Source organism: Mobula birostris, chromosome 4, assembly GCF_030028105.1.
Source record: "Mobula birostris isolate sMobBir1 chromosome 4, sMobBir1.hap1, whole genome shotgun sequence".
NCBI classification, from domain to species: domain Eukaryota; kingdom Metazoa; phylum Chordata; class Chondrichthyes; order Myliobatiformes; family Myliobatidae; genus Mobula; species Mobula birostris.
Window position 1 is genome coordinate 76,647,286 of NC_092373.1, and position 72,089 is coordinate 76,719,374.

At 41.7% G+C, this 72,089-nt stretch overlaps 1 protein-coding gene across 1 annotated transcript; it reads right to left on the reverse strand.

The window, feature by feature from the left end:
- Window positions 1-37,968: 37,968 nt before the first annotated feature.
- Window positions 37,969-47,384, reverse strand: LOC140195962 (eotaxin-like). The gene is made up of 4 exons (XM_072254650.1): window positions 47,213-47,384; window positions 46,991-47,111; window positions 46,703-46,780; window positions 37,969-39,108 (listed from the first exon to the last, which is right to left on the reverse strand). The coding sequence occupies exons 1-4, from the start codon at window positions 47,283-47,285 to the stop codon at window positions 39,081-39,083; spliced, it is 300 nt and encodes a 99-aa protein (XP_072110751.1). The 5' UTR covers window positions 47,286-47,384; the 3' UTR covers window positions 37,969-39,080.
- Between the last annotated feature and the right edge of the window lie 24,705 nt (window positions 47,385-72,089).

The following is a 72,089-nucleotide window of genomic DNA, read 5'->3' on the forward strand; positions in this document are numbered from 1 at the left end:
AAGTTTGTGCATATTCAGCATATCATTTAAAACTTTAACAAACTTCTATAGATGCACGGTGGAGAGTATCCTAACTGGTTGCAACATGAGTTGGTATGGAATCACTGACGCCCAAGAACAGGAAAGTATTCAAAAGGTGGTGGATAATTCTCAGTCTATCACAGGAAACGCCCTCCCCATCATTGAACACCTTTACAAGAAGCACTGCCACAAGAAAGCAGCATCCTTCATCAAAGAGCCCCTTCATCCAAGCCATGGTCTCTTCGAGCAGAGGTACAGAAGCCTTTGCTCCAGCAGCACCAGATTCAGAAACTGTTATTACCATGTAACCACCAGACTTCAGAGTCTGCGTGGATTAATTCACTCACCACAACGCAGAACCGACTCCACAGCCTATAGGCTCACTATTAGTGATGCTACAACTCATATTTTCAGTAGTATTTAACATTTTTTAAATTTGCACATTCTGTCCTCTTTTGCACTTTGGATGTTTGTCAGTCTTTGTTATGTATACTTTTGCATGAATTCTAATGTATTTCTTTATTATTCTGCCAGAAAAAGAATCTTAAGGTTGCATATAGTGAAGTATATGAATGTTGAAAATAAATTTACTTCGAACTTTTGAATTTTAGAAGGGAAGTATTGAGAATGGTATTAGAATGAGAGGATATGTAAATAGAATCCGAAACAGAATCAGGTTTATTATCACTCTTACATTTTGTGAAATTTGTTGTTTTGTGGCCACAGTACAGTGCAAAAACACAAAATGATTATAAATTATAAAATAAAGAAATAGAACAAAATAAGTAACAACATGATCTGGTGCACTGGCGTGTCCACTCTTGGTTGTGATGCATCTAGTCAGAATGCTTCCCAGTGTACGCCTATAGAAATCTGCAGGTGTCTTTGGTGAGATACCAAATCTCCTCAAAACCCTGATGAAGTAGAGCTGCTGGTGTGTCTTCTTCATGGCTAGATGCTATTTTTAGATGATATTAGCAGCAGGACTTATGACCAGCCAGGAATTCTTCACTGTGATTCAAAAGTAACAAGATGTTTTCCAGTTTATTCCTCATGTCCTGAAATTTTGATGGGAGAATCAGAAATATTTAGAAATTACAACTAAACATAAAACTTTTTTTTAGATTATGAGGACACTCAGTCCTCAGTTATTGTCATTTAGAAATACATGCATTAAAAAATGATACAATGTTCCTCCAGAGTGATATCACAAAAAAAAACTTATGTTGATTGAAAGCACAAAGGATTTTGCAGATGCTGCAAAACCAGAGCAACACACAGAGAATACTAGAGGAACTCAGCAGGTTAGGCCACATCTATGGGAATGAATAAATAGTCAACACTTCAGGCTGAGACACTTCATCAGGACTGGAAAGAAAGAGGCAAGAATTGAAAAGACATGTTGTTAATTGAACCTGGCCCCTTCTCATTCTAAACTTGCTGCTTGTAACTAGCTCTAGCTTACTATATAGGGAGGTTGTTCTAGGCTTCTTTTATGGCTAGTTACTCAAATTGTTTGATGGGATTACTTAATCTCTTTGTGAATCCTTCTCCTTTAATTATGCCTATCAGCTGTTTCCCAGAATCCCTTGATTCCCTTCTCCAGGATACATATTTCAAATTTGCTAAAGCTCTCTATGTCAATCCCTCTGTAGGTGTTCAGACTAAAGTTTGCTGGATTTTGTTCCCAGTTTCACACAAAACTGCATTTTTCAACAAAAAATCCCAAGAATCCAACAATTTTTTAGAAATTATTCAAAATGTTTAAACATCTTTTTGTGTAGATTTGTATTTTTTAACTTGAACTTACTTTAAATTAATAACTTACTTAATTTGAAAAGTTAAGTGTCTTGATTAGATGGTAAGACTGCATGATATAGGAGCAGAATTAGGCCATTAGGCCCATTGAGTCAGCTCCACCATTCCATCGTGGCTAATTTATTATCCCATTTAACCCCATTCTCCTGCCTTCTCCCTGTAACATTAGACAGGGCGAATAAAAATAAAGCAGGGAAAACTGAGCAGCCATTGTTAGAATGGTCATTGTGTGAGTGGGCCAGTGTTAGAGTGGCTTTGGCTCATAAGGCTTTGGCAAGATCAGGCTTGGGCAAGGTAAATATCTGGTAAGCTTCTTCTTCTTCTTCTTCTTTATTCTTCGTTCACCATCTGTCAAGGAACAATTAATGCAGCAAGGATGGCTCTAGGGGCTGTGTTGTGTTCTTTGTGTGAGATGTGGGATTTCTGGGAGACCTCCTGCCACCCGGATAACCACATCTGCACCAGTTGCACCGAGCTGCTGTTCTTCAGAGAATGTGTTGCAGCTCAGTGACCTTTGGCTTATATGGGAGACTGAGGAAGTGATAGATAGATGCTACAGGGAGGCAGTCACCTCTGAGTTGCAGGAGGCAGGCAACTAGGTGTCTGTCAGGAGAGAAAAGGGAAATAGGCAACCAGTACAGAGCACCCTCAATAGTAAGTTTACAGTTTTGGATATTATTGAGAGGGGATGATCTACCATGGGGGAACTGCAACAACCGGGTCTCTGACACTGAGTCTGGTTCTGTGACTTAGAAGAAAAGAGAGGTAAAGAGGACTGCAATGGCAGAGGAGATCCTATTGTTAGAGAAACTGTGGACACAATAGAGCCACCCAGATGGCATGTTGCCTCCCAGGTGCCAGGGTCAGGGACAACTTGGATCGGATAAACAGCATTCCAATGGGGAAGGTAAGCAGCCAGAGGTCTAGGTACATATTGGCACCAATGCCATGGGTAGGAAAGGTGAGGAGGTCCTGAAGAGAGATTTTAGGGAACTAGGTAGGAACCCGAAAAGCAGGACCACCAGGGTAGTAATCTCTGGATTGATGCCTGTGCCACATTCCAATGAGGGCAAGAATAGGAGCATCTGTTGACAAATGAGTGGCTGAGGAACTAGTGCAGGGGTTTAGATTTCTGGATCATTGGGACCTCTTCTTGGCAAGGTATGAAATGTACTGAAGATGTACTAAAGGGACGGGTTACACCTGAACCTGTTGGGGGGGGGGACAATATCGTTGCTGGAACATTTGCTAGAGCTATTCGGAAGGGGATAAACAATTTGGTAAGGGGATGGGAACTGGAGTGATAGGGCTCAGGATGGGGTTGTTGGTTTACAAACTGAGGCAATATATAGTGAGACTGCTAGCAAGGATAGGGTGATGATAGAGCAAAATTGCAGTCAGTGGGATGAGTTGCAATGGAAAAGGGGACAAAATCAAAAAGGACGAGGAAAACAGGACTAAAGGTGTTATATTTGAATGCACGCAGAACACAGAATAAGGCAGATGAACGTGTAGCGCAGTTACAGATTGGCATGTATTGTTACATACCTTGTGGGTATCTCGTGATTGTCTTATGACCGTGATGTAATTGAGTATCTTGCGAGCATGATGTAATGGTCTCGTGATGGTGGGGTGATGTAATTTTCCTGCCAGTGTGAGGTCATGTGATGACATGTCCCCTACAGGTATATAAAAGGGAAACTCCCACCGTTACGCAGTTGATTCATTGTTTAATTTGTCAGTTACTCTGTTATGCTGCGTATTCATCTCATGATGCAGTTTCATTTTAAAGTGGAGTTTTACTTTCTGTTGTAAGTCTCGTACTGGAGAATGAAGACTTTACTAAAATATAGGAACCTGAAGGATTGAGTAAAGTTGGTGTCGTTCGGCAGTTTAATACAGGATCAACCTTATTGAATCTTCGATCAGAAATAGTGACCTGCATCTGAGATAACCCCTGTAAGATCAGGAAGGTTTGTGCAGTGTTCATTCGCCAGGAATAGGTCACTTCCTTTAAGCTCTTTCATTTCCTTCGTCATGAATCCTTTGGACAGAATCAGCAGTAACATTACGTCTTCGAAGAAATCTGCTTCCAGAGAAGTCTCTCCTTATTGACTGTGTAAATCACTTGGACTTTTGAGACTGCGTTCGAATTTACCACTTTAAAACTGTGTTCGAATTTACCACTTTAAGAACTGTTCCAGAGTTGCTGTATAGCAGTTAACTTCCGGTTAAGTTAGTCGTTTGCATACCTTTTGCTATTGTTGAGCAGAGTTTAATAAATGTTTATGTTTGTTTATAAAACCTGATTCAATTCTATATTCATTGTTGCTGATGATGTAACAGTATGAATTGTGGTCGAAAGAAGATTATAGCCGAGAGTTTAACGTCTAAAGATACATATTGTATCAATAGAACCGGCAGGTAGATAAAGCGGGTGGGGTGGATCTGCTGCAAATGAATTCAGATCCTTAGAAAGAAGTGACATAGTCTTGGAAGGTGTAGAATTGTTGTGGGTAGATCTAAGAAACTGCAAGGATAAAAAGATCCCAATGGGAGTTATCTGCAAACCCTCAAACAGTAGTAAGGACGTGGTCTACAAGTTACAATGGGAGATAGAAAATGCATGCCAAAAGGACAATGTTACAATAGTCATGTGGGATTTCAATATGCAGGTAGATTGGGAAAATTAGGTTGGTGCTGGATCCCAGCAGGGGGACTTTGTAGAATGCTTATGAGATGGTTTCCTAGAGCAGCTTGCGGTTGAGCCCACCAGGGGATCAGCTAATCTGCATTGGGTGTTGCGCAATGAATCAGAATTGATTAGTGAACTAAGGTAAAGGAACTCTTCAGGTCAGTGATCATAATATGATAGAATTCACCATGCAGTTTGAGAAGGAGAAGCTAAAGTCAGATGTATCAGTATTACAGTGTACTAAAGGGAATTACAGAGGCATTTGAGAGGAGCTGACCTAAACTGATTGGAAGAGGACACGAGCAGAGATGATGGCAGAGCAGTAATGGCTGAAGTTTCTGGGAGCAATTTGAAAGGTGAAGTATAGATACATCCCAAAGAAGAAGTAGTATTCTAAAGGCAGGATGACACAATCATGACTGACAAATGAAGTCTAAGCCAACATAAAAGTCAAAGAAAGGGCATATCATATCACAAAAATTAGTGGGAAGGAAGATGATAGTGAAACCTCTAGAAACCAAACAGAAGGCAACTAAAAAAGTCATAAAGAAGGAAAAGATGGAATACAAAGGTAAGTAAACCAATAATATTTAAGCTTCTTTAGATATAAAAAGAGTAAAGGAGAGGAGAGAGTAGATATCAGACCACTAGTAAATAATGCTGGAGAGGTAGTAATGCTGGACAAGGAAATTGTGGATGAACTGAATGAATATTTTTCATCTGTCTTCACGAAGGAAGACACTAGCGGTATGTTGAAAGATTGAGAGTGTCAGGGGACAGAAGTGCGTGAGATTGTCATTACTATGAAGAAGGTGCTTGGGAAACTGAAGGGTCTTAAGAAAGGTAAGTCACCTGGACCAGATGATCTACACCCCAGGGTTCTGAAAGAGGTGGCTGAAGAGATTATGGAGGCATTTGTAATCATCTTTCAAGAATCAATAGATTCTGCCGTGTTTTTGGAGTACTGCAAAATTGCAAATGTCACTCCACTCTTCAAGAAGGGAGAGAGGCAGAAGAAAGGAAATTATAGTCCAGTTAGTCTGAGCTCAGTAGTTGGGAAGTTGTTGGAGTCAATTGTTAAGAATGTGGCTTTGAGGTGCTTGGAGGCACATGATAAAATAGGCTGTAGTCAGCATGGTTTCCTCAAAGTAAAATCTTGCATGCCAAGTCTGTTGGAATCCTTTGAAGAAATAACAAGCAGGATAGACAAAGGAGAATTGGTTAGTGTTGTATACTTGGATTTTCAGAAGATCTTTGACAAGGTGCCATACATGAGGCTGCTTAACAAGTTGAGCCCATGGTCTTACAGGAAAGATACTAGCTTAGGTAGAACATTGGCTGATTGGCAGGAGACACAGAGTGGAAATAAAGGGAGCCTTTTCTGTTTGGCTTCCAGAGACTAGTGGTGTTCCACAGGGGCCTGAGTTGGGATCACTTCTTTTTGTTATATATCAGTGATTTGGATGATAGAATTGATGGCTTTGTAACCACAAATCAACAGATGATAAAGAAAATAGGTGGGGGCAGGTAGTGTTGAGGAAGCAGAGAGGCTATAAAAAGACTTAGATGGATTAGGAGAATGGGCAAAAAGTGGCAGTTGGAATACTGTGTCAGGAAGTGTATGGTCATGCACTTTGCTAGAAGAAATAAAAGCAAAGACAATTTTCTAAATGCAGAAAAATTTCAAAATTCTAAACGGACTTGGGAGTCCTCATGCAGGATTCCCTAAAGGTTAATTTACAGGCTGAGTTGGTGGTAAAGAAGACAAATGCCATGTTAACATTCATTCCAAGATGACTAGAACATAAAAGCAAGGACGTAATGTTGAGGATTTATAAGGCATTGTTGAGACCTCACTTACAGTATTGTGAGCAGTTTTGGGCCCCTTATCTAAGAAACAAAATGTTAACCTGAGAGAGGGTTTAAAGGAGATTCACAAAAACGATTCTGGAATTGAAAGGCTGATCATATGAAGAGTGTTTGATGGCTCTGGGCCTGTACTCAATGGAATTTGGAAGTGTGTGGAGGGGATCTCACCGAAACCTATTGAAGGTTGAAAGGCCTCAATAGAGTGGATGTGGAGGGAATGCTTCCTATGATGGGAGAGTTGAAGACTAGAGAACACAGCCTCAGAATAGAAGGACATCCACTTAGAATGGAGATAAGGAGGAATTTCTTCAGCCAGAGAGTGGTGAATCTGTGGAATTCGTTGCCACATGCGGCCATGGAGACCAAATTTTTGGGAATATTTAATACAGAGGATGATAGTACATTAGAACATTGGAAAGTTTTTGACAAGAACAAGACATTTGGCCCAACAAAGCTTGTCAAATTCCTATTCATATAGTGTGTTGAAATAACTATCGAGTTTAGATTTGAAAGTCTCTAAGGCACTACTTTCAACAACATAACTAGGTAGTTTGTTCCACGTGTCCACAACTCGCTGTGTAAAGAAATGCTTCCTGATCTTAGTCTCAAATCTCCCTGGAACCAGTCTCCATCTAAGGCCCTGTGTCCTCTTTGATGGATTAATTTTGAAATAGCAACTGGCATCCACCGTACTTATGCCCTTGATGATTGTGATGTCTCCTCTCATTCTACATCTACTTAGGCTAAAAAGACTAAATTATTTGAATCTTTCTTCATAGATCATTACCTGCAGACCTGGAATGAGTCTAGTCACCCTTCTCTGAACCACCTCCAATGCCTTCACATCCCTCTAAAAAATATGGAGACCAAAATTGTACACTGTACTCAAGATATGGCCTCACAAACACATTATACAGCTTAAGGTGAACGTATCTAAACTCAAACTCCACTGAGCGCATTATATAGTCCAACATTCTATTAGCCTTCCTAATCACTTCTGTGCATTGTCTAGATGTCGATAGTGAAGAGTCTACCAGGACTCCCAATTCCTTCTCATACAGTGCACTTTCTAACTTAACACCTCCCATTGTATATTTATATCTAATATTTCTACTTCCTATATGTAATATTTTACATTTACTTACAGTTAATTTCATCTGTGATTTTTTTCTGCCCACATCTGGGTTTTGTTTATATCTAACTGTATTGAGTCTGCTGCCTGAGCGTTATCAGCCTGACCCTCTAATGTTGTGTCTTCTGAAGACTTTACTAGTATATTTGTTATGTGTTTATCCAAATCATTATTGTAAGTTAAAAACAGCAGCAACACTAAAACTGATTTCTGTGGAACCCCACGTTTAACATCCTCTAGGTGTGAAAATCATCCTCTCACAATAACTCACTGATTTTTTTTGAACCAATTCTGTAACCATTCACACACCTTACCTTGACTCCCTACCTCCTGTAATTTGGTTATTAACCTCTTGTGGGGTACCTTGTCAAAAGCCTTCTGAAAGTTCAAGTAAATGATATCAACCACTCTATTGTTATCATAAATTTTAGTTGCCACTACATAGAACTTCAGCATATTGGTAAAACATGATTTCCCCTTTTGAAACCCATGCTGGCTTTCTGCTAACATGCCTGTTCTTATGAGATGCTCTTCTATTTCATTCTTTATTAATGTTTCTATTATTTTACCTACGTTACACGTTAAGCTTACTGGTTTGTAGTTACCAGGGTCAGTGCAGTCACCCTTCTTATATACTGGGACAACATTAGCCCATTTCCAATCCTTATGCATTTCACTAGTCTTTACTGACATTTAAAAAAATACATGTTAGGAGTTTATATATATAATCACAGATCTCTTTAAGTACTGTTGGATATATGTTGGCTGGCCCTAGAGATTTATTAACTTTCAGCCTTTTCCTCTGAATTAAGACCTCACTTTCTAAGATCTCTAAGTCAATTAAAACAATCTTACTTTTTTCTACACTTACTGGCATATTGCTAACATTATCGCAGGTGAATACTTTAGCAAAATATGAGTTACGAGTATCCACTATATCCTTTACTGCATAATTTATTACCCCACTATTATTCCCAACACACAATTTCCCCCTTGACTTTTCTTTAACCACTAAAATATTGGAAAAATCTCTTGGTGTCAGTCTTAGCATTGTCAGCAGTATCTTTCTCAACCTGCCTTTCGGCAATCCAAATTTCCCTCTTGACTGTAGCTCTCACATTTTCATCTGCCCTATGGTTAATGTTATTATTTTTTCTGTATTCCTTACATAGCTGTCTTTTCTTCAAATTATTTTTATGCATATCTTTATTCATCCATGTAGTTATTCTATTATTTTTATTGATCCTCTCAACTTTGAGTATGAACATTTCCCACACCGCGGGTATTAACTCTTTAAACTGACCCCAATGTTCCTCGACTGACTCAATGTCAAGCAGTTCCTTCCAGATGACCTTTTGAAGTCTTTGCCACATCTGCACAAACCTTGCCTTTCAATTTTAATGTCTTTGGTTTTTACTGATATACTCTTCCAAACAACTTTGAGTCTACTATTGTTACGGTTACTTGTTTCTAAAGGCTCAACAACTTCCACATCCTGATTGTTACAGAATGTAAAATCTAGACAGACCTCCCCTCTTGATGGTGTATTTGCATAGTGGGTCAAAAAAACCATCATTTGATAAGACAATGAATTCACTTTCCTGTAATCCATTAGTCACTGGGTTCTCCCACTCAATATTTGGGAAATTAAAGTCTCCCATAACTATAATATCATCCTCAGAACTTGCTTTTCTAATATTCTGATGGAGTTGTTTATTAAAATCACTATCAGCATTAGGGTACTTGATTGGTCAGGGCATGAAGGGACACGGGGAGAAGGCAGGAATTTGGGACTGAGAGGGAAATGGATTAGCCATGATGAAAGGGCAGAGCAGACTCGATGGGCCAAATGGCCAATATCTTTTGCTCCTATATCTTATGTTCTTATGGTAGCCTTTGATGCTCTGACTAAACAAGAACATCTCAGCCTTCATTTTAAATATACTCAATGACATGGCCTCCAAAGCCGTCCATGGTGATGAATTCCACAGATTCACTACCTTCGGGCTAAATAAGTTCCTCCTTCTCTCTGTTCTAAATGGCCATCCCTCTATCTGAGGCTGTGATCTCTCATCCTAGACTCACCCACCATAGCAGTGGTTCCCAACCTCTTTTTTTTCTCATGGACAAATACTATTATATAAGGGATCCGAGGACCCCAGGCTGGAAACCACTGCACTATGGAAATCATCCTTTGCACATCCACTCTATCTAGGCCTTTACATATTTAATATGTTTCAGTTAGATTTCCTCTCATTCTTCTAAACTCTGGCAAGTTCAGGTGCAGGGCCATGAAATGGTCTTCATACATTAACTCTTTCTTTCATGGAACCATTCTTGTCAACCTTCTCTGAACCCACCCCAATGTCTACAACTCTTTTCTTATATAAGGGGCCCAAAACTGCTTAAAAGATCATGGTGTAGTCTGACCAATGCCATATAAAGCCTCAGCATTACATCCTTGCTCTTATATTCTAGTCATCTCAAAATAAATGCTAACATTGCATTTGCCTTCCTTACCATTGATTCAACCTGCAAGTTAACCTTTGGGGAATCCTGCCCAAGGACTCCCTAGTCCCTTTGCACCTCTGATTTTTCAATGTCCTCTCCATTTAGAAAATAGCCTAAGGCTTCATTTCTTCTACCAAAGTGCATGACCAAACACTTCCCTACACTATATTCCATCTGCTACTTCTTTTTCCATTCTGCCAATCTGTCTTTCTGCAACCTCCCTACTCCTCAACACTACCTGCTCCTCCAGCAATCTTTGTATCGTCTGCAAACTTGGCCAGAACTCTATCTATTTCATCATCAAAATCATTGATATAAAATGTGAAAAGAGGCCGTCCCAATAAATAAGAAAGTGGAAGATGCCATTGAAATGGAGAAAGAAAATGACGGGTAACTAACTAGGAGCTCAGGCGTGAGGGGAGGCAGAATGAATGGAGCTGTTTTGCAAAGTTGTCACCTCAGTTCCGCTCTGTAAGTGACATCATGAAGAGTCATAGAGCAATACAACACGGATTCCAGCTCTTTGGCCCAAACAGGTCCAAGCTGATCAAAGTGCCCACTCAGACACTAATCTCCTGCATTTGGAATCAGCGGTGAAAAGAACTATTGGGAAATAGAAGTGATAATTGAGCAGTGATAATTGTCAACAAGTAATGGTTACTTCCACCCAAGACAGAATATAATATAAATGGCAAGACTCTTTGCAGTGTGGAGGATCTGAGAGATCTTGGGGTCTATGTCGACAGGACCCTCAAAGCTGCTACACAGGTTGACAGTGTTGTTAAGGTGTATGGTATATTGGCATTCATCAACTGTGGGATTGAGTTCAAGAGCCGTGAAGCAATGTTACAGCTATATAAGACCCTGGTCAGACCCCACTTGGAGTACTGTGTTCAGTTCTGGTCACCTCACTACAGGAAGGATGTGGATACTAGAGAGAGTGCAGAGGAGATTTACAAGGATGTTGCCTTGATGGTACCTTATGAGAACAGGTTAGACCGACAAGGGATGAGAATTGACCTGATCGAGGTGTATAAGATGACGAGGGGTACTTATAGTGTGGATAGCCAGAGGCTTTTTCCAGGGGCTGAAATGGTTTACATGAGGGGGCATAGTTTAAAGTGCTTGGAAAAAGGTACCGAGGGAATGTCAGGGGTAAGCTTTTCCACAAAGAGAGTACTGTGTGGGTGGAATGCACTGCCAGCAGCGGCGGTGGAAGCAGATACAATAGAGTCTTTTAAGAGCCTCTTAGATAGGTACATGGAGCTTAGGAAAATAGAGGGCTATGCACTAAGGAAATTCTAGGTAGTCTCTAGAATAGGTCACATGGTCAGCACAACATTGTGGGCCGAAGGGCCTGTAATGTGCTGTAAATTTCTATGTTCTATGTTCTATGTTCAATCGCTATCCCTCCATGTACCAATCCAAGTCTTTCGTAAATGATACTATTATACATACCTCAACCACTTCCTTGGGCAGGTCAGCACCCCGTGTGTGAAAAATTTGCCCCTCAGGTCCCTTTTTAAATCTTTCCCTTCTCAACTTAAATCCATGCTCCTTAGTTTTGGATTCCCTTACTCTGAAGAAAAGACTATTACTATTCACCTTATCTATGGCTCTAATAAATTTAAACATTTTTTATAATGTCACCCTTCATTCTCCTACCTTCCAAGGAATAAAAACATAACTTGGCCAATCTCTCCCTATAGCTCAAGCCCCCTAGTCCTGGCAAATCTTTTCCGAATTCTTTCCAGTTTAACCACAGCTTTTCTATAACAGATTGACCAGTAATGTACACAGTACTCCAAATTCAGCCTCGCTAATGAATTATACAACTGTAACAGAATGTCCCAACTCCTGTACTAAATGCTCTGTGAAATGAACATCTGTAGTCAACGTGTCTGATGATATGGTGGGTGCTTAACGCACAACCTGCGACAGGAAGGGAGGAGTGAGACGAGCTAAAGATGGCACCAGAGGTTTTTGCGGACCTAGTGGACTTCTTTCAGTTCATCTGTGAAACAGTTTAAGTTGCTGTTCTCATGTCTTCTTTTTCCTTTTTCAAGGTGGCTGGGGTCCTTTTGGAGTACATGATCTACAGCTGCAGCTCAAACTACGGTTCTTCACGGGCTTTGGGTTCTCGCTCTTGGAGCTTGCTGAGTCAATATGACCAGGAGCAGCTTGGAAGATGTGCACCTTCGGGGTGTGGCCCTGTGAACGACCTAGTTCCTCACTGACTGAAGCATTGTGGGAAACTGAAACATTGAAATAACAGGTGGTGTGCACAGATATCAGAGGCCTCTGCACTCGAGTGATCTCTCTCTCGATGGTGAGTGAGAGTCTCTTGGTTTTCAAGTCAGGGAAACTTGAAAAACCAATGCTGCAGATTTAAACATTGAAACAGTGAACTGTTGCTCTCCCCTCTCACTGTGGCAGAAGCATTATCTTTCTAGGCCTCATTAATGAGAGCGAGAGAGAGAGAGAGAGCGCCTGTTTGAGGTGTTGAAGTGTTGGGAAGGACAGTAGTTTTGATAGGCTCTATATCAGGGTCCCTGGAGGCTTAAGCGATTGCTTGCATGGTGGGTGGTAGGGCTTGATGCTTTTGCTGGAGCAAGTTGGGGGGGCTCTGGGGTACTAACGTTTTCTGTCATTCATTCTTTTGCATATTTTTCTCTCTATTTCATGGGTATCTGTGAAGAGTAAGAATTTCAGATTGTATTCTGTGATTTTAAATTGAACCATTGATGATTAGAAGGCATGCGAGTGAATCACTCCTGCAGGACTCTTTGTGCTCTTGGATGTTGCTGTCATAACTGCACTGGAAGGTGGCTGGAGATGTGAATTAATAGTGAAAAGGTTGACCATACTATTTCTGGAAGATCTCTTGTCAACTTGTAATAGTGGTCTTTGTTCTAGATCTTCTAAAGGAAATTATATCAAGGGGTTCTGTAAGAAAAAACTAGAAACATAGGGTTAGAAAATAAGAATAGAAGTAAACCATTTGACACTCATTCATATTCCTTACAATAACTTTTTGGACTCTAATCTTGCCAGGGCCATGCTTTTACATAATTTTGTTTTGGATGTAAACTCTGAGGAAGGTCAGCATTTATTGCCTATCCTAATGACCCTGAAGAAGGTGGCGTCTGAGCCACCTGCTTGATCTGCTGCAACCCTTCTGGTCAAAGTACACTCACAGTGCTGTTGGGCACGGAGGCACAGGGATGATGAGTACCAGTGGAATATTTCCAGATAAAGGAGAAGATATCAGCCTTAATTCAGCATCTGCGTTTGTGAAAGGGAACAGCTACAGATGTGTGGCTTATATCATATGTTGCCAGGTCCTTCCCCAGATCTCCACTCAGCAGATGTCAGGCCAGTGCATATGGAACCATATTGTGTTGTGCTGAATATACTTGGAGTTAGAGGTTATCTCAAAGTTCCAAATGCTCAAGTGCTGAGTATACTTAAGGGAAAATTCAATCAAGAAGTTAGCATAAAATGAGACATTGTCTTCCACTCTTAGGCTCACAGGCTGAAGGGTAAAGTTTGTTACCTAGACCATTTGTCAAGTCTACTGCGAGAACAAATAACCCCAAAGACAGCATTTCACAATGTCAACAGGAAGTGGTTGCCGCATTTCCCGTGAGTCAGTGTTTGCTAACAGAGAATGAGAACCCAGCTGACTGTCAGCTGTATGAAGTCACCCTTCTTTTTACCTTTCAGTCAATTTTCAAAGTTAACATGAATGGATGGAATTGAAGGCAAAGTTTATTAACTGATTATCTTTCTTTCTTATCTTCTTGCTTTATTTTGTCCATTATTAATGAGCAATCCATTTTCAGTTTTGGTTCCTAAAACTTTCCTCAGTTTTTCCTTAATTTATCTCAATCACTTGTTCTTCTCTGTTCAAACAAATGTAAATCAGGTTTCTGAAGCCCATCCTCAGTTTCATCATTTGGGCCAAACATTGTTCTCCTCCTTCTTATCCAATAGATTCTTTCTGAGGTGTGATGCCGTAAGTCAAAAGCTGTGGTGCATTCTTTGAACTTGTTCAATAACTTTATTAACCTCCTCCACTGGGGCTTTCAATCTTGGTAATATAACTCATAAATAATTAAGAGATTGCAGCTGCAAAAGTATGAAAAAACATTTAATCAGACTGCAAGTCTTAGTAATTCCATTCAGTCTTATGTATTTTATAGGCTTTGAAGAACACCACTGCTTTCCGATGTTCACAAAATAATTATTCACAATGAAAGCCAGACAAAGTTATCATTAATTATTTAATTTGATTAACTGCAATCTCCTAGCTAAGCAATTAGTTCAGGCTTTGCTGCTAACAGAATGCTGAAGGACAGTAATCTCTGGTTTGCTACCTTCATTTATCATTGAGGATTGGAATAGGATACTTTAGCAGATGTATGAGCCAAATTGGTACAGGGGGCAGGGTTTCAGATTTGTGGATCATTGGGATCTCTTCTGGGGAAGGGTACAAAAAGGATGGGTTACACCCAAACTTGAGGGGTCCAATAACTTTGTGGGTAGATTTGCTAGAGCTTTTGTGGAGGGTTTAAACTAGTTTGGCAGGGGGATGGGATCAAGAGTAATAGGTCAGAAGACGGGGCAGTTGGGATACAGTAGGTGCAGCGTGTAAAGAGACTGTGAGGAAAAATAGGCAGTCAGTGGAATAGGTTGAAGTGTGTCTATTTTTTTTGTAATTTATTTTTTATTGAATTTCATCATCAAACAAACATTTCCATAAGATGTATTTCAGATACTGTACATACATATTATATAATCATATTTGTCACAAGTGTGTCTATTTTATTGCAAATAGTCTTAGAAACAAGGGTGATGAAATGCAATACAAGAGCCTTGGTCAATACATGGAACTATGATGTCAGTATGTGGAATTATGATATTGCGCCCACTACAGAGAATTGGCTGTCACAAGTGCAGGAATAGCTGCTGGATGTTGCAGGGTTTAGATATTTCAAATGGGACAGGGAGGGAGGTAAAAGAGGTGGAAGAGTGACGTTGTTAATCAGAGATAGTATCACAGCTACAGAAAAGGAGGACATTGTGGAGGGATTATCTACAGAGTTAATATGGGTGGAAGTCAGAAACAGGAAGGAAGTAATTACTCTATTTGAGTACTCTATAGGAACCCCAATAGCAAAAGAGACACAGAGGAATAGAACAGGAGACAGAGTTTGGAAAGGTGCTAAAATATCAGGGTTATTGTTGGGGTTATAGATTCCTAATATTTACAGGCACCTCCTTAGTGCAAAAGATTTAAATAGGAAGGAGTTGTGGACTCATTTTTGTAATCTTTTGTTTTAAATGTTATTTGCTTATTTTTATTGTTGGCACATTTTGGTTTTTTTTGCACATTGGGTGTTTGACGGTCTTTTTTAATGGTTGCATTGAGTTTCTTTGTGTTGTGGCTGCCTGAAAGTTGACAAATCTCAAGACTATATATAGTTTATTGACTTTGATAGTAAATGTACTTTGAACTTTGAGTATGTGCTGGAACTTCTGAAAAACTTTAGGATAGTTAAATCCCTGGGGTTGGACGGGATATACCCCAGTTTACTATAGAAAGTGAGGGAAGAGATGCTGTACCTTTGGTGATAGTCTTTGTGTCCTCGCTGGCCACAGAAATAGTACCTGATGACTGGAAGGTGGCAGAGATTATTCCTTTGTTCAAGAAACAGTGAAGGCGGTGGGCAAATTATTGGAGAAAATTCTTAGAGACAAGACTTTTGAGCATCTGGAAAAGCATAGGCTGTTTAACGATAGTCAACATGGCTTTGTGAAAGGCCTCACAAGGCTTATTGAATTCTTTAAGGATGTGACAAAGCACATTGATGAGGTAGAACAGTGGATGTGGTGTTTACAGATTTTAGTAAGGAGTTTGATAAGGTTTCCCCATATAGCGTCATTCAGAAAGTCAGGAAGCATAGGATCCAGGGAAATTTGTTTGTGTAGACTCAGAATTAGCTTTCCCACAGAAGACAGGTTTAAGGATGGAAAATATTCTGCCTGGAGGTTAATGGCCAGTGGTCTTCCACAGAGATCTGTTCTGGGAATCCTGCTCTTTGCGCTTTATATAAATGACTTAGATGAGGAAGCAGAAGTGTGGGTTAGTAAGTTTGTAGATGACATGAAATTTGGTGGTGTTCTGGATAGCGTAAACAGGGTCTGTGCCCTTAAATCCTTCAAAGTTACCATGCAAGCTGATATGATTCTTAAGAAGGTGTATGGTATGTTGGCCTTCATTAGTCAGGGGACTGGCTTCAAGATAGGATCCCGGGTTCCACATCTCTAGGTCCTTCAAAGTTGGCATTCAAGTAGGTATGGTTGTTAAGAAGGTGTGTGGTGTGTTAGCTTTCATTAGTTGGGGGGTTTGTGTTCAAGAGCAGTAAGGTAATATTGCAACTCTGTAAAACCTTGTGTAGACCACAATTGGAATATTGTGTTCGGTTCTGGCTGCCTCAATATAGGAAGGACATTGAAGATTTAGAGAAGGTGCAGAGGATATTTACCAGGATGTTGCTTGGATTAGAGAACATGTCTTATAAGGATAGATTGAATGAGCTAGCACTTTTCTCTTTGGAATGAGGAGGATAACAGGTGACTTGACTGAGATGTAATATCAATTAATGGTCACTTTAAGGAATTTGGATTAACACAAGAATTCTTGGACATAACTAGCAGCCTTGTGGATGAGACACATTGCTTGTCAAGTACAATTTTTTTTTTGCAACTTTCTGACCAGATATTGTGAGGATAGTCAGAGGCTTTTTCCCGGGGCTGAAATGGTTAGCACAAGAGGGCATAGTTTTAAGGTGCTTGGAAGTAGATACAGAGGAGATGTCAGGGGTAGGTTTTTTACGCAGGGAGTGATGAGTGTGTGGAATGGGCTGCCAGCGGCGGTGGTGAAGACGGACATGATAGGGTATTTTAAGAGACTCCTGGATGGATACATGGAGCTCAGAAAAACAGAGGGCTACGGGTAAGCCTAGGTAGTTCTAGGGTAAGGACATGTTTGGCACAGCTTTGTGGGCCGAAGAGCCTGTATTGTGCTGTAGGTTTTCTATGTTTCTGTGTTTCTAAATAATTTCATGAGACTAAAGTCTCACGTACTGTCAGTGTTACCATCCCTCAAGAGTGAAAACCTCTGATATTATCAAGCAGTGGTGGGAGCCACACATGTGTTTCACTGAGTATGAACAAGTGGGGTACTTAATCCAGAAATGTGGAATTTGTTTCCTTATGTGTTAGTTGGGGCCTTGGTCTGGTATGTCTTCAGCACTGCAGTGCCAGAACCACCTACCTGGAAAATGGGTTCAAGTCTCTAAACACGAGAGATTCTGCAGATACTGAAAATCCAGATCATCACACACAAAATGCTGGAGGAACTCAACAGGTCAGGTAACATCTATGGAGAGGAATAACCATTCAACGTTTTGGGTTAAGACCCTTCATGAAGTCTTCCTCTGTTTACCTAGAAACTTAAAACAAAGAAGAGTATAGAAGAGGAACAGGTTTTTTGGCTCATGATGTACGTGCAGACTATGATCTCAATCTAAATTGTACATCTACTTGTCTGTGGTCTATATACCTCAATTCCCCGCCTATTTTTGAACTATCTGCCCTGTGAAACAATTGTCAAAGGCTTGCTAAATCCATGCAGACTACATCAAAGACATTGTCCTTATGACACTTTATGTTGCATTCTCAAAGAATTCAGTCATTAGTCAGACACTTCCTTAGTTGACAAATCCATAGTGTGACGAGAATACACATAAATTAAGATGTTAGCTGGCCTGGGCTGGCATCGGTGGCATCAGCAATTGGTCTGCCGCCTGCCTTCAGGAGAGAGAGAGAGATAAGGAACACAATGAAGCAGCATTTGGAGATGTTAATGAAGGAGACATCAGTCTGGGTATTGTCAAGATCGGCTCCCCCTTTGAACCCTGAACTGTTTGAAGTGATGGACAGGCGATACCCCAGCAGGGGGATAAAAAGGGACAGGTTCGCTAAGGCAAGACACACACACGACCCCACGAGGTAACAAGACCCTGGAAGCGGTGCCCCCCGCAAGTCGGCGGGAGCCTTTTGGAAGGCTGGTTGCGGAACCAAGCCATAGACGCACAGGGTGGGAAGGTACGATCAGCGGGAACCCGGTGTGTGTCCACCCTTGCCTGGGTGCCAGGTTCACTGCAGAGGATCGACCGCATCTGAAGGAGGGGTCACAGTCGGTGACCTCAGAAGACATTACAAAGGGCTCGCCCGAAAGCTGCTTGTGAGCAATATCGAAGGTCTGTTTGGGAATCCGATTTTTGAATATTCATTTCGCACTCTCTCTCTCTCCCTCTCCCACGGCAGGAATTACCGTGAGCTGAACTGAACTAAATTGAACTGAACTTTGCGTCACTTTAAAAACTGGTCATTTACCCCTAGACGACGATAGAGCTTGATTGATCCGTTTATCCTAGATCTGTGTACATGTGTGTTTATTTATTGCTAACCTGTTGCATTTGTATCTTTACTATTAGAGTACTGTGTTGCTTGTTTCTGTAATAAAAACTGTCTTAGTTCTAGTAATCCAGACTCCAACTGCGTGGTCCATTTCTGCTGGTTTGGCAACCCAGTTACGGGGTACGTAACAATAGTTAATAACCACAATTAAATATCTGCCTTTTAAAATATGACTTAAAATCAGACTGATTTAAGAATTCTGCCCACTACCACAATCAAACTAACTGGTCTATCATTATTTAGTTCATCATATTCTCCCCTTCTACACAATATAATGATATTAGCTGTTCTCCAATTGCATCACAACTCCACCATCTCCCCTGTAAACACTGAGTGTTGAGTAATCATGATCAGAGTGTCCACAATTCCCTCCATTGCTTCTTTTAACATCCCGAGATATATTTCATCAGTCTCACAAATTACCCTCTTTCAAGGATGAAAATTCCTGTAATACTACCACTTTTACTTGTTTATTCCATAGAATATTTCACACACACTCATCTTTCTTAACTATAATAGTGACATCATGTACTACTTTTGTAAAAATAACTGAAAGCATTGAGAATCTTACTCCATCCTCTAACCTATATACCATATATATTATTTACTGGTCCCTCACATAACTTGGTCTTTCTGCTCCTAATTAAAACAACTAAAATTTTTAATATTAGTGTTTTTTTACATTATCTGTTTGCTTATCTCACTTCCTTTTAATTTCAGTACCATATCTTTTACACTCATCCCAGCTCCCTGCTGTATTGAGCACAGTGATGTTCACAAGGTTCCCTATTTTTTAACCTTACCATATTCTCTATGCACTTTGCCAAGCACAAGACTCTAGATTTTATATTTATTCTTTTCCTTTTGCAGGAACATATTAGAAACATAGAAACAATGAAAACCTAAGCACAATACAGGCCCTTCGGCCCACAAATCTGTGCTGAACATGTCCCTACCTTAGAACTACCTAGGTTTTACCCATAGCCCTTTATTTTTCTAAGCTCCATGTGGCCACCCAGGAGTCTCTTAAAAGACCCTATCATTTCCGCCTCCACCACTGCCATTGGCAGCCCATTCCACGCACTCACCACTCTCTGCATAAAAAAACTTACCCCTGACATCTCGTCTGTACCTACTTCCAAGCACCATAAAACTATGCCCTCTCGTGCTAGCCATTTCAGCCCCGGAAAAAGCCTCTGACTATCCACACAATCAATGCCTCTCATTATCTTGTACAACTCTATCAGGTCACCTCTCATCCTCCATCGCTCCAAGGAGAAAACGCTGAGATCACTCAACCTTTTCTCATAAGGCATGCTCCCCAATCCGGGCAACATCCTTGTAAATCTCCTCTGCACCCTTTCTCAGGTTTCCACGTCCTTCCTGCAGTGAGGTGACCAGAACTGGACACAGTACTCCAAGTGGAGTCTGACCAGGGTCCTGTATAGCTGCAATGTTACCTCTCGGCTCTTAAACTTAATCCAGGATTGATGAAGGCCAATACACCATATGCCTTCTTAACCACAGAGTCAAACTTGGACTCGGACCCCAAGATCCCTCTGATCCTCCACACTGACAAGAGTGTTACCATTAATGCTATATTCTGCCATCATATTTGACCTACTAAAATGAACCACCTCACACTTATCTGGGTTGAACTCCATCTTCCACTTCTCAGCCCAGTTTTGCATCCTATCAATGGCCTGTTGTAACCTCTGACAGCCCTCCACACTATCCACTACACCCCCAACCTTTGTGTCATCAGCAAATTTACTAACCCATCTCTCCACTTCCTCAACCAGGTCATTTTGTTATAGTCCGGTCCAAAATCTGCATTCTGGTTCAGGGTCCAGTCCGTGGATTCCGGACTCCGGATCTTCCGGCTGTCCCTTGTTCCGGTTGGACTTAAACATAAGCACCTGTGCTCATCTTGGGGCTGGGAATATAAGTGGCCCTGGGATTGAGTGTGGTTGCTGGGTTGTCTTGTCAGTCTCCCCTTGGAGCAATGCACTGGTGGAAGGCTAATGTAGTCATTGAGATATGCATTTGGCTGTTCTGTAGCCTGCTGAGGTTACTGACCACCTTGAGTCTTGGAGCCACACCAGACCTAGCTCCCTTCCAGTTTCTTACCTCCATTGGGTAAGCCAGGCTGTTTACTGTTACCCTGTGGTTGGGTCTGTCCTTTCCTGTCCCTTCCTCTGTTGGGTAGGCCAGGCTCTTTGTTGTTACCCTGCGGTTGGTTCTGTTCCTATTTGTCTTTGCCTCTGTGAGGTGGAGTCCCGCATCCTGCCCAGGAGTCCCGAGTCCTGCCCAGGAGTTGCCTCTAAGTACCTTTGCCCTGTCATGTCCTTGTCTAGCCTCCAAGAACCCGAGCCTCCACAAACCCGAGCCTCGTCCCACCTTCGCTTGGTCTCCAAGAGCCGGAGCCTCATCCCGCCTTCGCCTGGTCTCCAGGAGCCGGAGCCTCGTCCCGCTTTCGCCTAGTTTTGGGGTCTGAACCCCAAGTCAAGACCCAGGTTCTGGGTCCTCGTCTGGTCTCTGGCTCGAAGTCCACACCCAGGCTCCTTGTTCCTAGTCCCTCGTCCTGGTCCTGCTTCCCTAGTCTAGTCTGTGTTCCTGTCCCTACTCCTAGTCTGCATCCTGTCCCATCATTTAGTTTTGTTCGTTCCTGTTCCTAGTACTTCAGTGCCTGTGTCTTGCATTTGGGTCCGTTCCCTATGCCCCCTACCACATTATGACACATTTATAAAAATCACAGAGTAGGGGTCCCAGAACAGATCTCTGAGGCACACCACTGGTCACCGGCCGCCATGCAGAATATGACCTGTCTACAACTACTCTTTGTCTTCTGTGGGCATGCCAGTTCTGGATCCACAAAGCAATGTCCCCTTAGATCCCATGCCTCGTTACTTTCTCAATAAGCCTTGCATGGGGTATCTTATCAAGTGCCTTGCTAAAATCCATATACACTACATCTACGGCTCTACCCTCATCAATGTGTTTAGTCACATCCTCAAAAAAGTTCAATTAGGCTCGTAAGGCACGACCTGCCTTTGACAAAGCCATGCTGACTATTCCTAATCATATTATGCCTCTCCAGATGTACATAAATCCTGCCTCTCAAGATCATCTCCATCAACTTACCAACCACTGAACTAAGAATCACTGGCCTATAATTTCCTGGGCTATCCCTACTCCTTTTATTGAATAAGGGAACAATATCCACAAACCTCCAGTCTTCCGGAACCTCTCCTGTCCTCATTGATGATGCAAAGATCATGGCCAGAGGCTCAGCAATCTCCTCCCTCGCCTCCCACAGTAGCCTGGGGTACATCCCATCTGGTCCCAGAGACCTATGCAACTTGATGCTTTCCAAAAGCTCCAGCACATCCTCTTCCTTAATATCTCCATGCTCAAGCTTTTCAGTCTGCTACGATTCATCGCTACAATTGCCAAGAGCCTTTTCCGTAGTGAATACTGAAGAAAAGTATTCATTAACTACCTCTGCTATTTCCTTCGGTTCCAATCACACGTTTCCACTGTCACACTGGATTGGTCCTATTCTCTCACGTCTTATCCTCTTGCTCTTCACATACTTGTAGAATAACTTGCGGTTTTCCTTCATCCTGTCTGCCAGTGCCTTCTCATGGCCCCTACTGGCTCTCCTCATTTCATTCTTAAGCTCCTTCCTGCTAGCATTATAATCTTCTAGAACCCTATCATTACCTAGTTTTTTGAACCTTTCGTAAGCTCTTCATTTCTTCTCGACTAGATTTACAACAGCCTTTGTACACCACCGTTCCTGTACCCTACCATCCTTTCCATGTCTCATTGGAACATACCTACTCAGAACCCCACGCAAATATCCCCTGAACATTTGCCACATTTCTTCCGTACGTTCCCCTGAGAACATCTGTTTCCAATTTATGCTTCCAAGTTCCTGCCTGATAGCCTCATATTTCCCCTTACTCCAATTAATTGTTTCCCTAACCTGTCTGTTCCTATCCCTCTCCAATGCTATGGTAAAGGAAATAGAATTGCGATCACTATTTCCAAAATGCCCTCCCACTGAGAGACCTGACACCTGACCAGGTTCATTTCCCAATACCAGATCAAGAACAGCCTCTCCTCTTGTAAGCTTATCTACATATTGTGTCAAGAAACCTTCCTGAACACACCTAACAAACTCTACCCCATCTAAACCCCTCACTCTAGGGAGATGCCAATCAATATTAGAATCTCCCACCACAACAACCCTGTTATTATTATTTCTTTCCAGATCTGTCTCCCGATCTGATCCTTGATGTCCCTGTTACTATTGGGTGGTTTATAAAAAACATCCAGTAAAGTTATTAACCCCTTCCTATTCCTAACTTCCACCCACAGAGACTCTGTAGACAACCCCTCCATGACTTCCCCCTTTTCTGCAGCCGTGACACTATCTCTGATCAACAGTGCCATGCACCTTTGAATCTCCTTCTTAAATAACTCACTTTGCTACGAGACTAACTTTACTTCAAATTATTGTTTCCAGTCCTCTTTATCTGTAATGGAATATCAGATAACCAGGAGAATGCCTGATTACTTAGAATATTTTATATCTTAGAATATTTTATGTCTGATTATTTTAGAGGTGTAGGTGTATATTCTGGTTATAATTTGCTTTAACTAAAGTGTAGAAGTAAAATTTTAAAAAGTAGATATGAGAGAGAGAGAGAGAGAGAGAGAGTGAGAGAGAGAGGAACATTTTTGAGTACAGGTCAGACAAGTCACTGGTAAAGCACATGATTACACAAGACATCCTATGTTTGCAATTTCTTTCCTGTTTCAATTTAAAGATGTTACATTTTAGTAATCAAGCTGTAGCAGTGACTACCACATGAAAAGAAATTTTCAGAATTTCTGATTTCTGTATCTGTGGAGTAAATGAAAAATGGGTGAAAATAGGAGCTGTCACCTTCATAGTTACGGGTGTATAGGAAAAAACCATGAGAAAAATAAAGAATATTCTATGTATCTTAGAAAGTGGTAGAAATAATTAGCACTTAAATGAGTTCCTCCAGCATTGATGTTTATAGGCTCAAAGTGAGTGCAGTCATAGGAAGGGTTATTCAATATGAGCTACTTTCAGACAGGCCACCCAGGTTAGTGACAGAGAAGCATTGATTGTGTCAAGAAAGAAGAAATGGCCCCTCATCTATCCTGCTGAGGGATAGAAGCATAGAAAGATCAAGCATTAATAGTGAAAATGGGATGAACTAAGAAACTGAAGAATTTTACTCTGCCAGATTTTATCTTGCTCATTATTATCAAAAATTAGTATTCTGATAGTGCTCAAAAGATTCTTTGGAAGGCAACAACACATTGTAAACCCTTTTCCCAGTATCATGCATGACCCAAAAAAATGCCAAGTACAGAATTTATTCCCAAATATCAGACTTAGTAATATAGTGATTAAACTACTGAATGGGGAATGCAGAAAATGGAAGCAAAGACTTGGAGAAAATATATGCACAAAAAGGATCCCGTGCTTTCTCGGTGTACATGATGAATAAACTCTTCTTGGGCTTCCAGCTGGGTACAGGTATCGACTATAACCGATGTTTCGATGATAAACTCTGCCATCTTCATGAAGATACGCCTTTAGAATGTTGACCAAACCAGAGCATCTTGAGGGAGCCCACATATTCAGGGGAGAACATGCAAAATCCTTCTGGACAGTGGTGGGAATCAAACCCCTAACCTTCTCAGTTGGCTCTGTAAAGCATCGTACTAACTGCTATACTACCATGCCATCCCAAATAATGTGAGCAATGGAGACCATGAACCTGCTTGATTATTACTATAAATCTGTGGGGTTGCAGTTTAGGAATGGAGTATTGCTGCAATTTCCCAGGGTGTTGGGAAACCACACCTAGACTGCTATACAGTGCTTTGGTTCACATTTAATGAAGGATTACCAGCATTGGAAGCATCCCAGAGAAGATTCACTAGGTTAATTTCTGGGATGAGAGGGCTGTCTTTCATGAATAAAATGCTTGGCAAAGTGTGTAGAGAATAACTCATCCACCCAGCCCAAACTCTTGTCCTTGAGCAGATAATTAATTTATTGCCAAGCATGGATTATATTACATTAATATATATTGAACAATTAAGCTACCTGTTTTTTCTCAGATTCACCATTAATAGAGGCATTCACATCGTCTTGAAATCATGCCACTGCCAACATTAATATCACAAGAAACCATGCATTTATATTGCACCTTTACAGTATATGTTATACATCATATCACACTTACTTAAAGAGAATAGAATTTATCAGATAATATGATTGATAAAATCAAAACCAGTGAATATGGCCTTTGAAGTCTATATGAAGTGAAGGTTGCCTGAAAAGGATGTCATAGTTGCCAAGTGTCAGAAGAGTTTGAGGGAGGAGAACAGTGAAAAGCAAAAATGTAAGATATTTGAGTTGATTTAGAAAGTGAAAGGGTTTTAAAAGTGTGACAGTTGAAACAAGAAGAGGCACTAAAGAGAAAAAGAATATACTAAAGCTGAAAGAAGGCATACCACTGTGACATTTGGTGATAAGAGCCTGGTCATCATCATAGGAATCTAGATTTGCAGAAGTGGTGGAAGATATCATTAGGAGGAGAGGATTTATTTGAAGGAATGTGTCATTGTACTTCGACCTGCTTTGTTTCAAGACCATGATGCTGCTGCAAGATCCACAGGAAGCTTACAGGGATGGCAAAGGGCTTGTTTATAAATGAATGGAAGTCTGGAAGGGGTGGTGAAAGTCAACTAGACCTTCCCGCTGCCAGTCAATTCAAATGCTTTCTAGGTTAAAATGATATTATTGAATCATTCTTTGTTTTGTTATGTGCAATGTCAGTACAGCATTTCTAGCAGAGAACCAGCAGAGGACGCTGTCACACATTCTACTCAGTTTGTTTGGCTTTACACAGTGAATAAGAAGAAAGCTGGTGAAAAATGATTGCATACCTTAGTGAAATTAAGTCCAAAGATGTGAGCAAAAACAAATAGTAAACTGATGTAAATCCTGTTTTAAAGTATTATGTCAGATTTTTAATGGAGCAGTGTTGGAAGGATTGGGAAGGCAAACATTACACATGTAAACTCTCTTAAAAAGGAGTAAGTCAATTTGTGAGGTTGAAAAGCAAAGCATGATGGTTAACTAAGTCAGAACTAACAACCACAAAGAATGTGATGAAACAGAATTTTGTTTAAACTTGCAAGGTGTGAAAACACTTATTTAGACCGTGAGACTGCTATGTTGTGTGGGAGATATGATAAGGAAATTTGAAGTTAACATAAGAATTTATGATGTTGCTGACAGTAAAGAGATTGTATTCAGCTACAGGATGATATTAATGAGTTGGAAGGTGGCAGAAAAATAGCAGATGGAATATAAATCTAAAAAATTTTAGCTGACACATTTTAGAAGGACTAATAGAGCTGGGCCATAAAAGCAGAAAGTCTATGGTACAATCATATTAAAAAACTGGTTGGACGATTGTGGAAGCACTTTGTCCAGTCTTAGTGTCACATGAGAGGAGGAGTTTTCACTGGACAGGATGCAGAAATGATCTACTATGATACTGCCTATATCCTATGATGTAGGATAGAACGTTTCAGTTATAGGAGAGACTAGATAGGCTGGACTTGTTTTCTTTGGAATGAAGAAATCTAAGGGGGAACCTTGTGTGGTGCACAGATTGGGTAGATAGTGAGATTGTCCCCTCTCTCTATAACAAGCGGGGACAGATTTAAGATAATGTTAGGAGATTTAAAAAGAAATGTGCAGGATGTTTTTTTGCAGATGAGGTTGAAAAATGGAATGCATTGCCTGGTGGAGGGAGAAGACTGAGACTCACATCATTAAGTATTGGGATGGACCTCTGAAATGCCATACCACAGATGCCTGAAAGCTGAGTGCTGGAAAATGAGATCAGGGTGAACAGGTAGTTGAAGACAGGCTTGACATGGTTGGCTGAAGGGCCTGGTTCTGTGTTCTATGATGTTATGAATCTTGTCAATCTGTTATGAACTGCATCAAATGCTGGTATATCCTTTATTAAAGAAAGAGGTGAAATCTGTACACAATATACCAGGTGCAGGCTCACCCGTGCTTCTGTATTTTAAAATCTGTAGAAATAAAGATAATATGCCATTCCCATTCCGATGTGTCGATCCAGGACTGCCTCATGTGCCAAGATGAGGGCACCCTCAGGGTGGAGCAGCTACACTTTATTTTCCTTCCCGGTACCCTCTAATGTAATGGCAATATCGATTTTTCCTCTGGTAAACAATTAGCCCAGCCCCACATTCCTCTATTCACCACTATGGCTTTTTACTTCTTCTCACCTGCCCATGACTTTCCCCTCCTCCTTCCCTTTCTCCTATGGTCCACTTTCCTTGCCTATCAGATTTTTTCTTCTCTAGCTGTTGACCGTTCCCACTCACCTGGCTTCACCAATCACCTTCCAGCTAGCCTCCTTCCCCTCACTCCTCCTTTTGATTCAAGCATCTTCCCCCTTCCTCCTCAGTCCTGAAGAAGGATCTCGGCCTGAAATGTCAACTACTTATTCTTTTTCATAGATGCTGCCTGACTTGCGGAGTTCCTCCAGTGTTTTGCGTGCGTTGCTTTGAATTTCCAGCATCTACAGACTTTCTCGTGTTTGAAATATGCCACTTACCTTCTTAATTACTTGTTACCCTGCATGCTAGCGTTTTGTGTTTCATGTCTTCAGTCAACTATATAAGCGAACTTCCTGTGCTGAACCCAGTTAACTTGTGAAGTTTAAAAAAATACTGAGGTTAGCTGACCTCTGCAACTTTCCTTTCCAATAATGAAAATCAGACATTGTGCATAATGGACAGTATGTCAAGTACAGGTTTTCTACTCTACTGAAGAACATGCAAACAAATGAATATAAGAAATAGATGTTGGAACAGGACAAATATCCTCTCTTGCCAGTATTGCCTTTTCAATAAAGTCAAGTCTGAATTGATTTAATCTAAGCTCTACTTTCCTGGCTGTTTCCTAACTCTTGCCTTTCCCTTGGAACTATGATCTGTTTATCTCTTGTAACAAGAAAATTCAATTAAAGGCTTCACAATTCTCTGGCTAGAGAATTTCACTCTTGACCACCAGAGGAAAAAAAAATCATCTTTATTTTTGTCCTGAATGAGTAATATCTTATTTTGAAACCCATTCTAGATTCTTCCACTTGGAGAAGTATTCAGTATCAACCCTGTTAACTTCCTAAGAACCATGATTTTTTTTTGTCTGGATGAGCCACAAGGATGGTTAAACTATAAATGTAAACGGTCTTTATTCAGGCACAATTCTTCGAAGGAAAATCAAATCTTAGAATCTCTTATACTGGTTTTGCACAGAGGTAGCATTGGGTGATTGTATACATTTTCAATTGTTACATGTTGACAGTGTTGAGTATAAAGGAATGGTTCCACAAGACTGCATGTTTACAGTGAGCGCACATCTTAACTGATGAAACTGACTTTGAACATTCAAACACCTTTGTTGGGGCAGAATAGTTCACATGATTGTCTAAAAGCTGCTGAGGACAAAGCTTAGATATTCAAAAACATCGTTCTTTTATCATGGGTATTGTGAAGTCTGACTTTTTCTATTGATAAACATGCCAAATATTGATTGACAGAACAAATATGGTGATGACTATGTTTAATGTGCTTGGTGACAAAATAATCAGTCTGGAATCTTCCACTGCATCTCTCATAATGTTAAATATCTTAACTTGAGATATCTGATGCATGGATTGATGCAGGCAATTAACAGAGCCTTATTGTCTGCGTGGTTGTCCAACACATATGAGAATGTCACATGGTCATGTCAATTGTGAGCAGTTTTGTGCTCCTTATCTAAAAAAGAATGGGCTGTTATTGAAAAGGGTCCAGAGAAGGTTCATGAGAATAAGCATTGGAATGAAAGGGTTAACATAGAGGAGCGTTTGATGGCTCAGGGTCTGTACTCACTAGAGTTTAGAAGAATGAGAAGGGATCTCATTGAAACTATTGAAAAGCCTAGACAGAGTAGATGTGGAGAAGATATTCCTATTGTGGGAGACTCTACCAGAGGGCACAGCTTCAGAATAGAAGAACAGAGGTGAGGAGGAATTTCTTTAGTTAGATGATGGTGAATCTGTGGAATTCATTGCCATTGACAGCTGAGGAGGATAAGCCATTGGGTATATTTAAAGCAGAGGTTGACAGGTTCTTGATTAGTCAAGGCGTCAAAGATTATGGGGAGAAGGCAGGAGAATGGTGTTGAGAGTGATAATAAATCAGTCATGATGGAATAGCAGAGCAGACTCAATGGGCCAAATGGCATAATTCTTCTCCTAATATCTGTGATCTTATTGTCTTAATGTCAATTTCCAAGCTATATCTCTTCATTAGTCTTCTGCTGTGACCCCGTAGTGTATTCTCTTCAGAGGTAGTGCTACCTTTGCAGCTTCAGGTTATATGAAACTCAGAGATTACATCTGAAAGTGGTTTGAAGGCTGGTTCCTGTTTATGTTAAATGGCCACTCTATCTTACACTATCTATCTGACTATACTATAGCTGCTTCTCCCAAACAAGATCACTTATCATTCTTTTAAACTCCTATGAACATTGACCAAGCATGTTTACTCTTTGAGACTAGGTTGATGGAGATAAAAGAATTGATGAGGTAGTGATTCATCTAAGTATCACCAAGTCTGTAGATGACCTTTCAGTTTCACCTAAACGTTGAGTGCCTAGATCAAGAAAGTTGACAGGGGAATCATGCTTATTTCCGGGGAATCAAGGTATTTGTTGTGATATCTGTTCCAATTATTTCATCTTATAAAGAGCTTTGTGCTGGAGCAGAGTTATCCCACAGAAAGTCACAAAGGTATCATAGCAACTCATTCATGAAGCAAAAGCTACCCCTCAAAGGTAGTCTTCATCTTCCAGTCTTTCTTTCCAGAAGAAAATGCACCTGTTGCTTTATCCTTGAGGTAGCTGCCTCACAAGAACAGCACTTAGATATCTGAGTACCCAAGTCTTGTAAGGGATCTTTAGGTGGATATGATCACCCAAGCCTATAGGTATAAAATCACTAGGCAGTATCTGATCCCCAATTGTTTGGAACAACTTCTATTCTATGTGGTAGTTTCTTTGCAGCATCCAGACAGAAACCATATGCAAGCAACTTCCACTGTTCAGTGGGGAGTTTAGGACTTGAAAATTTATGATACTCGCAGAAACAATTGTTCTATGGGGGGGGGAGGAGACGAGAGGAGAAGGGAGGGGAGGGGAGAGGAATGTAGGGGGAGAGGGAGAGATTGCATACTTCTGATCTTGTGGAAATGAGCTGACATCAAAGCAGAAGGTTCTGGAATTTGTTAAGGGAGAGATAAATAGGCTTGGTGAATAACTGGATTGGCCTTGTGGTAGCTGTTCAAGGAACAGTTGAAAATTATACATTCACAAAACCAAAGACTAATGAGGAAGAAACCAGATTATACGAGTTTATTGTATAACTGTTTTATTGTATTTTTGTCTCTAAATAATAAACCTACTTAACAACATATTGACCCTGAATAATGAGGATCTATTAGTATTTAATCCAATTAGATTTCATTTTCCCAGTAATAGTGATTGTTTTATTTTCTTCCTTTCAATCCTGATCTTTTTCATCTTTCCTACTAAGAAGACAAGAACAATATATTTATTCAGAATCCCTGTTACTTTCTTATTTCCCACTAGAAATTTCTCAGACATGACCTCTAAATCAGAATATGAACCTGAAACAGGCTGTAATCACTGACATATGCCATGAAATTTGCTATCTTGTGGCAGCAGTACAGCGCCAGATAGAAAAATAAATAAATAAATAATGCATGCAAAAGAGGAATAATAAGGTGGTGTTCTTGAGTTCATGAACTGTTCAGAAATCTGATGGTGGAGGGGAAGAAGTTCTCAAAACCTTTAGGTTCCTGTACCTCCTTCCTGTTGTCGATACTGAGAAGAGGGCATGTCCCAGATGGAGAGGACCCTTGGTGATGGATGCCGCCTTTTGAAGATGTCCTTCAAAACCTCCATTACTTACTTCATTTACATCAGATACCCTTCTCCTGCTTGTATACTTGTTGAAGAGCTTGCCATTCAGTTTTTATTTCTTGCTAGCATACTCTTATAATATATTTTCTCCTGTCCATTTTATTATCAATTTTTGCTAGTTTCTTTAATTTTCCCAATTTGCTAACTACCAATAATCTCTGTAATAATGAATAACTTTCTTTCCAACCTCCATGGATGTCTCTTAGTCTTGATTTCTGAACGGAATATATCCTTGAAAATGGTGAAATGTTTCAAATATTTGTAACCCTTTATTTGCCATCTTACATAGCAACCTATTCATCCACATAGCTCAGAAGAAGGCCACTCAGGATCTTCCTCCACCAGCTCCGTTAGATCAACTCCACAGCTGTAGTCTTTCACTTTGTCCACTGCAATCCTATGTCATTTGAAATTATTCACTTTCTTTAAAAAATACTTTGTGCTTCTATTATTTACCAAGAGAAAGTGTTTTTACGCAACATTCTTCCTAGCTCCCTTCCTGTGATGCCAAATAAAATGAAATATTAACCTGTGGTTACACAAGCAATCCATGGAATGAATTGTAGCATTTGTAAAAAGTCAGTAGAGAAAACTTGCTGCTATTTTCTTTCTCATCTGCCGGTAATGATATTTATTGGAATCCATTTCTTCTAAATATCAGTCTTTGTATGTAAAATAGAGAGTAATTGACAGTTATTAAGGCCACAGAAGATATCACAGTAAATTGTAATCTTCCTCTCAGCTGTCACCCAGACTAATGCCTTTTATAGTAAGCATTACAAAGCAGCAGTCAAAAGTGGTTTATTTTTCTGCACCGTAACCGCAGGATATTGAGACAAATTAAAGTGCTTCCTGAGAGTAGAGCCAGAAACGAAAATTAATGGAAGAAGAAACAGGGTTTACGTCACAATAGATATAATTGTCTAAAAAACACTAAATGCCTGCAATAAACATTATTCCTCAGTATCTGATTGGAAAGCTGAAACTACTGGGCCTGAACACCTCCCTCTGCAACTGGATCCTAGACTTCCTGACTGGGAGACCTCAGTCAGTCCGGATCGGGAGCAGCATCTCCAACGCCACCACACTGAGCACAGGGACTCCAGCAGTCCACTGCTGTTCACTCTGCTGACCCATGACTGTACAGCAATACACAGCTCGAATCACATTATCAAGTTCGCCGATGACACAACTGTGGTGGGTCTTATCAGCAAGAACAACGAGTCAGCATACAGAGAGGAGGTGCAGCGGCTAACAGACTGGTGCAGAGCCAACAACCTGTCGCTGAATGTGAACAAAACAAAAGAGATGGTTGTTGACTTCAGGAGAGCACGGAGCAACCACTCTCCACTGAACATTGACAGCTCCTCCGTTGAGATCATTAAGAGCACCAAATTTCTTGGTGTTCACCTGGCGGAGAATCTCACCTGGTCCTTCAACACCAACTCCTTAGCCAAGAAAGCACAGCAGCTTCTCTACTTCCTGCGAATGCTGAGAGAAGTCTATTCCGCACCCCCCCCCTCCCGCCCCCCATCCTCACCACATTCTACAGAGGTTGTACTGAGAGCATCCTGAGCAGCTGCATCACTGCCTGGTTTCCGGAATTGCACCGTCTCGGATCGCAAGATCCTGCAGTGGATAGTGAGGTCAACTGAGAAGATCATCGGGGTCTCTCTTCCCGCTATTACAGACATATACACCACACGCTGCACCCACAAAGCTAACAGTATTGTGAAGGACCCCACGCACCCCTCATACAAACTCTTCTCCATCCTGCCATCTGGCAAAAGGTACCGAAGCATTTGGGCTCTCACGACCAGACTGTGCAACAGTTTCTTCCCCCAAGCCATCAGACTCCTTAATACCCAGAGACTAAATTGACATCTACATCATTTATTATTATATTGTAATTTGTCCTCTACTGTGCCTGTTGTCTTGTTTATTATATATTGTACTGCCCTGCACTGGTTTGTGCACTTTATGTAGTCCTGTGTAGGTCTGTAGTCTAGTGTAGCTTTTGTGTTGTCTTACATAGTCTAGTGTAGCCTTGTGTTGTCTCACTTAGTCTAGTGTAGTTTTGTGTTGTTTCATTTAGCACCAGGGTCCTGGAGGAACATTGTTTCATTTTTACTGTGTACTGTACCAGCAGTTTATGGTCGAAAAGACAATAAAAAGCGACTTGACTTGACTTGACTTGATATATAATCCATAGGAGCTACTGGGGGAAAAAAGGCCAAAGTTAAATGTGGGGAGTTAAAACCAAACAAGGATGAATCTGATAGGTCAGATGAACACTTCCTCCTGCTGAATTTTCTTAAATTTCCATGGGTGAGAAGCCAACCTCTACCCATAGAATCATGGTGAAGAGCGGTTGAATTGCAAGCAAGAAAGGAGAGTTTATAATCAGGTTGACAGCAAAAACTGAAGGATTTAAAAACTGTCTTGGTGAGTTGAAGAATGAGGAATCCAAAGAAAGGAGATATGGGCTCAGGGAAGGATAGAAAGTAAATGAAGAGTTGATGCAGTTTTACCATTTAAGGAAAGGACGGGAAGCATTAAGCTACCGGACAAAAAGGTGCACTGTGGGATGATCTAGAAAGGAACAAAAATATTCCCAGTCATAGCCTGGGCCCGGACAAGTTGACGTAGTGGAAAGTTTTGCTTTTAGAAGGAAATAACACAGATGAGAGAGTGCGGTGTTGGATAAGGATTGACTGTGGAATCATTCAAGGAAGATGTATATCTTAAGATTATCTCCATGAAGGCTAAAGATATGATGATTTAGCTACTGGACAAAAAGGTACACTGTGGGATGATCTAGAAAGGAACAAAAATATTCCCAGACATAGCCTGGGCCCAGACAAGTTGACATAGTGGAAAATTTTGCTTTTAGAAGGTAATAACACAGATGAGAGAGTGCAGTGTTGGATAGGGACTGACTGTGGAATCATTCAAGGAAGATGTATATCTTAAGATTATCTCCATGAAGGCTAAAGATATGATGGGACTAACTGTATGACCTTGGATGAAATGAGAAGTCTGAATTCAGTCAACTGTAAACTGTTATCATGTAGGAGAACAATAGAACTGGTAAATTATCTAGAGTCACAAACGTCCTTCAGGGAAGGTAATATGCTATTCTTAAGTGATTTAGCCTGTATGAGCTCAGTTCAGTCAAATGTCCCAAAACATGCTGATAGTTTAACTGACTGGTGTAAGTTACTAAAAGTGATAACGAGATCAAAGTGGGCAGTGGAGACAAGCTAAGTTCCAGGGCTATGGTGAGTTAATGAGGGAGAATGGGACTGATGGGACTATTGTGTTAGGATCTGACATGGACTGAATGCTCTCATTCTGTGTTGTAGTAAGCAAAAATAAAGAGTGATAAGTGTGACAGAAAAATGGTCCATGTGAATTTATGACGAAGGTGATAAAATTGATGAATTTGCATGGTTGCAAGTAGCGGCACCAGTTCAGTTGTTGATGTAACCAAAGAAGAGTTGGGGACTGTTACTACGAAACACTTTTCCAACTAGTCACCATAAAGGCAGGCGTAGCTGGGACCTATGTAGGTGCTCATGGTTAGACAGCAACGATGAGACAGCCTACAGAGAGTGGAAGAGCTCGAGGCTTGGTGTCAGGAAAATGAAGTTTTTGTTAATGTCAGAAAGACTAAGAAGGTGGTTATCAACTTTAGGAGAACTTGTAACCACTCACACCCTCCGTTACATTGGCGACACTGCAGTGAAGACTGCAAGGAGTTTCAATCTCAGGGGGTGCACATCTCCCACAACCTCTCATGGTCCCAGAACACATCCTACACTGTCAATAAAGCTCATCAATGTCTCTACTTTCTGAGGAGGCTGAAGACAGCAGGACTTTGCACATCTATACTAACATCATTCTACAGATGTGCAGTAGAGATCACCCTAACAAGCTGCATTACTGCTCGATCTGGAAACTGCACTGCAGCAGATAGCAAGGTTCTACAACGGGTAGTCAAAACTGTCCAAGGCATCACCAGTACCAGACTATGTGCCATCAGGGACACGTATAAACTAACTCTTCTCATGGATTGTTTGTCCCACTTCCATCAGGGAGGAGGCTATGTGGTTTCCATGCCAGAACCATTAGACTCAAAAACAAGCAACACACATAAAAGTTGCTGGTGAACGCAGCAGGCCAGGCAGCATCTCTAGGAAGAGGTGCAGTCGACGTTTCAGGCCGAGACCCTTCGACAAGACTAACTGAAGGAAGAGTGAGTAAGGGATTTGAAAGTTGGAGGGGGAGGAGGAGATCCAAAATGATAGGAGAAGACAGGAGGGGGAGGGATGGAACCAAGAGCTGGACAGGTGATAGGCAAAGGGGATACGAGAGGATCATGGGACAGGAGGTCCGGGAAGAAAGACAAGGGGGGCAGGGGGACCCAGAGGATGAGCAAGGGGTATATTCAGAGGGACAGAGGGAGAAAAAGAAGAGTGAGAGAAAGAATGTGTGTATAAAAATAAATAACAGGTGGGGTACGAGGGGGAGGTGGGGCATTAGCGGAAGTTAGAGAAGTCGATGTTCATGCCATCAGGTTGGAGGCTACCCAGACGAAATATAAGGTGTTGTTCCTCCAACCTGAGTGTGGCTTCATCTTTACAGTGGAGGAGGCCGTGGATAGACATGTCAGAATGTGAATGGGATGTGGAATTAAAATGTGTGGCCACTGGGAGATCCTGATTTCTCTGGCGGACAGAGCGTAGGTGTTCAGCAAAGCGATCTCCCAGTCTGCGTCGGGTCTCACCAATATATAAAAGGCCACACACGTGAGACCCGACGCAGACTGGGAGACCACTTTGCTGAACACCTACGCTCTGTCCGCCAGAGAAAGCAGGATCTCCCAGTGGCCACACATTTTAATTCCACATCCCATTCCCATTCTGACATGTCTATCCACGGCCTCCTCTACTGTAAAGATGAAGCCACACTCAGGTTGGAGGAACAACACCTTATATTCCGTCTGGGTAGCCTCCAACCTGATGGCATGAACATCGACTTCTCTAACTTCCGCTATTGCCCCACCTCCCCCTCGTACCCCATCTGTTACTTATTTTTATACACATATTCTTTCTCTCACTCTTCTTTTTCTCCCTCTGTCCCTCTGAATATACCCCTTGCTCATCCTCTGGGTCCCCCTGCCCCCCTTGTCTTTCTTCCCGGACCTCCTGTCCCATGATCCTCTCGTATCCCTTTTGCCAATCACCTGTCCAGCTCTTGGCTCTATCCCTCCCCCTCCTGTCTTCTCCTATCATTTTGGATCTCCCCCTCTCCCTCCAACTTTCAAATCCCTTACTCACTCTTCCTTCAGTTAGTCCTGACGAAGGGTCTCGGCCTGAAACGTTGACTGCACCTCTTCCTAGAGATGCTGCCTGGCCTGCTGCGTTCACCAGCAACTTTTATGCGTGTTGCTTGAATTTCCAGCATCTGCAGAATTCCTGTTGTTCAGACTCAAAAACAGTTACTTTCCTAAAGCAGTAAGGCTGACGAACACCTCCACCCACAAACTCCACCACTACTTTATTATTTCCTGGTGGGTCATCTTATGTACAGGCTAGACATCCAATCAATCTATGTAAGTATGTATTTGTATTTGTTGTGTTTTTATTAATGTTGTGTTCTTTATATTTTGTGGTTCTTTTTGTGCTGCATCAGATCCAGATTAACAATTATTTAGTTCCCTTTTACACTTGTGTACAAGAAATCACAGTAAACAATCTTGAATCTTTGAATTATGGGAAGTGAGAGAGGTTAAAAGAGAAGATGTGCGGGGTGAGAACAAGTTCAGCCATGGGGGTAAGAGTGCTGGTGGTGAGGAATCTCAATATTCCTTATCCCTTTTTACCAAGTGCCAACTGTCTTGAATTTGACAGGTGCTGAACAGTATAAGTTATCCGGGTATTTCTGTTTCCAAGTGTGTAATAAAAATTTATGTAATCTGATGACTCTCTGTTTTCTGCATGGATTATTCTCTCTATGATCCCTTTGTCCAATCGTCCCTCCCCACTGATCTTCCTCCTGGCACTTATCCCTGCAAGGGAAGAAGTGCTATATCTGCCCATTCACCTACTCACTCACTTTCATCCATGGCCCCAAGCAGTCCTTACAGGAGAGATGACACTTCATCACGTGAGTCTGTTGGAGTCATCTACTGTATCAGGTGATCTTGGTGAAGCCTCCTCTCCCTCGATGAGAGCTGACGTAAATTGGGAGATAGTTTTCTCGGGTATCTTTGCTCTGTCTGTAACAAAGCAGGATTTCCCTGGGGCCAGCCATTTTAATTCCAACCTCCATTCCCATTCTGACATTGCAGTCCATGGCCTCCTCTATTGCCATGATTGGCCACTCTCAGGTTGGAGGAGCAATACCTCATATTCCATCTGGGTAGTCTTAAACATGATGGCATGAAATTTGATATTATAACTTCCGAGTTCATCCCCCCTCCACCACTCACCTACCTTTGCCCTCACCTGGCTTCACCTATCACCATCTAGCTTGAACTCCTTCTCTCTCCCACCCCCCCAACTTCTTATTCTGGCTTTTTCATACTTCCTTTCCAGTCCTGATGAAGGATCTCGGCCCAAAACACTGACACTTTGTTCTTTTCTACCTATGCTGTCTGACCTGCTTAGTTCCTCTAGCATTTTCTGGATTTCTCTGGATTTCCAGCATCACCTGAATCTCTTGTGTTTAATATTATATCTTTATGGTTGTCATAAGGTGGCAGAGTGGAGATACGTCTCTACCAAAGGAGGCGTAAGGCACTTCTCCCCTCCATTAGCCTGCAGGTTACTCTTGGATAAGGTGTAACACCTGCTTCGCCCCCTCCCCTGATCAAGGTCATGTGAAGCCATGGGAGCAGGTGGTGGATGGTCGTATAAGCACCGGGTGCAGATCACAGGGTCTGGTTATGCGACTACTGACACCAGGCAAACAATCTCTGAAGGGTATTAATAACGGCTGGGATCATCCATCTTCTAAAGACACTGCCCTGAAAAAGGCAAATGGCAAACTACTTCTGTAAAAAAATTTGCCAAGACCAATCATGGTCATGGAAAGACCAAGATCACCCATGTCATATGACATGACGTATAATGAAATATTGGATGATGGTTGTCATGTCAATGCCTGTTATAAAATGGCTTTAAAGAACACACAATAGAGATTATTTGATGCTTATATTTTCTTTTATTAATAAGGTAAAATGATATTCCAAATATCTAAAATAAAACAATGGAAGTGTAATATATTCAGTAATGTACCTATAGAAGAATTCCCATGGACAAAATGCCTGCAACCTATGCTCCTACAGTTTCTATAGCACTGTTATAATGTCTGTGCATCATGCAAAAAATAGTACTCCAACAGCAAACGCTCTTAATTATGATATACCTGAAGTACCTGAGTAACTTCGAGCATTCTCAAGGATTGTTAGATCTTTATATTCAAATATCTAATGTCTGGCATCCCTAGAGATTAGAATAGGTCATCTGGTCCCTTCAGTCTACGTTAGCTTGTGGTTTGCTTCTATTATTTTCATTATCCTGCTAAGTTTCAAATCGCTTGACACCCTTACCTTAAAATAACGCGAAAGACATAAATTGCACAAAGTAAAAATGCTCATTAGATGAAAATATAAAACAAATATTTTGCTGGGTCAGTATTGATGCTCTGAGCATCAGAACATCAGTATTACACAAATATTTTGACATCTGACAATAGACAGGAACTAGAACTAGAAACAGAAAGTCTCTGTAGATTTTTCATTTTGAAGCTCCCAATCTAATGGTTTCTCATGGAATACTGCAATCCTTTATAAAGCATATCCTAAAAAATGTCAGAAGGGCCCATGGCCGAGTTCCTATGTTAATCTATTGTCCCACAAAACCTGTTCAATTCTAGCATACCCTTTAGGGTGCAATAGAATTTTCAAGTATGCTTACTTTAAGTTTCTTGCAATGAGTAAACCTAGGGATGTAGTTAAAATTCTTTAATGTATTCTGAAGTTCTATTGCTGGATATTTTTATTAAGTTTTAATGCTATAATTGATCTAAAAATCAACTTCTAATATGAAAATCAAGCACATTTAATGAAAAGATTTATGATGTTTCATGATGTTTAGTGGATTCCAATACTGAATATAATTTCTATTTGATTATTATTAATACTAGAAAACTAGGAATCCGTTGAGTTTCTGTAAGAAAGTGAAGTTTTTGGAAATCAAAAGAGCAGACGACGTGGATGTTCATGTAACATAAAAATGACATCTGCCTTCATCTCTGTCTTGTTAGTTACTGCCATCCTCTACCCTGTTGCTTGAGAGAAACAAAGAAAATATGTTACAATTATAGACAGATCATATGAACAGATTATGAATTTACATAACATGCAAGGATTAATGTACAGAACACTAGAACATATTTTACATGGATGAAACAGATACCTTGAAGTTTTTCCAGTGAAAAGCGAGATCAAATAGAATTGCAGGTATCCTGGTCAATAATATTCTTTAATCCGCCTGACTAAAAATTATATCCCCCAGGCCTTATTGTTCCAGTTCTAGTTTCCAATTACTGTTTAATTTGTTACTGTTACTTTTTAATTTGTGCTGAAAAGAGATGATTTGTAAGTCTTTTTAACTTCTTAGAAAGAAAGCTAGTTGCCAAGATTCAAAGGGAAGTGGCTCAGAAATGACAAGCAAGGATGAAACAAATAGAATCATGTTCTAAAAATGAAAAAAAATAGAAACATCAAGAATTTAAGCTGACACAACTGAAAAGTGGAAGCAAATATGAAATTCGTGATGAATTGTTATTGGGTTTATAAAAATGGGGGGTTTATTGTGTTTGAGATCCTTCAAAAGGACCGACTTAAAGCAGGACTTGATAAATCTTGCCCTAACTGGTAGATTACAGATGAAAGAGGTAAATGTACCAGACAGACAAGAAAGGGGAGAAAAGTCAAAGCAATTCTTCATGCATAAGCATAAAAATATAAAGCAAGGGAGGTGGAATACAATATCATACATCATAGAACATAGAACATAGAATAGTACAGCACAATACAGGCCCTTTGGCCCACAATGTTGTGCTGACCCTCAAACCCTGCCTTCCATATAAGCCCCCAACTTAAATTCCTCCATTTACCTGTCCAGTAGTCTCTTAAACTTCACTAGTGTATCTACCTCCATCACTGACTCAGGCAGTGCATTCCTTGCACCAACCGCTCCCTGACTAAAAAACGTTCCTCCAATATCCCCCTTGAACTTCCCATCCCTTACCTTAAAGCCATGTCCTCTTGTATTGAGCAGTGGTGCCCTGGGGAAGAGGCGCTAGCTATCGACTCTATCTATTCCTCTAATTTTTTTGTACACCTCTATCATGTCTCCTCTCATCCTCCTTCTCTCCAAAGAGTAAAGCCCTAGCTCCTTTAATCTCTGATCATAGTGCATACACTCTAAACCAGGCAGCTTCCTGGTAAATCTCCTCTGTACCATTTCCAATGCTTCCACATCCTTCCTATAGTGAGGTGACCAGAACTGGACACAGTATTCCAAATGTGGCCTAACCAGAGTTTTATAGAGCTGCATCATTACATCGCGACTCTAAAACTCTATCCCTCGACTTATGAAAGCTAACACACCATAAACTATCTTAACTACCCTATCCACCTGTGAGGCAACTTTCAGGGATCTGTGGACATGTAAACCCCAGATCGCTCTGCTCCTCCACACTACCAAGTATATTGCCATTTACTTTGTACTCTGCCTTGGAGTTTGTCCTTCCAAAGTGTACCACCTCGCACTTCTCCAGATTGAACTCCATTTGCCACTTCTCAGCCCACTTCTGCATCCTATCAATGTCTCTCTGCAATCTTTGACAATCCTCTACACTATCTACAACACCACCAACCTTTGTGTCATCTACAAACTTGCCAACCCACCCTTTTACCCCCACATCCAGGTCGTTAATAAAAATCACGAAAAGTAGAGGTCCCAAAACAGATCCTTGTGGGACACCACTAGTCACAATCCTCCAATCTGAATGTACTCCCTCCACCACAACCCTCTGCCTTCTGCAGGCCAGCCAATTCTGAATCTACCTGGCCAAGCTTCCCTGGATCCCATGCTTTCTGACTTTCTGAATAAGCCTACCGTGTGGAACCTTGTCAAATGCCTTACTAAAGTCCATATAGATGACATCACTGCACTACCCTCATCTATATACCTGGTCACCTCCTCAAAGAAATCTATCAGGCTTGTTAGACACGATCTGCCCTTCACAAAGCCATGCTGACTGTCCCTGATCAGACCATGATTCTCTAAATGTCCAGAGATTCTATCTCTAAGAATCCTTTCCAACAGCTTTCCCACTACAGACGTAAGGCTCACTGGTCTATAATTATCCGGACTATCCCTACTACCTTTTTTGAACAAGGGGACAACATTTGCCTCCCTCCAATCCTCCAGTACCATTCCCGTGGACAACGAGGACATAAAGATCCTAGCCAGAGGCTCAGCAATCTCTTCCCTCGCCTCGTGGAGCAGCCTGGGGAATATTCCGTCAGGCCCCGGGGACTTATCCATCCTTATGTATTTTAACAACTCCAACACCTCCCCTCCCCTAATATCAACATGCTCCAGAACATCAACCTCACTCATATTGTCCTCATCATCATCAAGTTCCTTCTCATTGGTGAATACCAAAGAGAAGTATTCATTGAGGACCTCGCTCACTTCCACAGCCTCCAGGCACATCTTCCCACCTTTATCTGTAATTGGTCCTACCTTCACTCCTGTCATCCTTTTTTTCTTCACATAATTGAAGAATGCCTTGGGGTTTTCCTTTACCCTACTCGCCAAGGCCTTCTCATGCCCCTTTCTTGCTCTTCTCAGCCCCTTCTTAAGCTGCTTTCTTGCTTCCCTATATTCCTCAATAGACCCATCTGATCCTTGCTTCCTAAACCTCATGTATGCTGCCTTCTTCCACCTGACTAGATTTTCCACCTCACTTGTCACCCATGGTTCCTTCACCCTACCATTCTTTATCTTCCTCACCGGGACAAATTTATCCCTAACATCCTGCAAGAGCTCTCTAAGCATTGACTACATGTCCATAGTACATTTCCCTGCAAAAGCATCATCCCAATTCACACCCGCAGGTTCTAGCCTTATAGCCTCATAATTTGCTCTTCTCCAATTAAAAATTTTCCTGTCCTCTCTGATTCTATCCTTTTCCATGATAATGCAAAAGGCCAGAGGGCGGTGGTCACTGTCCCCCAGATGCTCACCCACTGAGAGATCTGTGACCTGAACCGGTTCATTACCTAGTACTAGATCTAGTATGGCATTCCCCCTAGTCGGCCTGTCCACACACTTAACAAACTGTGCCCCGTCTAAACCATCGGATCTAATCAGGTGCCAATCAATATTAGGGAAGTTAAGTCCAGGTGAGGCAACACTTCACCTGTGAGTCGGCTGGGGTGATATATTGCATCTGGTGCTCCCGATGCGGCCTCTTATATATTGGTGAGACCCGACGCAGACTGGGAGACCGCTTTGCTGAACACCTACGCTCTGTCCGCCAGAGAAATCAGGATCTCCCAGTGGCCACACATTTTAATTCCACATCCCATTCACATTCTGACATGTCTATCCACGGCCTCCTCTACTGTAAAGATGAAGCCACACTCAGGTTGGAGGAACAACACCTTATATTCCGTCTGGGTAGCCTCCAACCTGATGGCATGAACATCGACTTCTCTAACTTCCGCTAATGCCCCACCTCCCCCTCGTACCCCATCTGTTACTTATTTTTATACACACATTCTTTCTCTCACCCTCCTTTTTCTCCCTCTGTCCCTCTGAATATACCCCTTGCCCGTCCTCTCGGTCCCCCCCACCCCCCTTGTCTTTCTTCCCCGTCCTCCTGTCCCATGATCCTCTTGTATCCCTTTTGCCTATCACCTGTCCAGCTCTTGGCTCCATCCCTCCCCTTCCAACTTTCAAATCCCTTACTCACTCTTCCTTTAGTTAGTCCTGACGAAGAGTCTCGGCCTGAAACGTCGACTGCACCTCTTCCTAGAGATGCTGCCTGGCCTGCTGTGTTCACCAGCAACTTTTATGTGTGTTGTTAGGGAAGTTAAAGTCACCCATGACAACAACCCTGTTATTTTTGCACCTTTCCAAAATCTGCCTCCCAATCTGCTTCTCTGTATCTCTACTGCTACCAGGGGGCCTATAGAATACCCCCAGTAGAGTAACTGCTCCCTTCCTGTTCCTGATTTCCACCCATATTGACTCAAAAGAGGATCCTGCTACATTATCCACCCTTTCTGTAGCTGTAATAGTATCCCTGACCTGTAGTGTCACCCCTCCTCCCCTTTTTCCGCCCTCTCTATCCCTTTTAAAGCTCTGAAATCCAGGAATATTGAGAATCCATTCCTGCCCTGGTGCCAGCCAAGTCTCTGTAATGGCCACTACATCATAATCCCACTGCATCATGATACAGTTACCTAAAACTATGGATAATCTCTAAGAAAGGCAGGAAATACACTAAATTATTTCTTAACAAAAGCCTAATGCTATTAAACATTCTAAACTGAATTTTGATATTTAACATAGCCTTATGCTTATTAGCCATGATAACCCCAGGTTTTCTTGTTTTACTGATTTTTAGGCAGTTTCAGATATACTATGTTATTAGATATTGGGTGGTAGTTCATGTATTGTACTGTACCATATTTTGTCAATTCTGCACTGACTGCATAGTATGTATATCTGAGAGCATCACAAGAACATAAAAACATAAGAAATAAGAGCAGGAATCGGCCATTTGTCTCATTGATCTTACTCTGCCATTCAATAAGATCATGGTTGTACTGGCCGCTATGTACACTCTACACATCCTCTACATAATTTGCTTTTCCATTCAATTTAATGTCATCGGCCAACTTCGTTATGCTATAGTTGATCCCCTCTTCCAAATCATTAATGAATACATTAAAAAATTGCAGGCCCAGCAATGGCCCCTGTGGTACGTTGCTTATCACTGATTTTCACCCAAAGAAACACTTACTTATCCCAAATTTCTGCCATCTATTGGTTAACCAATATTCCATCCACACTAGTACATTTACCCCAAACCAAAGCATCTTTATCTTATAGATAAATCTTTTATCTGGCACCTTACTGAATGCCTTACGGAAAGCGAAGTATTCAACATCTACTTGTTTACCTTCTATCCACTGTACTCATTATATTCTCAAAAAGCTCCTATAGGTTTGTCAAAGAGAACTTGCTCTTCATGAATCCATATGCTGTCTCCCTGATGGAATCACTTCTACCCAGATATCTTGCTATTTCTTCCTTAGTGGTGACTTCAAGATTTTTTCCCAACTACAGATGTTACGCCAAGTGGCTTTTAGTTATCCATCTTTAGCCTACATCCTTTTTTAAATGGCGACATGACATTCACTCTCTTCCAAACCAATGGGAACTTTTGCAGGGTCTGGAGAATTCTGGTAAATGATCATAAATGTGTCTGCTATAACTTCCGCTATTTCCTTCAATATCCTGGGATGCATCCCCTCAGGACCAGAGGTCTTGTCTAACATTAGACCCATTAATTCACTCAAAACTACCTCATTAGTGTCAAGTATTGCATCAAGGTCCTTACTTCCTATCATATCCATAACATCTCTTTGTCATGTTAGTGTTCTTCACCATGAGGACTTACACAAAGGTTGGGGGTGTTGTGGATAGTATGGAGGGCTGTCAGAGGTTACAGCGGGACATAGATAGATACAAAACTGGGCTGAGAAGTGGCAAATGGAGTTCAACCCAGATAAGTGTGAGGTGGTTCATTTTGGTAGGTCAGATATGATGGCAGAATATAGTATTAATGGTAAGACTTTTGGCAGTGTGGAGGATCAGAGGGATCTTGGGGTCCGACTCCAAAGGACACTCAAAGCTGCTGTGCAGGTTGACTGTGTGGTTAAGAAGACATACAGTGTATTGGCCTTCATCAACCATGGAATTGAGTTCAAGAGCCAAGAGGTAATGTTACAGCTATATAGGACCCTGGTCAGACCCCACTTGGGAGTACTGTGCTCAGTTCTGGTCACCTCACTACAGGGAGGATGTGAAAGCCATAGAAAGGGTGCAGAGGAGATTTACAAGGATGTTGCCTGAATTGTGGAGCATGCCTTATGAGAACAGGTTGAAAGAACTCGGCCTTTTCTCCTTGGAGTGACAGAGAATGAGAGGTGACCTGATAGAGGTGTATAAGATGAGAGGTATTGATCATGTGGATAGTTAGAGGCTTTTTTTCCAGGGCTAAAATGGCTAACACAAGAGGGCACAGTTTTAAGGTGCTTGGAAGCAGGTACAGAGGAGATGTCGGGGTAGGTATTTTAGACAGAGAGTGGTGAGTGCTTGGAATGGGCTGCCTGTGATGGTGGTGGAGGCAGATAAAATAGGGTATCTTAAGAGACTTTTGGATGGGTACATAGAGCATAAAAAAATTGAGGGCTATGGGTAATCTTAGGTAATTTCTAAAGTAAGTAAATGTTTAGCGCAGCATTGTGGGGCAAAGGGTCTGTATTGTGCTGTAGGTTTTCTGTTTCTAAAGTAGTTATTCAAGGTCTTCGCCACTTACACACTACTCAATGTTAATTTCCCCGTCTCATCTACCAATGGAGCCACATTTACTTCAACCACCTTTAACTGCTTTATATAATTATAAAAGTTTTTAATATTTGTTATTTATATTTTGTGCCAGTTTACTTTTTCAATCTATCTTCCCTTTCCTATTGCTTGTTTAACGGTTCTTTGTTGCTTCTTAAAGTTTTCCAGGTCTTCTAGTTTTCCACTACTCTTGGTATGTATAAGCTTCTAGTCTGGTGGCTTCTTTTACATACTGAGATACAGCACAAAATACGCTCTTCTGGCCCTTCGAATTGCGCCACCCTGCAACCCCTGATTTAACCCTAGTCTAATCACGGGGACAAATTACAATGAGCAATTACCTTCCTGATCAGTGCATCTTTGGACAGTGGGAAGAAACTGGAACACCCAGAGAAAACTCGCGGTTTCCACTAGGAAGACGTACAGATTCCTTACGGAAGATATTGGAATTGAATTCCAAAATTCAACACCCTGCCTGTAAAAACAACATGCTAACTGCTACACTACTGTGGTGCCCAATTTGTTTCATTAAATATTCAAGACAGGCCTTCCCCACCCTTAGTGCCTTTGATTTTAACTGGAATATACTTCTGTTGAGCACAGTGAAAAATCTATAGACTAAAAGATTAGATTAGATTAGATTATGAGGACGCGCAGTCCTCTTTTATTATCATTTAGTAGTGCATGCATTAAGAAATGATACAATATTTTTCCAGAATGATATCACAGAAACACATGACAAACCGAATTAAAAACTAACAAAACCACATAATTATAACATATAGTTACAACAGTGCAAAGCAATACCGTAATTTGATAAGAACAGACCATGGCACGGTAAAAGTCTCAAAGTCCATAAGATATAAGAGCAAAATTAGGCAATTTGACAAATCAAGTCTGCTCCGCCACTTCATCATGGCAGAACCCATTTTCCTCTCAGCCCCCATCTCCTGCCTTCTCACCATATCCCTTCTATTGAAAATCTTCCACTTTTCCTCAACTGTCCACCATATAATGGTATTCCTCATCTATGCTAGCTAGTACCTCTCTCATCCCATTGTAGTCTCCTTTGTTTAGGCATAATATGCTGGTTTTAGCTCAGACTATAGTATCCTGTGTCAGATATTGCATGTCTATAATAAGGTACTATAAGCAGCCAGAATATTAGCAAAATAAAAAAATAAAACTAAATCTGGAAATCTGAAATCATAAGTTTAACTTACTTGATCTCATCAATCCTTTTTGTTACCCAGCGCGCATTCGGGTCTGAACAGAGAGGTCCCCTGCTCACAGTGTAGAAACTAAAATGCCGGAGAAATGAAAATAAATTGGAACTTTCATGAAGTTAAGCAACTTATCAAATCATTAACAGGAACACCAATCAAAACTATCATTAAAGCAAAAGAGCAAACAAAAAAAGAAACACCTCCTTCAAAAGAATAATCAAATATCACCTGTGGATTTTTTTAAAAGGTTCTTTACAAGTGATGAGCTTAAAAATAATTACTTACATGACAGCAGACACACATGGAGAAAGAGCATTTTGAATCCTATAATGTGTAATATGATCAGTGATTGGCCGTCTTGATACCATCTTGCAACAGTTAGTGGTAACCTTGCTTGGCCGAAGATCTGAAAAATACAAGACAGGGTGTTTAAGTTGCCAACTACATTGCACAACACTGAATCGAAGTGTTCCTTTATCATAATAACATTAAAAGTGCAAAATTTACATGAATTCATCCCAAAGTCTGTCCCCACTAGCATGAGAACAACTGTGAATTGAAGCAACCTGGTGCAACCCATTGTAGATTTCTTGCAAAAACTGCTTTCCAACCAGAACCCGAAGACACTGCAGTGAAACTTGAAACAGCTCTGCCTTGATCTGCTCTTCAGTGTTCACTTATTTCCTATAGTTGAGCCAATAATGAACGATGTCATGCAAAAGAAGCATGCGTAGTCACTATCTGTAATTTTCATGTGGTTTTCAAGACATTAAAAAAAAAGTCTTTTGCAAGACACACAAACCCACTCTCAACAATTTTTTCTTGGAAACCAAAAGGTTATATCCATTGACAGGCATTCCATAGGGGACTATTGTTCACAGTTGCTTTGCAGAAGTAAAAATTTACTCCACTAACTAAACTTGAAGGTTCAAGCTTTGCTCAACGAAACTTTTGCACTAACTCTGAAAAGAAGTATTTGAATTGTAAAAATGCATGTAATCATAGAGTGTAGTTTTACCCTTACAGACACTTATCTGTTGAGTGCAACTTACCAGATATATTCTTCTTAAGAAGCCCATGTAGATTTCTCTGACCCATTTGTGGGGGTTCCTTTGACTACCTCACTTTCCTAACACTGCAGCAAACAATTATTCCTTGCCAAAGCTCCCCAGTAGCTGACAGAGCTCTATTTCTCCTGGATTGTGATCTATTTAAGGATTACTCCCTGAAGTCAGAAAAGTGAGGAAAGGTGGAGAAGTTTTTGGTACTATTTCTTTTGTTCGATGTCCTTGGTTTATTCACTTCTCAACATGGAATCACTTTTCTGAAGTACTTTTTTCTGGCCCCAGTTTTGAAGGTCAGCTATGGAAGACACAGGAGACTGCAGATGCTGGAATCCAGTGAAAGAAACAATCTGCAGGAAGAACTCAACATCCATGGGGGAGAAAGGTAGAAAAGGGGATGAAATGTTGACTACTCCTTTCCCCACAAAGGATACTGCTCTACTTGCTGAATTCCTTCAGTGGATTGTTTGAAGGAGGACCATTTGTGCAGTGCCTGTGGTGGGGTTAGTGTAGACGAGGCTCTTGTTTTGCAGAGTTGTGCAATACTCTGCATGCTTGCAGAGAAATGTGTCTGGCCTTCAAATAATACTTAGCTTGATCTTTCAACATAATTAAATTTTTCTCCTTATGAACTGTGCTGATCTCATAAAGATGGCTGTGATTGAAAATCTCACCAACAATTAATTCTGGATGTTAAACTACGATTGATATAATTTTGGGCAATAAAAGAATCCTTATTAATGGTTAAACGTTAACTCTCACTGAAACCAATACACAATGTTCTAATGCTGCAAAGCTGTGATTTTGGTCTGCACCATTCACAAGGCTATGTGTATTATCCATTCAAAATTTCTCTCAGGAAAATGCATGTTATAGAAACATCGAAAATCTACAGCACAATACAGATCCTTTGGCCCACAAAGCTGTACCGAACTTGTCCTCACCTTAGAAATTACCAAGGGTTACCCACAGCCCTCTATTTTTCTGAACTCCATGTAGCTATCCAGGAGTCTCTTAAAAGATCCTATCATATCTGCCTCCACCACCGTCATCAGCAGCCCATTCCATGCACTTAACACTCTCTGCGTAAAAAAACTTACCCCTGATGTCTCCTCTGTAAGTACTTCCAAGCACCTCAAAGCTGTGCCCTCTTGTGCTAGCCTTGGGAAAAAGACATCTTGTACATCTCTATCAGGTCACCTCTCATTCTCCGTCACTTCAAGGAGAAAAGGCCGAGTTCTTTCAACCTATTCTTATAAGACATGCTCCCCAATCCAGGCAACATCCTTGTAAATCTCCTCAGCACCCTTTCTATGGTTTCCACATCCTTCCTTAGAGAGGCAACCAGAACTGAGCACAGTACTCCAAGTGGGGTCTGACCAGGGACCAACAGAGCCGCATCATTACCTCTCGGCTCTTAAACTCAATCCCACGATTGGTGAAGGCCAATACACTGTACACTTTCTTAACCACAGAGTCAACATGCACAGCAGCTTTGAGTGTTCTATGGATTCGGACCCCAAGATCTCTTTGATCCTTCACACTGCCAGGAGTCTTATCATGAATACTATATTCTGCCATCATATTTGACCTACCAAAATGAACCTCCTCACACTTAACTGGGTTGAACTCCATCTGCCACTTCTCAGCCCAGTTTTGCATCCTATCAATATCCTGCTGTAACCTCTGGCAGCCCTCCACACTATCCACAACACGCCCAACCTTTGTGTCATTAGCAGATTTACTAAACCATCCCTCCACTTCCTCATCCGGGTCATTTATAAAAATCACGAAGAGTGGGGGTCCCAGAACAAATCCCTAAGGCACACCACTGGTGACCGACCTCCATGCAGAATATGACCCGTCTACAACCACTCTTTGCCTGCTGTGGGCAAGTCAGTTCTAGCTCCACAAAGCAATGTCCCCTTGGATTCCATGCCTCCTTACTTTCTCAATAAGCTTTTCATGGGGTACTTTATCAAATGCCTCGCTGAAATCCATATGCACTACATCTACTGCTCTAACCTCATCAATGTGTTCAGTCACATCCTCAAAAAATTAAATTAGGTTTGTAAGGCACGGCCTGCCTTTGGCAAAGCCATGCTGACTATTCCTAATCATATTATACCTCCCCAAATGTTCATAAATCTTACCTCTCAGGATCATCTCCATCAACTTACCAACCACTGAAATAAGACTCACTGGTCTATAATTTCCTGGGCTATCTACACTCCCTTTCTTGAATAAGGGAACAACATCCACTACCCTCCAATCCTCCGGAACCTCTTCCACCCCATTGATGCAAAGATCATTGCCAGAGGCTCAGCAATCTCCTTCCTCACCTCCCACACCTCCCACAGTAGCCGGGGTACATCTTGTCCGATCCCAGTGACTTATCCAACTTGATGCTTTCCAAATGCTCCAGCACATCCTCTTCCTTAATATCTACATGTTCAAGCTTTTCAGTCCACTGTAATTCATGCCTATAATCCCCAAGGTCCTTTTCCGTAGTAAATACTGAAGCAAAGTATTCATTAAGTACATCTGCTATCTTCTCTGGTCCCATACACACTTTTCCACTGTCACACTTGATTGGTCCTATTCTCTTAGTCTTGTCCCCTTGCTCTTCACATCCTTGTAAAATGCTTTGGGGTTTTCCTTAATCCTGTCTGCTAAGACCTTCTCATGGCCCCTTCTAGCTCTCCTCATTTCATTCTTAAGTTTTTTCCTGCTAGCCTTATAATCTTCTAGATCTCTATCATTACCTAGTTTTTTGAAACTTTCGTAAGCTCTTCTTTTCATCTTGACTAGATTTACAACATCCTTTGTACACCACAGTTCCTGTACCCTACCATCCTTTCTCTGTCTCATTGGAATGTACCTATGCAGAACCCCATGCAAATTTTCCCTGAACATTTGGCATATTTCTTCTGCACATTTCCCTGAGAACATCTGTTTCCAATTTATGCTTCCAAGTTCCTGTATGATAGACTCATATTTCCCCTTACTCCAATTAAACACTTTCCAAACTTGTCTGTTCCTATCCCTCTCCAATGCTATGGTAAAGGAGATAGAATTGTGATCTCCAAAATGCTCTCCCACTGAGAGATCTGACACCTGACCAGGTTCATTTCCCAATACCAGATCAAGTACAGCCTCTCCTTTTGTAGGCTTATCTACATATTGTGTCAAGCAACCTTCCTGAACACACCTAACAAATTCCACCCCATCTAAACCGCTCACTCTAGGGAGATGCCAAACAATACTTGGCAAATTAAAATCTCCCGCCACAACAACCCTGTTATTATTCCACCTTTCCAGAATCTGACTCCCTGTCTGCTCCTCGGTTTTCTTGTTACTATTGGGTGGTCTATAAAAGCACCCAGTAGAGTTATTGACCCCTTTTTTCCCTAACTTCCAACCACCGGGACTCCGTAGACAATCCGTCCATAACTTCCTCTTTTTCTGCAGATATGACACTATCTCTGATCAACAGTGCCAGACCCCACCTCTTTTGTCTCCCTTTCTGTCCTTTCTGAAACATCTAAAGTCTGGGGTTTGAAGTAACTATCTCTGCCCCTGAGCCATCCAAGTCTCAGTAATGGCCACAACATCATAGCTCCAAGTACTGAACCATGCTCTAAGCTCATCTGCTTTGTTCATAATACTCCTTGCATTAAAATAGACACATCTCAAATCTTCGGTCTGAGCACGTCCCTTCTCTATCTTAATCTGCCTATCCTCCCTCTCGCACCGTCTCCAAGCTTTCTCTATCTGTGAGCCAACAGCCTGTTCCTCCGTCACTTCAGTTCAGTTCCCACCCCCCAGAAATTCTAGTTTAAACTCCCCCCAAAAACCTTTGCAAACTACCCTGCCAGGATACTGGTCCCCTTGGGATTCAGGTGTAACTCATACTTTTTGTACAGGTCACACCTGCCCCAAAAGAGGACCCAATGATCCAGAAATCTGAATCCCTGCTCTCTGCTCCAATCCCTCAACCAAGCATTTATCCTCCACCTCATTCTATTCCTATACTCACTGTCACGTGGCACAGGAAATAGACCTGAGATTATTACCTTTGTGGTCCTCTTCCCTTTTCCTACCTATGTCGTTGGTACCAATATGTACCATGACCTCTGGATGTTCTCCTTCCCACTTCATGATACCATGGACACGATCAGAAACATCCTGGACCCTGGCACCTGGGAGGCAAACTACCATCTGTGTTTCTTTCCTGCGTCCACATAATCGCCTGTCTGACCCCCTAACTATAGGGTCCCCTATCACTGCTGCCATCCTCTTCCTTCCCCTACCCTTCTGAGCCACAGGGCTGATCTCTGTGCCACAGGCACGGCCGCTGTTGCTACCTCCAGGTAGGCCATCTCCCCCAACAGTACTCTGACAGGTGATAACCCAGATAAGTGTGAGGTGGTTCATTTTGGTAGGTCAAATATGATGGTAGATTATAGTATTAATGGTAAAACTCTTGGCTGTGTGGAGGATCAGAGGGATCTTGGGGTCCGAGTCCATAGGGCACTCAAAGCAGCTGCGCAGGTTGACTCTGTGGTTAAGAAGGCATACGGTGCATTGGCCTTCATCAATTGTGGGATTGAGTTTAAGAGTCGAGAGGTAATGTTGCAGCTATGTAGGACCCTGGTCAGACCCCACTTGGAGTACTGTGCTCAATTCTGGTCACTTCACTACAGGAAGGATGTGGAAGCCATAGAAAGGATGCAGAGGAAATTTACAAGGATGTTGCCCGGATTGGGGAGCATGCCTTATGAGAATAGGTTGAGTGAACTCAGCCTTTTCTTCTTGGAGCGACAGAGGATGAGAGGTGATCTGATAGAGGTTTACAAGATAATGAGAGGCATTGATTGTGTGGATAGTCAGAGGCTTTTTCTCAGGGCTGAAATGGCTAGCACAAGAGGTGATAGTTTTAAGGTGCTTGGAGATAGGTACAGAGGAGAAGTCAGGGGTAAGTTTTTTTATGCAGAGAGTGGTGAGTGCGTGGAACGGGCTGCTGGTGGCGGTGGTGAAGGTGGAAATGATAGGGTCTTTTAAGAGACTCCTGGATAGGTACATGGAGCTTAGGCAAATAAAGGGCTATGGGTAAGTGTAGGTAGTTCTAAGGTGAGGACATGTTCGGCACAGCTTTGTAGGCTGAAGGACTGTCTCCTTTTAAACTCTTCTCGCTAATCTCACTGGCTGATGTCCACGCACTTGCGCAGTTGTGCCCCTATCAAACTGCTGAAGAAATAATTGTGGGGCTTCTTCCTGGTCCCTTTATAGTGTATACAGTGAAATTCTCCTATGGAGCAGTCTGTGAAGTAGTTCAAGGAATATTTCAAAATAGTTTGAAAACTTGACATGTAAATAAAGGTAATAATGATCTTGCATATTAACTGTGCAAGATCACAAGTTAGGGGTCTGCTACTAGAGAATGCTAGGTGATACACTCTTTCTAGCACCAATAGTTGGTAAAATGCCTAGGAACACAAAGCAGTTTAGCACAAGACCGTAACCTTCAGCCTATGATATCTTCACTGAGCATCATGCCGAAGTAACGAACCAAATTTTGTGTTGACGCAGTTGCGCAATGCATGTTGTAGAAGTTGCAGCTTGTCACCATTTACATGTGGTACAGAGAGTACTTTTATAAGGTGGTGAACAAAACAGCAATTGATCAGTCTGCTCTGTTTTAGACTTAGTCAAACTCTTGAAGGTTGCTTGAGTTAGACACATTCAAGAAAACAAAGAATGCTCAGATTTACCCCTGACTTGTTGATGTCCCATCCCAGTACATCCAAGTCAAATAGCAGTCTTCCTTATGCAGATCATACAGCAAGTTGTTCAAAAAAGCAACAGAGGCTACTTTTAATTATATCCTGCACTTTTTTTTCATTATCACTTTCGCATAGAATTTTTTTTGTAGATTGTGGCTGCGTTGGTTGAAGCAGGTGACATGTGGGTCAATTTTCCATTACATATCACCAGACTAAAACAGAATCTAGTATACTACAATACTGCCTGCATTCTGTGTGGCCAGATTTGGAGGAGTTAGAAAAGTTGCCTTGTTTTTTTTTTATTTAAGCGCAATCATGAACAATAGCCAGATCAGAAATGCTGATCAAGTCAACTAGTTCTCAAAGAGAACTCTGATAGGCAAATCAGATGGCTCACTGCTGCTCAGCGATAACAGGCACAAGGGTCGCTAGCCCCTGTACCCCAGAAACACCTGAGCAGTGCGGCAGAAGTATATGCTATGCATGACCTGAACTGAAAGCATCATGTTGACTCATAACAGATCGTGTTCACGGTGGAACAGCTTGGCCAAGGATGGGGTGATCAGCACTGATGGACAAATTATACCTCCACTACCCCAAAGTTCCAATTCTGGACATCAATGTTCCACTGTTGTCATGCTGTGGCTGTTTGAAGAATTGCAGTTTGATATAAAATCACATCTGTTTTTGAAGGAGAGGGATAAGAGAAAGCTGTAATCACTGAGTTTATACTTCTTCATACCTGAACAGCAAACTATATCACATTTCTGTTGGGGAAGAGCCAGTTACTGCATGTAGCAGAGAGGAGATGGATTAGTTCCATTGATTCCAGGCTATTCATCTCACATCACTCCAAGATTCCTAAGTGGCTAATATTGAGAATGACATCTCAAATGCAAAAATAGGAAATAGCTAAAGCTACAAAAACTGTATGTCTACTAGATTAAACCTTCCTAGGTCAATGACAGTAAAAAGCATTTCACACCAAATAGAGGCACAAGGTGTGAAGGGCTCCTGAAAATTGCAGTCAGCAAATTTTTATCTATTTTCTAAATACTATTAATGCACAACAACAGAACACAGACTGCAGGTGTTAGTTTCAACTGAGCCATTTACCTTTCCCTGATGTCCACACTGCAAATTGCAACTCTGTTTTATAAGAATACTTACAGACGAATACTGAGATAATGGATTTATAATGCATATGATTCTGAATCTTGTGATACTTCAAGAAGTCTCCGTGCACACAGGCCAGGTTTGCTGATAACACCACTGTTATAGAACTATCAAAGGATGTGATGAATCAGAATAGAGACAGGAGGTTTAAAAACTGACTGAGTGGTGCCATAACAACGACCTCTTACTCAATATAAGCAAGACCACAGAGCTGAATTTTGACTCTGAAGGAGGGAACCAAAGATCCATGAGCCATTTCTCATCAGAGGATCAGAGGTGGGGAAGATTAGCAACTTTAAGTTCCTTAGTGTTATTATTTTGGAGGACCTGTGCTGGGCCCAGCATGTAAGTGCAATTACAAAGAAGGCACAGCAATGCCTTTACTTTAGGAGATGGCGAAGATTTGGCATGACATCTGCAACTCTGACAATTTTCTATAGATGTGTAGTGGAGGGCATATTGACTGGCTTCATCACAGGCTGGTATGGAAACACCAATGCCCGTGAATGGAAAATCGTACAAAAAGAAATGGATATGGTTCAAACTATCACAAGTAAAGCACCTTCCCTCCACTGAGGACAACTACATGAAACGCCGTCACAGCAAAGCAGCATTCACCATCAGGGAACCCCACCTCCCAGGACATTCTCTCTTCTGAATTTTGCCATCAGGAGGAAGTTACAGGAGCCTCAGAAGTCACATCAGGAGCGTCGGTGCGGGAGCAAGGAGTGCTCGAGGTCGACGGACGACTGGGGTTCGGAGGATCGGAGGATCAGCCGTTGTAGATAGGCCGAGGAAGATCAGGACTACCTCCGATCTCCAGTTGTACTTCAGGAGGAGGAAGGTAAAACCGCGCAGGCGCAGGTGACGTCAGCGGTGAGCGCGGAGTTTAAAAAGAGGCCCACTTTCAGGTGCGGGCAGCGTCGGTGCGGGAGCAGAGTGCTGGGCTTTGGCTCAGTGGGCTTCGGCGTAAGGGGGTCTTCGGTGAGAGGTAATCAGTGAGCCTGAGTATGTGCTTGCTGAGGCAAAAAGGTAAGGTCGGTAGGTACTTTTTCATTTATTCTGATTAATCTGGGATCAGGTAATAGGGGAGATCGTTAGAGCAGTGGTGTGCTCTGTATGCAGTATGTGGGAGGTCAGGGTCAACTCAGTTGTCCCTGATGACCACACCTGCAGAAGGTGCATCCAGCTGCAGCTCCTATCAGAGCGAGTTAGGGAATTGGAGCTGGAGCTGGATAAACTATGGATCATTCGGGAGGCAGAGACAGAGATAGATAAGAGTTATCGGGAAGTAGTCACACTGAAAAGACGGGAGGTAGGCAACTGGGTGACTGTCAGGAGATGGAGGGGGAGCAGGCAGAGAGTGCAGACCACTCCTGTGACCATTCCCATCAACAATAAGTATACCGTTTTGGATACTGTTGGTGGGGATGACCTACCAGGAACAAGCTGCAGTGGTCCTGTCTCTGGCACTGAGGTTGGACCTTCGACTCAGAAGGGGAGGAGGGAAGAGAGGACAGTGGTAGGGATAGGGGATTCTATAGTCAAGGGGTCAGATAGGAGATTTTGTGGGGGAGATCGGGAGTCTCGGGTGGTATGTTGCCTCCCTGGTGCCGGGGTCCGGGACATCTCAGATCTGGTGCAGGTTATTCTCGAGAGGGAGGGCAAGAATCCAGATGTTGTGGTCCATGTAGGGACCAACGACGTGGGTAGGAAGAGTGAGGGGGTCCTGCGTAGTGAGTTCAGGGAGTTAGGTGCGAAGCTGAAGGGCAGGACCTCCAGGAATCTCAGGATTGCTACCTGTGCCACGTGCGAGTGAGGCAAGGAACAGAAGGATTATACAGATCAATACGTGGCTGAAAAGATGGTGCAGGAGGGAGGGCTTCAGGTTTTTAGATAATTGGGCTTTGTTTCAGGGAAGTTGGGATCTGTTCTGACAGGACGGTTTACACCCGAACTGGAGGGGTACTAACATTCTTGCAGGAAAGTTTGCTAGTGCTGCTTGGGGTCAGGGGTTTAAACTAAATTTGCAGGGGGCAGGGATCCAGAATGTGAGAGAGGATAGCGAGATGAAGTATAAAGGACAGGTGGGGATTACACGGTTCCAGAATATTAAGTGTGAAGTAGAGAAAGGTGAGGCGGAACAAGTGATAAGGAGGATACATGTGCAGAGGGATGGTCTGACGGAGCATGGAGTTAAATGTGCAGAAAGCGTAAGTAAATTTAAGAAGGACAACAAAATTCAAGGGGCGTATAGCCCGGTGAGAGTTCGGGGAGTTGGGTTATGCACAATAGGCAGCGATTTAAACAGAGAGAGGAGAAATGGGTTAAAAATTCTATATCTGAATGCACAAAGTGTCAGAAATAAGGCGGATGAGCTTGAAGCTCAGGTGCGAATGGGTAACTATGATGTTGTTGGGATAACGGAGACATGGCTGCAGGGGGATCAGACCTGGGAATTGAACGTACAAGGGTATACGTGCTATCGAAGGGACAGAAAGGTGGACAGAGGGGGTGGGGTGGCCCTGTTGGTGAGGAATGAGATTCAGTCCCTTGCAAGGGGGGACATAGAATCAAGAGAAGTAGAGTCAGTGTGGATAGAACTGAGGAACAGTAAGGGCAAAAAGACCCTAATAGGTGTTATCTACAGGCCCTCAAACAGTAGCATGGATATCGGGTGCAAGTTGAACAGGGAGTTAACAATGGCATGTGGCAAAGGAAATGTCGCAGTAGTTATGGGGGATTTCAACATGCAGGTGAACTGGGAAGATCAGGTTGGTACTGGACCCCAGGATAGGGAGTTTGTAGAGTGCCTACGGGATGCATTTTTGGAGCAGCTTGTATGAGAGCTGACCAGGGATAAGGCTATTCTGGATTTAGCGTTGTGCAATGAACAGGATTTGATAAATGATCTTGAAGTAAAGGAGCCATTAGGAGGTAGTGACCATAATACGATAAGTTTTTATCTGCAAGTTGAGAGGGATAAGGGCAGATCAGAAGTGTCAGTATTGCAGTTGAACAAAGAAGACTATGGAGCCATGAGGGAGGAGCTGGCCAAAGTTGACTGGTCAGATATCCTAGCAGAAAAGACAGTGGAACAGCAATGGCAGGTATTCTTGGGAATAATGCACAAGGTGTAAAATCAGTTCATCCCCCGGAGAAGGAAGGATTCAAAGGGGGGGAAAGTGGCCACAGTGGTTGACAAAGGAAGTCAGAGATAGCATAGCATTAAAAAAGAAGTATAACAGAGCTAAGGTGAGTGGGAAGACTGATGATTAGGAAATTTTTAAGGAGCAACAGAACTTAACTAAAAAGGCAATACGGGGAGAAAAAATGAGGTATGAACGCAAGCTAGCTAGGAATATAAAGGAGGATAGCAAAAGTTTTTTTAGGTATGTGAAGAGAAGGAAGATAGTTAATAACAATGTTGGGCCCTTGAAGAATGAATTGGGAGAAATTGTTATGAGAAACAGAGAAATGGCAGACGAATTTATTAAGTACTTTGGATCTGTCTTCGCTAGGGAAGACACAAGCAATCTCCCAGATGTATGGATGGGCCAAGGACATAGGGTAACAGAGGAACTGAAACAGATTGACATTAGGAAGGAAACGGTGATGAGTAGACTGATGGGACTGAAGGCTAACAAATCCCCAAGTCCAGATGGTCTGCATCCTAGGGTACTAGAGGAGGTGGCTCTGGAAATTGCGGACGCATTGGTGATCATTTTCCAATGTTCCTTAGATTCAGGATCAGTTCCTGAGGATTGGCGAATGGCTAATGTTATCCCACCTTTTAAGAAAGGAGGGAGGGAGAAAACAGAGCCCTGTTAGCCTAACATCAGTAGTGGGGAAGATGCTAGAGTCCATTATTAAAGATGAAATAGCGGCATATCTTGATAGCAGTGATAGGATTCAGCCGAGCCAGCATGGATTTACCAAGGGCAAATCATGCTTGACTAATCTATTGGAGATTTTCGAATATGTAACCAGGAAGATAGATGCGGGAGATCCAGTGGATGTGGTATACCTTGACTTTCAGAAGGCATTTGATAAGGTACCACACAGGAGATTGGTGGGTAAAATCAGAGCTCATGGCATTGGGGGGAGGATATTGACATGGATAGAAAATTGGTTGGCAGATAGAAAGCAAAGGGTAGCAGTGAATGGGTGTTTCTCGGAATGGTAGGTGGTGACTAGTGGGGTGCCACAGGGCTCGGTATTGGGACCACAGCTGTTTACGATTTATGTCAATGATTTACGTCAAGGCATTGTGAATAACATCAGCAAGTTTGCTGATGATACTAATCTGGGTGGCAGTGTGACATGTGATGAGGATGTTAGGAGAATTCAAGGTGACTTGGATAGGCTGGGTGGGTGGGCAGAAACTTGGCAGATGGCGCTTAATGTGAATAAGTGTGAGGTTATTCACTTTGGGAGCAAGAACAGGAATGCAAATTATTATCTGAACGGTGTGGAGTTAGGTAAGGGAGAAATACAAAGAGATCTAGGAGTACTTGTTCATCAGTCTCTGAAGGTGAATGAGCAAGTGCAGCAGGCAGTGAAGAAGGCTAATGGAATGTTGGCCTTTATTACAAAGGGAATTGAGTGCAAGAGCAAGGAAATCCTTTTGAATTTGTACAGGGCCCTGGTGAGACCACACCTGGAGTATTGTGTGCAGTTTTGGTCTCCACGGTTGAGGAAGGACATCCTGGCCGTGGAGGAGGTACAGCGTAGGTTCACTAGGTTAATTCCTGGGATGTCCGGACTGCCTTACGCAGAGAGGTTAGAGAGACTGGGCTTGTACACGCTGGAATTAAGGAGATTGAGGGGGGATCTGATTGAGACATATAAGATTATTAAGGGATTGGACAAGATAGAGGCAGGAAATATGTTCCAGATGCTGGGAGAGTCCAGTACCAGAGGGCATGATTTAAGAATAAGGGGTAGGTCATTTAGGACAGAGTTGAGGAGGAACTTCTTCTCCCAGAGAGTTGTGGAGGTGTGGAATGCGCTGCCTCAGAAGACAGTGGAGGCCAATTCTCTGGATGCTTTCAAGAAGGAGCTAGATAGGTATCTTATGGATAGGGGAATCAAGGGTTATGGGGACAGGGTAGGAACCGGGTATTGATAGTAGATGATCAGCCATGATCTCAGAATGGCGGTGCAGGCTCGAAGGGCCGAATGGTCTACTTCTGAACCTATTGTCTATTGTCTATTCAAGAACAGTTATTGCCCTTCAGTATCAAGCTCTTAAATCAAAGCAGATAACTTTACTCAACTTCAATTGCCCAATCATTGAAATTTTGCCACAATCTATGGACTCACTTTTATGGGCACTTCATCTCAAGTTCTTGATTTTTATTGCTTATTTATTGATTTGTTTGTTTGTTTATTTATTCTTTTTGTATTTGCACAGTTTGTTGTCTTTTGCACACCGGTTGAATGCACAAGTTGATGTGGTCTTTCATTGATTCCGTTATGGTTATTATTCTATGGACATTGCATATGTCTGCAAGACAATGAATCTCAGTGTTGTGTCTGGTGACATATATGTACTTTGATAATAAATTTATTTTGAACTTTTTGAACTTTGACAAAGTGACATTTGGTATGAAGAGAAGACCCAAGTTGGATGTTATACGACGTGCTTGTTATCTGTCTCCAAGAAGAGGTGGGAACCATTAGTTCTCAGTATAACTAGGATGGACGAGAAAGATTTATCAGTGTGGCCTACAGTTACCTCCAACATTTCCTGTTAACTTTTTTTCTGCATGCTTTCTCATATTTACTGATGCACTGACATTTATCACTGTGGAATGGATACTATAAGCAACGTTAGTGTGCTTTGCAGATACATATACCTGCCAGGTGATACAGCTGCTGAAATAATTCATTTATTTAGCATGAGAAAATATAGTTCAAAATAAATCCAAAGCAACACATGCCAGTTCCCAGCATCCTTTGCACTTAGTTGCCTCAATGGAAACATGCTAATAGGATAGTTTCAGGAAAAAAGCACAACCCTCCCTATAACAATAAAAGCAGAAAATGCTGAAATCTCTCTGCAGGTCAGGCAGCAATTGTAAACAAAGAAACAGTTAATATTTTGGGTATGGAACATTTTGTCATCACCCTGAGTTCTGATGAAATATCCCAGATCTGAAGTTTTAACTCTTTATCTTTCCGCAGAAAATGCTTGACTTGCTGAATGTTTCCAGCATTTTCCACTTTTTCCCCCTCAGTTTTCCAGCATCTGTAGATTTTTTTCTGATTTTTGTACTCCGTACCATCGGTGAAGTGCCAAATCATTAAATAAATGTGCATGGGTTGGCAACAAAACAAAATGTTATTACAACTTGGCCCAAGTTTTAAGGCAATTGAAAATCAAACAGTAGGCAAATGTGACCATGGGAAAGATGTGACATTAGTGGTTCGTTATCCCATTTTAGTATATTCACATGGATAGAAACATTGCAGGGATTGTAATAGAAATCCATTTTATCAGGAATGGAGAGAATTTCAGATGTGTTTCATTATCCTTGCCACTAGCTGTACACCTGCCCTCACTCTCTTGTGTTTTCTCTGCACTTATCCGAATCCCTGAAATCTTGTTCTCCTAATCCACCTCATTGCAAACCTTAATCTGTCTACCTGCACTGCACTTTTTCCTGTAAATGCACCACTATATTTGTGACTTATGTTCATGACATTCTGAATTTTTTCTTTTTTTTGTAATTTATTTTTATTGAATTTCATCATCAAACATTTCCATAAGATGTATTTCAGATACTGTACATATATATCATATAATCATATTTGTCACAAATCTCCACATAATATTTATCTGAGATATACACTTATAGAAAGGAGAGGAAAGAAAGAACAATCGAAAGAAAAAAAACTATATACAGAGTAGGGAGTGATCCTTTTTTTTTACAACATATTCATTGACTTGTGAGAATAAAATTAGGCCTATGAGGTGTTATGTATTTAAACCATTTTTCCAGTATGAATAAAGTTGTTCCAACTTATGATTAACAGATGTTGTTATCTTCTCCATTTTGTAAATGTCCATTTAAAGTTGGGCTCTCCCGTGATAACCATTTCCTGGTAAGGGGTCTTTTTACCAGCCACCAGCAGTACATTCATTAAATATTTATCTTTTTTCAACCATTCTTGAGCTATATGGTCTTACTCTCTAAGGGTATTTCACCTTTAAAGATGTCTTGTAGGGCATTATGTATCCCACTCCAACAGTCTTTGATAATGGGGCATTCCCAGAAAATATGATAATGGGTTGCATCTTGATTTCCACAATTTCTCCAGCAAGCAGCGGGGTTACTATCATAATGGGATTTCTGAGAGGGTGTAATAAAATATCTTATCAAGTTTTTCCACCCAAGCCCCCTCCATTTCTGTGGACTGGTACACTTCCATTGATACCTCCATATTATTGTCCAGTCTTCCTCAGATACTATTATCCCTCCTTCCTTCTCCCATTTTGTTTTAATGTATGAAGTCAAATGTGTTTTAAAATTTGACAAACACTGATACACGCTTGAAATGATTCTACTACCGTTGTCTGAATTATATGCTTTTCTAAATAGCTCTATCAGACATGTACTTGCCTTGGTTACATTTTTAACCGTCCTATTAACATACTGTCGCATCTGTAAGTACTGGTAAAAGTCTTGTTTTTCTAATCAGTGTTTCTCTTTGAGCATTTCAAAACTGAACAGTGTTCCTTCTTTCATTATATTGCAAATAGCTGTTATTCCTTTAGCTGTCCAGTCCTTAAATCTGGCATCCAGTTTATTCAGTGTAAAATCCGAGTCATATGCATGCCATTTAAGAATTGCAATATCTCTCTAGTTTATATTCTTTTAGACAATAGACAATAGACAATAGATGCAAGAGTAGGCCATTCAGCCCTTCGAGCCAGCACCACCATTCACTGTGATCATGGCTGATCATCCACAATCAGTACCATTTTCCTACCTTCTCCCCACATCCCTTCACTCTGCTATCTTTAAGAGCTCTATCTAACTCTTTCTTGAAAGAATCCAGAGAATTGGTCTCCATTGCTTTCTGAGGCAGGGCATTCCACAGAACCACAACCCTCTGTGTGAAAAAGTTTTTCCTCAACATTCTAAATTGTCTACCCCCTATTCTTAAACTGTGGCATCTGGTTCTGGACTCCCCCAACATCAGGAACATGTTTCCTGCTTCTAGCGTGTCCAATCCCTTAATTATCTTATATGTTTCAATCAGATCCCCTCTCATCCTTCTAAATTCCAGTGTATACAACCCCAGTCGCTCCAATCTTTCAACATATGACAGTCCCACCATCCCAGGACTTAACCTTGTGAACATACGCTGCACTCCCTCAATAGCTAGAATGTCCTTCCTCAAATTTGGAGACCGAAACTGTACAAAATACTCCAGGTGTGGTCTCACCAGGGCCCTGTACAACTGCAGAAGGACTTCTTTGTTCCTATACTCAACTCCCCTTGTTATGAAGGCCAACATGCCATTAGCTTTCTTCACTGCCTGCTGTACCTGCAATAAAAATATTTGACGGCCGGACTCTGTTTGCCATGGATATGCCCAAGGATATCTACTTTCAATTTTTCTTGGTGGGCTATAGTTGTATGAAAGTAGTTGGGTTTTATCTATATTGATCTTGTATCCTGATAATAGCTTTATAATAGTTTTCCATATTTTAAGAGTTCATTTCACCCATTGGTTGTCAATATTATTTATGTAACTTTGTAGGTTGTTATCAGCCAAAATTGCCTGTATGGAGATGGAAAGTATCCTATCCTCAATGTTTTCCCATTGAGTGTCACATGGTGGGTTGCACCAGCATATCACAGCTCTCAGCTGTGCTGCAAAATTATAAACTCTAAGAGAAATTAGGCCCCATCCCCCCTTTTCCTTGGCTAATTGCAAAGTTTTGAGACGAACTCTAGGCCTAAACCTTGCCATATATATCTTGATAGCATCTGTTCCATTCATTGAATTGATTTTGGTTAATCTCTGTTGGTGGGGTCTGAAAGAGATACAGTAGTCTGGGCAGTATATTCATTTTAATAGATTCAATCTATGAACTGAGACCAAGAAAAGGAATTAGGTTCCATCTTGTTATATCTTCCTTAATTTTTTTATATATAGGTTGATAATTGCATTCTGATAATTTTGCCAAATCTTTTGGCGTAATGATACCCAAATATTTGAAAGACTCTGTCCGCAATGCCCAAGGATATCTACTTTCAATTTCTCTTGGTGGGCTATAGTTATATGAAAGTAATTGGGTTTTATCTATATTGATCTTTTATCCTGATAATTGGCCATATTGTTCAAAGGATTGCATCAATTTAGGTAAAGAGTATGTTGGTTGCCCTAGATAGATCAAAATGTCATCTGCGTAACAGGCCAATTTATGCTCTGTCCCTTTAATAGTAATTCCCCTGATACCTTCATTTTGTCTGATGTATTGAGCTAATAGTTCCAGATATAATGCGAAGAGTAGCGGTGACCATGTACAACTCTGTCTCTTACCCCTTTCTAGGGTAAAACTATTAGATAAATATCCATTGATTTTAATCCTGGCAGTTGGATTGTCGTATAGTGCCTGTATAGTTTTAATAATTGTGTCATGTAGACCAAATCCACGCTTATCACTATTGCTTCAAGTTCATTTTTTTTATATGATCCATAATGGGAAGGGTCCTTCGTATATTGTCTTGTGTTTGGCGTTGTTGTATAAAACCTGTCTGATCATTATGTATCAGTGTGGGTAGAAACTCTTCCAGTCATTTGGCCATGATGGAGGTAAATATACTATAATCCACATTAAGAACAGATATTGGTCTAAATGACCCACATTCCATTTTATCCTTGCCTTCTTTCAGTATAGCTGAGAATATCGCCTCTTTCCAGCTGGGTGGCATTTGCACCTTTCTTACTGCCCAGTTCAGTGTGGGGAGTAAAATAGGGATTAACTCACTTCTAAACTCTTCATACCATTCTGCCGTATATCCATCTGATCCTGGTGTCTTGCTTAATTTAAGCCTACTAATTGCAGTTTTTAGTTCAGCTTCAGTTATGTCAGCAGTCATCGTGCTATTTTGTTCTTTTCTTAAAGTGGGTAACTCTAAAGAATTCAGGAAGGTGTCAATTTGGGTTATGCTCCCCCCTGGAACTTTGGAATATAGAGTTTTATAAAACATTTCAAAAGCTTCTTGAATTTCACTTAGCTTATTTTTTTTATCACTTTTGCTCTTGGATCCCTTATTCTATGAATCGTATTTTCTACTAATTTTTTTCAGTTTCCACGCAAGTATTTTCATAGATTTAGATCGACTTTCACAGTGTCTCTGCTTCAGAAACATTAATTTTTTTCTAACTTCTTGTGTAGCCAAACTATTAGTTTCATTCCTAATTTTTTAAGCTTCCTCTAGTGTATCCTGTGCCAAACTCGATTTATGTTTCTTTTCCTAGTTCCTTCAGCTTATTTTGTAATTCCTCTAATGTTTTATTCCCTTTTTTTTCCTTATATGAAGATATCGCTATAATTTTCCCTCTTAAGACAGCCTTCACAATATCCCATAGAATGGGAGGTGAAACCTCTCCATTATCATTGAATACTAAGTAAAGACCAATTTCTTTTTTAATTTGTTCCTTAAAATAGGAATCATTGAGTAGACTTGAATTTAGTTTCCAAATAGTATTCTTTGGTTGTAGGTCAAAATCAACAGATAAATACAGAGGTGCATGGTCACTTACATCTATTGTCCCAATTCCACAGGTGATTATTTTGTCTCTATCTTTTCCAAATGTATGAAATAGTCTATTCTTCTTTACATGGAATGGGGGACAGAATAATGAGTGTAATCCCATCTGTCGGGGAAAAGGTCCCTCCATATATCAATTAGACCAACATCCTCAAAGAGTGTTAACTTTCTTATGTAAGGACTTTGTTTCGTAAGTTTTTCTATTGGAAGAGTCTAACTTTGGTTGTAATTGTAAATTTAAGTCTCCCCCATGTATCAAGAGACCTTTTGTTTCCATTACCATAATATTAGTAATTTTCTGGAAGAAACTAATATCACTTCCTGGGGGTGCGTATATATTCAATAAAATAACTGGATTTCCATTGTTACATACCCCGTAACTGGGTTGCCAAACCAGCAGAAATGGATCACTCAGTTGGAGTCTGGATTACTAGAACTAAGAAAGTTTTATTAAAGAAACAAGCAACACAGTAATCGAAAGGATAATAAATGCAACAGTTCAGCAATGATAAACACACGTGCACAGAATTAAGATAACAGGATCAATCAAGCTCTATCATTGTCTAGGGGTAAATGACTAATTTCAAAGTGACACAAAGTCCAGTTCAATTTAGTTCAGTTCGCAGTAATCGTTGCCATGGCGATGGACAATGTGGGGGGAAGGAGAGAGAGAACAAGAACGAGTGATCATTCAAAACGGCTTCCACACACAGACCTGCGATATTGCTCACAAGCAGCTTTCGGGCAAGTCCTTTGTGATGTCACCTGAGGTCACCGACTGTGACCCCTCCTCCATATGCGGTCGATCCTCTGCAGTGAACCTGGCACCCAAGCGAGGGTGGACACACATTGGGTTCCCGCTGATCGTACCTTTCCACCCTGTGCGTCTATGGCTTGGTTCTGCAACCAGCCTTCCAAACGACTCCCGCCGACTTGCGGGGGGGCGGGGGGGGGCACCGCTTCCAGGGTCTCGTTACCTCGTGGTGTCGTGTGGGTCCTGCTTTAGCGAACCGGTCCCTTTTTATCCCCCTGCTGGGGTATCACCTGTCCATCACTTCAAACAGTTCAGGGTTCAAAGGGGGAGCCGCTCTAGACAGCTCTCTCTCCCGTCCCTTCATTACACATCTCCAAATGCTACTCCATTGTCTTCCTTATCTCTCTCTCTCCTGAAGGCAGGTGGCAGACCAACTGCTGATCACACAGGACAGCTAACATCTATGTGTATTCTTGTCACACCATCTATATTCCCCCTTACCAGAATATATCTGCCCTCCTTATCTCCCATTTCGAATACTTTTTCAAAATTTAGCTTGCTTGAGATAAGAATAGCAACTCCTCTTCTATGTCCTGATTTATATGAGGAGAAAAACAAATTAGTGAAGCCCATTCTCTTTAATTTCCCATGCTCATTATCACTTAAGTGAGTTTCCTGTAAATGTACTACATGGGCTTGTTCCTTTCTCATTTTTGACAGAATTTTACTGCGCTTGACTGGATTCAACAGCCCATTGACATTAAAAGAAATGAATTTTACTTTGTCTTTAGCTACGTGTATTTACCTGTTAGTATACCATTGAAATTTCTAGAATTTAACTTAATCGATCTACTCCCTGCACAAATAAGAGCCAAGAAATGCGAATAATAAAAAAAAGGTAACAAAGGTGTGATTCCAAGGCTGGGGTCTCTAGATGACCCTGGGTTGAGATAGAAGAAAAGTCTAGCCATGTGGGATAGCCCCGCCTACCTGTGAGCTGAGAGCTCCTGTTGCAGTACCTAGAAAAGTAAGTAAAAGAAACTATGTCCATTACACAGAAATGATTTCCTTGTGTATTCCTCCCATGTATACATTTTCATTTAGGTGGGGAAAAAGGAATGAATAAATGAATATTAAAAAATTGAGTAATATAAAATCCACACCATAATGCGTATTTCGCGAGATAGGTATATCACCATCTATTTTTGCTTCTGTTTAGTTTATCAGCATTTTTAAAGTTAGCCAAACCTTATGGCTCTTCTGGAGGAGTTGAGGGCTGCCCTCGGAGAACTCACAGTCTCTTCCTAATATCCTTCTTTAGTCCTGCTCCCGTCCCCTGCTTTCTAGGTTCTCTTATTATTTCCCAAGCAGATCGGGATAACTGCTCATCCAGACTTTCCCGTGGTTTGAACACGCTAATGGTCAGTCCTCTGTTGTTCATGTCTGTAGTCGCCTCTTCCACCGTCTGATATAGTCGTATCCTTCTTGGTAAAATACCCTCAGTTTAGCAGGGTACGAGGTTTGGAATTTAATTTTTTCTTGCTTTAATTTTCGTTTCACTTTGAAATATTCCTTCTGATTCTGTAGGACTGCCGGGGGGTAATCATGATCGAAGTATATTAACTTCTCGTTCCAAAACACCCTCTTCTTACCCCAGGCCCTTTGTTGAATCTCCGCCTTGCTCTTGAATCGAAGGAATTTAAGTACTATAGAGCGCGGTTTACTTTCTCTGTCTCCAGGAGGCTGCGGGGCGAGCGAACGATGCACCCTCTCAATTTCAATCTCCATAGTTGGATGGAATCTGCAGCATTTCCCGCAGCAGCTTTTCTACAACGTCTATCATCGACAATCCCTCCGCTCCTTCGGGAACATTGTAAATCCTGATATTTTTCCATCGCGATCTTCCCTCCTGGTCAAGCAATTTACTTTCCTGTTGATTTAATATTTTTATCATCTTACTTAGAATCTGTTCCACATTTTGCATGCGACCTTCCACCTTCTCAATTCAAGTCTCTGCCACCGCTATTTTCTGATTGATGTTGGCGAGCTCTGACTTTATATCATTTAGTTGCTGTTTTATATCAGGAGAAGGAGAAGATGGCGGCACGATGCAGAGCGCGTGGCCGCTCTGGTGAATGATATCTGTTATGTGTCAAGTAGGGTACCGTGCACAATTCTGATTTGATGGAGACAGACGTAAGATTACGGAGGAACATCTGGAGAAACTTCTGAAATGCCCGCTTCGCTGCCGCTGCTACTGTGTGGTCCGGAATCTCCAGAGCAGAAGGCCCCAAATCCTCGGCTTTGCTTGTTTCGGCAGCCGGGCGAGGTCGAAGGCACTCAGCAGAGGATGGCGCCTGGGAGGCTGTATCGGAGGGGCTGGTTGGAGGCTCAAAGTTTTCAGACGGACTCAGAGTCGGCTGTGGTCGGGTGCTTCTGAGCTTCATCAGCAAGTTTGCAGCACTGGAGGTTCATGGCAGGGAGAGTTTTTCTTCCTTCTACTGTCTGCGTGAGATGATGGGGCTACTGGGACTTTGAGACCTTTTTTTACCGTGCCCATGATCTGCTCTTATTAAATTACAGTATTGTTTTGCACTGTTGTAACTATATGTTATAATTATGTGATTTTTGTCAGTTTTAGTCTTGGTCTGTCTTGTGTTTCTGTGATATCATACTGGAGGAACATTGTTTCTTAATGCATGCATTACTAAATGATAATAAACAAGGACTGAGTGTCCTCATAATCTAATCTAATCTAATCTTTTTGGACTTCCCTTATCTCTTCCAGAATCCTTATCATATTTGCCGCTTCACCTGCGCGAGGCCCAGCATCAACCTCGCCACCACGCACACGTGTAGGAGAGCCACACGCTGCACCTCTCTCTTCCATAGGCTCCACAGTGATTCTTTTTTTAGCTCCATTCTTTTTCCCCATTCTTGCCCCCCTTATCAATTCAGATATTTTCGAAAGATCTTATATTTGATTGACTACCGGGCAAAATATGTGTTTTTCCAGGGGAGCTATTGATTTAAGCTGCCATTCTGAACGATGACATCACCAGAACCTCGCTCTGAATTTTTTCAATGATTCTAAGTTCCCTGGCCCCCACCGCTTTACTTTCACGATGGATGTCCAGTCCCTATATACCTCCATTCCCCCACCACGAAGGTCTCAAAGCTCTCCACTTCTTGTTGGATTCGAGACCTGACCAGTTCCCCTCTACCACCACTCTCCTCTGTCTAGCGGAATTAGTCTTTACTCTTAATAATTTCTCCTTTGGCTCCTCCCACTTCATCCAAACTAAAGGTGTAGCCATGGGCACCTGTATGGGTCCCAGCTATGCCTGCCTCTTTGTTGGCTTTGTGGAACAATCTATGTTCCAAGCCTATACTGGCATCTGCCCCCCACTTTTCCTTTGCTACATCAACGACTGCATTGGCGCTGCTTCCTGCACACATGCTGAGCTCATTGACTTCATTGACTTTGCCTCCAACTTTCACCTTGCCCTCAAATTTACCTGGTCCATTTCTGATACCTTCCTTCCCTTTCTTGATCTTTCTGTCTCTATCTCTGGAGACAGCTTATCTACTGATGTCTACTATAAGCCTACGGACTCTCGCAGCTACCTGGACTATTCCTCTTGCCACCCTTTCTCTTGCAAAAAGGCCATCCCCTTCTCGCAATTCCTCTGTCTCCACCGCATCTGCTCTCAGGATGAGGCTTTTCAATCCAAGACGAAGGAGATGTCTTCCTTTTTTAAAGAAAGGGGCTTCCCTTCCTCCACCATCAACTCTGCTCTCAAACGTATCTCTCCCATTTCACGCACATCTGCTCTCACCCCATCCTCTTGCCACCCCTCTAGGGATAGAGTTCCCCTTGTCCTCACCTACCACCCCACCAGCCTCCGGGTCCAACATATTATTCTCCGTAACTTCCGCCACCTCCAACGGGATCCCACCACTAAGCACATCTTTCCCTCCCCCCACTTTCTGCTTTCCACAGGGATCGCTCCCTATGCGACTCCCTTGTCCATTTGTCCCCTCCCATCCCTTCCCACCGATCTCCCTCCTGGCGCTTATCCATGTAAGCGGAACCTGTGCTACACATGCCTTTACATTTCCTCCCTCACCACCATTCAGGGCCCCAGACAGTCCTTCCAGGTGAGGCGACACCTCACCTGTAAGTCGGCTGGTATGATATACTGCGTCCGGTGCTCCCGGTGCGGCCTTCTATATATTGACGAGACCCAAAGCAGACTGGGAGGCTGTTTCGCTGAACACCTATGCTCTGTCTGCCAGAGAAAGCAGGATCTTCCAGTGGCCACTCATTTTAATTCCACATCCCATTCCCATTCTGATATGTCAACCCATGGCCTCTTCTATTGTGTCAAGATGAAGCCACACTCAGGTTGGAGGAACAACACCTTACATTCCATCTGGGTAGCCTCCAACCTGATGGCATGAACATTGACTTCTCTAACTTTTGTTAATGCCCCTCCTCCCTTTCTTACTCCATCCCTTATGTATGTATGTATGTATGTATGTATTTATTTATTTATTTATTTATTCCCCTTTCCTTCTCTCTCTCTTTTTTCTCCCTCTATCCCTCTCACTATAACTCCTTGCCTGCTCTCCACCTTTCTCTGGTGCTCTTCTCCTCCCATCCCATGATCCTCTCCCTTCTCCAGCCTTGTATCCTTTTTGCCAATCAACTTTCCAGCTCTTAGCTCCATCCCTCCCCCTCCTGTCTTCTCCTATCATGTTAGATCTCCCCCTCCCCCTCCAACTTTCAAATCTCTTACAAGCTCTTCTTTCAGTTAGTCCTGACAAAGGATCTCAGCCCGAAACGTTGACTGTGCTTCTTCCTATAGATGCTGCCTGACCTGCTGCATTCCACCAGCATTTTGTGTGTGTTGTTATATTTTGTTCTCCTTTTTGCTACCGATGTACATATATATGGAAAGATTTGTCTGGATGGCACACAACCAAAAACCTTTCATTGTAACTTGGTACCTGTGATCAGGCCTCAGTATGTCACAATCTGAAACAGACCAGGCTGGTCTTGTTAGAGATGGACATCAAGCTCCCCTGCCGTCAATGTGTGCCAAGCTTTTCTAATGCCTCTGATACACAGAGATATTCAAATACATTAAAAATACTTCAATTACTTAAAACAATATGGATATGTCAACATAAACACAAGAAAACCTGCAGATACTGAAAATCCAAGCAACACACACACAAAACCCAGCAGGCCACGCAGCATCGATGGAAAAGAGTAAACAGTCGACATTTTGATCTGAGACCCTTCATCGGGACTGGGAAAAAGAGATGAGAAGTCAGAGCAAGAAGGTGGTGAGAGGGAAAGAAGAAGCACAAGGTGATATGTGATAGGTGAAACTGGGAGAGGGGGAGTGGTGAAGTAAAGAGCTGGGAAGCTGATTCGTCAAAGGGCTGGAGAAGGGGGAATCTGATCGGAGAGAGTAGAAGACTGTAGAAGAAAGGGGCAAGGAGAAGGAGTACCAGAGGGAGGTCGGGTCAAGTAAAGAGATATGTGAAAAAGGGAAATGGAAATAGGGGAATGGTGATAAAGTTGGAGGGGGTGTGGGCAATTAACGGAAGTTTGAGAAATCGACGTTTATGCCATCAGGTTGGAGGCTACCTTGACAGAATATAAGGAATGTCAACATCTGCCACTGAGCTCATTCAAACTCAGAGAGGCATGTACTTCCAGGAAGTGTCTACTATTGAATGACTGAACCATAAAGAGCTACCAGTTTGTCATAATATTGTAGCTACTTCAAAGTG

What these genes read in the sequence shown, in the direction of transcription:
- LOC140195962 (XM_072254650.1), bottom strand. Translation starts at nt 47,285, where the DNA reads ATGGGTTGCACCAGGTTGCTTCAATTCACAGTTGTTCTCATGCTAGTG. An exon ending in AGACTTTGGGATGAATTCAT is followed by an intron (nt 47,112 to 47,212) that starts GTAAATTTTGCA and finishes TGTATTTTTCAG; the next exon opens with ATCTTCGGCCAAGCAAGGTT. An exon ending in CCATGTGTGTCTGCTGTCAT is followed by an intron (nt 46,781 to 46,990) that starts GTAAGTAATTAT and finishes CCGGCATTTTAG; the next exon opens with TTTCTACACTGTGAGCAGGG.